We start from the raw sequence: 72,089 nt of genomic DNA, 5'->3' as shown, positions 1-72,089 counted from the left end.
GCCATTCTCTGCTTAGGGCTACATCAATAGGAAACAAACCATAGTGATAGAACTTGGAACTACTTGATTGTGTCAAGTTATAAAGAGCTAGCACAAACCGTGTTTGATTTAGAGTTCCAACTACATGTATCCATATAGGAGAAAACAGAGTGAAACTTAAAAATTAAAACTGTTACTGCCAACGAATGGTTTAACCTAGAAGAACGAAATTTGGTGAGACAAGTGGGATTGGGGTACTGATCATTACCTGAAAGTGTCATCAAGATTGGGTGAAAAAATATGTGCTGAGATTTCAGGAAACTCATAGTTTTTTGGAAGCTTGGCAAACCCTTTCCATGAAAGTGATTTGTGCCAGTCTCTGCTTAGGGTTACATCAATAGGAAACAAACCATAGAGATAGAACTTGGAACTACTTGATTGTGTCAAGTTTCAAAGAGGTAGCACAAACCGTGTTTGATTTAGAGTTCCAACTACATGTATCCATATAAGAAAACAGAGTGAAACCTAAAAATTTAAACTGTTACTGCCAACAAACGGTTTAACCTAGAAGAACGAAATTTGGTGAGCTAAGTAGGATTGGGGTACTGATCATTACTTGAAAGTGTCATCAAGATTGGGTGAAAAAATGTGTGCTGAGATATCAGGAAACTCGTAGTCTTTTGGAAGCTTGGCAACCCCTTTCCATGAAAGTTATTTGCGCCAGTCTCTGCTTAGGGCTACATCAATAGGAAACAAACCATAGAGATAGAACTTGGAACTACTTTATTGTGTCAAGTTTCAAAAAGCTAGCACAAACCGTGGTTGATTTAGAGTTCCAACTACATGTATCCATATAGGAGAAAACAGAGTGAAACCTAAAAATTAAAACTGTTACTGCCACCGAGCGGTTTAACCTAGAAGAACGAAATTTGGTGAGACAAGTGGGATTGGGGTACTGATCATTACCTGAAAGTGTCATCAAGATTGGGTGAAAAAATGGGTGCTGAGATTTCAGGAAACTCGTAGTTTTTTGGAAGCATTAAAACCCCTTTCCATGAAAGTGATTTGCGCCAGTCTCTGCTTAGGGCTACATCAATAGGAAACAACATATAGAGATAGAACTTGGAACTACTTTATTGTGTCAAGTTTCAAAAAGCTAGCACAAACCGTGGTTGATTTAGAGTTCCAACTACATGTATCCATATAGGAGAAAACAGAGTGAAACCTAAAAATTAAAACTGTTACTGCCAACGAACATTTTAACCTAGAAGAATGAACTTTGGTGAGCCAAGTGGGATTGGCATACTGATCATTACCTGAAAGTGTCATCAAGATTGGGTGAAAAAATATGCGCTGAGATTTCAGGAAACTCGTAGTTTTTTGGAAGCTTGGCAACCCCTTTCCATGAAAGTGATTTGCGCCATTCTCTGCTTAGGGCTACATCAATAGGAAACAAACCATAGAGATAGAACTTGGAACTACTTTATTGTGTCAAGTTTCAAAAAGCTAGCACAAACCGTGTTTGATTTAGAGTTCCAACTACATGTATCCATATAGGAAAAAACAGAGTGAAACCTAAAAATTAAAACTGTTACTGCCATCGAACGGTTTAACGTAGAAGAACGAAATTTTGTGAGCTAAGTGGGACTGGCGTACTGATCATTACTTGAAAGTGTCATCAAGATTGGGTGAAAAAATGTGTGCTGAGATTTCACGAAACTTGAAGTTTTTTGGAAGCTTGGCAACCTCTTTCCATGAAAGTGATTTGTGCCAGTCTATGCTTAGGGCTACATCAATAGGAAACAACATATAGAGATAGAACTTGGAACTACTTGATTGTGTCAAGTTTCAAAGAGCTAGCACAAACCGTGTTTGATTTAGAGTTCCAACTACGTGTATCCATATAGGAGAAAACAGAGTGAAACCTAAAAATTAAAACTGTTACTGCCAATGAACGGTTTAACCTAGAAGAACGAAATTTGGTTAGCCAAGTGGGATTGGAGTACTGATCATTACCTGACAGTTTCATCAAGATTGGGTGAAAAAATGTGTGCTGAGATTTCAGGAAACTCATAGTTTTTTGGAAGCTTGTCAACCCCTTTCTATTAAAGTGATTTGTGCCAGTCTCTGCTTAGGGCTACATCAATAGGAAACAAACTGTAGAGATAGAGCTTGGAACTACTTGACTATGTCAAGTTTCAAAGAGCTAGCACAAACCGTGTTTGATTTAGAGTTCCAACTATATGTATCCATATAGGAGAAAACAGAGTGAAACCTAAAAATAAAAACTGTTACTGCCAACGAACAGTTTAACCTAGAAGAACGAAATTTGGTGAGCCATGCAGGATTGGGGTACTGATCATTACCTGAAAGTGTCATCAAGATTGGGTGAAAAAATGTGTGCTGAGATTTCAGGAAACTCGTAGTTTTTTGGAAGCTTTTGAACCCCTTTCAATGAAAGTTATTTGTGCCAGTCTCTGCTTAGGGCTCTATCAATAGGAAACAAACCATAGAGATAGAACTTGGAACTACTTGATTGTGTCAAGTTTCAAGGAGCTAGCAGAAACCGTGTTTGATATAGAGTTCCAACTACATGTATCCATATAGGAGAAAACAGAGTGAAACCTAAAAATTAAAACTGTTACTGCCAACGAACGGTTTAACCTAGAAGAATGAACTTTGGTGAGCCAAGTGGGATTGGCATACTGATCATTACCTGAAAGTGTCATCAAGATTGGAAAAAAATATGTGCTGAGATTTCAGGAAACTCGTAGTTTTTTGGAAGCTTGGCAACCCCTTTCTATGAAAGTGATTTGCGCCATTCTCTGCTTAGGGCTACATCAATAGGAAACAAACCATAGAGATAGAACTTGGAACTACTTGATTGTGTCAAGTTATAAACAGCTACCACAAACCGTGTTTGATTTAGAGTTCCAACTACATGTATCCATATAGGAGAAAACAGAGTGAAACCTAAAAATTAAAACTGTTACTGCCACCGAACGGTTTAACCTAGAATAACGAAATTTGGTGAGACAAGTGGGATTGCGGTACTGATCATTACCTGAAAGTGTCATCAAGATTGGGTGAAAAAATGTGTGCTGAGATTTCAGGAAACTCGTAGTTTTTCGGAAGCCTGGCAACCCCTTTCCATGAAAGAGATTTGCGCCAGTCTCTGCTTAGGGCTACATCAATACGAAACAAACCATAGAGATAGAACTTGGAACGACTTCATTGTGTCAAGTTTCAAAGAGCTAGCACAAACCGTGTTTGATTTAGAGTTCCAACTACATGTATCCGTATAGGAGAAAACAGAGTGAAACCTAAAAATTAAAACTGTTACTGCCACCGAACGGTTTAACATAGAAGAACGAAATTTGGTGAGACAAGTGGGATTGGGGTACTGATCATTACCTGAAAGTGTCATCAATTTTGGGTGAAAAAATGTGTGCTGAGATTTCAGGAAACTCGTAGTTTTTTGGAAGCTTGGCAACGCCTTTCCATGAAAGTGATTTGCGCCAGTCTCTGCTTAGGGCTACATCAATAGGAAACAAACCATAGAGATAGAGCTTGGAACTACTTGACTGTGTCAAGTTTCAAAGAGCTAGCAGAAACCGTGTTTGATTTAGAGTTCCAGCTACATGTATTCATATAGGAGAAAACAGAGTGAAACCAAAAAATAAAAACTGTTACTGCCACCGAACGGTTTAACCTAGAAGAACGAAATTTGGTGAGACAAGTGGGATTGGGGTACTGATCATTTTCTGAAAGTGTCATCAAGATTGGGTGAAAAAATGTATGCTGAGATTTCAGGAAACTCGTAGTTTTTTGGAATCTTGGCAACACCTTTCCATGAAAGTGATTTGCGCCAGTCTCTGCTTAGGTCTACATCAATAGGAAACAAACCATAGAGACAGAGCTTGGAACTTCTTGACTGTGTCAAGTTTCAAAGAGCTAGCACAAACCGTGTTTGATTTAGAGTTCCAACTACATGTATCCATATAGTAGAAAACAGAGTGAAAACTAAAAATTAAAACTGTTACTGCCAACGAACATTTTAACCTAGAAGAACAAAATTTGGTGAGGCAAGTGGGATTGGGGTACTGATCATTACCTGAAAGTGTCATCAAGATTAGGTGAAAAAATGTGTGCTAAGATTTCAGGAAACTCGTATTTTTTTGGAAGCATTGCAACCCATTTCCATGAAAGTGATTTGCGCCAGTCTCTGCTTAGGGCTACATCAATAGGAAACAAACCATAGAGACAGAACTTGGAACTACTTGATTGTGTCAAGTTTCAAAGAGCTAGCACAAACCGTGTTTGATTTAGAGTTCCAACGACATGTATCCATATAGGAGAAAACAGAGTGAAACCTAAAAATTAAAACTGTTACTGCCAACGAACGGATTAACCTAGAAAAACGAAATTTGGTGAGCCAAGTGGGATTGGGGTACTGATCATTACCTGAAAGTGTCATGAAGTTTGGTTGAAAATATGTGTGCTGTGATTTCCGGAAACTCATAGTTTTTTGGAAGCTTGGCAACCCCTTTCCATGAAAGGGATTTGCGCCAGTCTCTGCTTAGGGCTACATCAATAGGAAACAAACCATAGAGATAGAACTTGGAACTTCTTGATTGTGTCAATTTTCAAAGAGCTAGCACAAACCGTGTTTGATTTAGTGTTCCAAATACATGTATCCATATAGGAGAAAACAGAGTGAGACCTAAAAATTAAAACTGTTACTGCCAACGAACGGTTTAAAATACAAGAACGAAATTTGGTGAGCTAAGTGGGATTGGGGTACTGATCATTACCTGAAAGTGTCATCAAGATTGGGTGAAAAAATGTGTGCTGAGATTTCAGGAAACTCGTAGTTTTTTGGAAGCTTGACAACCACTTTCCATGAAAATGATTTGCACCAGTCTCTACTTAGGGCTATATCAATAGGAAACAAACCGTAGTGGTAGAATATGGAACTACTTGATTGTGTCAAGTTTCAAAGAGCTAGCACAAACCGTGTTTGATTTAGAGTTCCAACTACATGTATCCATATAGGAGAAAACAGAGTGAAACCTAAAAATTAAAACTGTTACTGCCAACGAACGGTTTAATCTAGAACAAGGAAATTTGGTGAGCCAAGTGGGATTGGTGTACTGATCATTACCTGAAAGTGTCATGAAGATTGGGTGAAAAAATGTGTGCTGAGATTTTAGGAAACTCGTAGTTTTTTGGAAGCTTGGCAACGCCTTTCCATGAAAGTGATTTGCGCCAGTCTCTGCTTAGGGCTACATCAATAGGAAACAAACCGTAGTGATAGAATATGGAACTACTTGATTGTGTCAAGTTTCAAAGATCTAGCACAAACCGTGTTTAATTTAGAGTTCCAACTACATGTATCCATATAGGAGAAAACAGAGTGAAACCTAAAAATTAAAACTGTTACTGCCAACGAACGGTTTAATCTAGAACAAGGAAATTGGTGAGCCAAGTGGGATTGGGGTACTGATCATTACCTGAAAGTGTCATCAAGATTGGGTGAAAAAATCTGTGCTGAGATTTCAGGAAACTCATAGTTTTTTTGAAAGAATTGCAACCCCTTTCCATGAAAGTGATTTGCGCCAGTCTCTGCTTAGGGCTACATCAATAGGAAACAAACCATAGAGATAGAACTTGGAACTACTTGATTGTGTCAAGTTTCAAAGAGCTAGCACAAACCGTGTTTGATTTAGAGTTCCAACTACCTGTATCCATATAGGAGAAAACAGAGTGAAGCCTAAAAATTAAAACTGTTACTGCCAACGAACGGTTTAATCTAGAACAAGGAAATTTGGTGAGCCAAGTGGGATTGGGGTACTGATCATTACCTGAAAGTGTCAGCAAGATTGGGTGAAAAAATGTGTGCTGAGATTTCAGGAAACTCGTAGTTTTTTGGAAGCTTGGCAACCCCTTTTTATGAAAGTGATTTGCGCCAGTCTCTGCTTAGGGCTACATCAATAGGAAACAAACCATAGAGATAGAACTTGGAACTACTTGATTGTGTCAAGTTATAAAGAGCTAGCACAAACCATGGTTGATTTAGAGTTCCAACTACATGTATCCATATAGGAGAAAACAAAGTGAAACCTAAAAATTAAAACTGTTACTGCCACCGAATGGTTTAACCTAGAAGAACGAAATTTGGTGAGCCAAGTGGGATTGGGGTACTGATCATTACCTGAAAGTGTCATCAAGATTGGGTGAAATAATGTGTGCTCAGATTTCAGGAAAATCGTAGTTTTTTGGAAGCATTGAACCCCTTTCCATTAAAGTGATTTACGCCAGTCTCTGCTTAGGGCTACATAAATAGGAAACAAACCATAGAGATAGAACTTGGAACTAGTTGATTGTGTCAAGTTTCAAAGAGCTAGCACAAACCGTGTTTGATTTAGAGTTCCAACTACATGTATCCATATAGGAGAAAACAGAGTGAAACCTAAAAATTAAAACTGTTACTGCCAACGAACGGTTTAATCTAGAACAAGGAAATTTGGTGAGCCAAGTGGGATTGGGGTACTGATCATTACCTGAAAGTGTCAGCAAGTTTGGGTGAAAAAATGTGTGCTGAGATTTCAGGAAACTCGTAGTTTTTTGGAAGCTTGGCAACCCCTTTTTATGAAAGTGATTCGCGCCAGTCTCTGCTTAGGGCTACATCAATAGGAAACAAACCATAGAGATAGAACTTGGAACTACTTCATTGTGTCAAGTTATAAAGAGCTAGCACAAACCATGGTTGATTTAGAGTTCCAACTACATGTATCCATATAGGAGAAAAAAGAGTGAAACCTAAAAATTAAAACTGTTACTGCCACCGAACGGTTTAACCTAGATGAACGAAATTTGGTGAGCCAAGTGGGATTGGGGTACTGATCATTACCTGAAAGTGTCATCAATATTTGGTGAAAAAATGTGTGCTGAGATTTCAGGAAACTCGTAGTTTTTTGTAAGCTTGGCAACGCCTTTCCATGAAAGTGATTTGCGCCAGTCTCTGCTTAGGGCTACATCAATAGGAAACAAACCGTAGTGATAGAATATGGAACTACTTGATTGTGTCAAGTTTCAAAGATCTAGCACAAACCGTGTTTAATTTAGAGTTCCAACTACATGTATCCATATAGGAGAAAACAGAGTGAAAATTAAAAATTAAAACTGTTACTGCCAACGAACGGTTTAATATAGAACAATGAAATTTGGGGAGCCAAGTGGGATTGGGGTACTGATCATTACCTGAAAGTGTCATCAAGATTGGGTGAAAAAATCTGTGCTGAGATTTCAGGAAACTCATAGTTTTTTTGAAAGAATTGCAACCCCTTTCCATGAAAGTGATTTGCGCCAGTCTCTGCTTAGGGCTACATCAATAGGAAACAAACCATAGAGATAGAACTTGGAACTACTTGATTGTGTCAAGTTTCAAAGAGCTAGCACAAACCGTTTTTGATTTAGAGTTCCAACTACCTGTATCCATATAGGAGAAAACAGAGTGAAACCTAAAAATTAAAACTGTTACTGCCAACGAACGGTTTAATCTAGAACAAGGAAATTTGGTGAGCCAAGTGGGATTGGGGTACTGATCATTACCTGAAAGTGTCAGCAAGATTGGGTGAAAAAATGTGTGCTGAGATTTCAGGAAACTCGTAGTTTTTTGGAAGCTTGGCAACCCCTTTTTATGAAAGTGATTTGCGCCAGTCTCTGCTTAGGGCTACATCAATAGGAAACAAACCATAGAGATAGAACTTGGAACTACTTGATTGTGTCAAGTTATAAAGAGCTAGCACAAACCATGGTTGATTTAGAGTTCCAACTACATGTATCCATATAGGAGAAAACAGAGTGAAACCTAAAAATTAAAACTGTTACTGCCACCGAATGGTTTAACCTAGATGAACGAAATTTGGTGAGACAAGTGAGCTTGGGGTACTGATCATTACCTGAAATTGTCATCAATATTGGGTGAAAAAATGTGTGCTGAGATTTCAGGAAACTCGTAGTTTTTTGTAAGCTTAGCAACCCCTTTCAATGAAAATGATTTGCACCAGTCTCTGCTTAGGGCTATATCAATAGGAAACAAACCATAGTGGTAGAATATGGAACTACTTGATTGTGTCAAGTTTCAAAGAGCTAGCACAAACCGTGATTGATTTAGAGTTCCAACTACATGTATCCATATAGGAGAAAACAGAGTGAAACCTAAAAATTAAAACTGTTACTGCCAACGAACGGTTTAATCTAGAACAAGGAAATTGGTGAGCCAAGTGGGATTGGGGTACTGATCATTACCTGAAAGTGTCATCAAGATTGGGTGAAATAATGTGTGCTCAGATTTCAGGAAAATCGTAGTTTTTTGGAAGCATTGAACCCCTTTCCATTAAAGTGATTTGCGCCAGTCTCTGCTTAGGGCTACATAAATAGGAAACAAACCATAGAGATAGAACTTGGAACTAGTTGATTGTGTCAAGTTTCAAAGAGCTAGCACAAACCGTGTTTAATTTAGAGTTCCAACAACATGTATCCATATAGGAGAAAACAGAGTGAAAATTAAAAATTAAAACTGTTACTGCCAACGAACGGTTTAATATAGAACAATGAAATTTGGGGAGCCAAGTGGGACTGGGGTACTGATCATTACCTGAAAGTGTCATCAAGATTGGGTGAAAAAAATGTGTGCTGAGATTTCAGGAAACTCGTAGTTTTTTGGAAGCATTAAACCCCTTTCAATTAAAGTGATTTGCGCCAGTCTCTGCTTAGGGCTACATCAATAGGAAACAAACCAAAGAGATAGAACTTGGAACTAGTTGATTGTGTCAAGTTTCAAAGAGCTAGCACAAACCGTGTTTGATTTAGACTTCCAACTACATGTATCCATATAGGAGAAAACAGAGTGAAACCTAAAAATTAAAACTGTTACTGCCAACGAACGGTTTAATCTAGAACAAGGAAATTGGTGAGCCAAGTGGGATTGGAGTACTGATCATTACCTGAAAGTGTCATCAAGATTGGGTGAAAAAATGTGTGCTGAGATTTCAGGAAACTCGTAGTTTTTTGGAAGCTTGGCAACCCGTTTTTACAAAAGTGATTTGCGCCAGTCTCTGCTTAGGGCTACATCAATAGGAAACAAACCATAGAGATAGAACTTGGAACTACTTGATTGTGTCAAGTTATAAAGAGCTAGCACAAACCGTGTTTGATTTAGAGTTCCAACTACATGTATCCATATAGGAGAAAACAGAGTGAAACCTAAAAATTTAAACTGTTACTGACACCGAATGGTTTAACCTAGATGAACGAAATTTGGTGAGACAAGTGGGCTTGGGGTACTGATCATTACCAGTAAGTGTCATCAATATTGGGTGAAAAAATGTGTGCAGAGATTTCAGGAAACTCGTAGTTTTTGGAAGCTTGACAACCACTTTCCATGAAAATGATTTGCACCAGTCTCTACTTAGGGCTATATCAATAGGAAACAAACCGTAGTGGTAGAATATGGAACTACTTGATTGTGTCAAGTTTCAAAGAGCTAGCACAAACCGTGTTTGATTTAGAGTTCCAACTACATGTATCCATATAGGAGAAAACAGAGTGAAACCTAAAAATTAAAACTGTTACTGCCAACGAACGGTTTAATCTAGAACAAGGAAATTGGTGAGCCAAGTGGGATTGGGGTACTGATCATTACCTGAAAGTGTCATCAAGATTGGGTGAAAAAATCTGTGCTGAGATTTCAGGAAACTCATAGTTTTTTTGAAAGAATTGCAACCCCTTTCCATGAAAGTGATTTGCGCCAGTCTCTGCTTAGGGCTACATCAATAGGAAACAAACCATAGAGATAGAACTTGGAACTACTTGATTGTGTCAAGTTTCAAAGAGCTAGCACAAACCGTGTTTGATTTAGAGTTCCAACTACATGTATCCATATAGGAGAAAACAGAGTGAAACCTAAAAATTAAAACTGTTACTACCAACGAACGGTTTAATCTAGAACAAGGAATTTGGTGAGACAAGTGGGATTAGGGTACTGATCATTACCTGAAAGTGTCATCAAGATTGGGTGAAAAAATGTGTGCTGAGATTTCAGGAAACTCGTAGTTTTTTGTAAGCTTGGCAACCACTTTCCATGAAAATGATTTGCACCAGTCTCTGCTTAGGGCTATATCAATAGGAAACAAACCGTAGTGGTAGAATATGGAAAACTTGATTGTGTCAAGTTTCAAAGAGCTAGCACAAACCGTGTTTGATATAGAGTTCCAACTACATGTATCCATATAGGAGAAAAAAGAGTGAAACCTAATAATTAAAACTGTCACTGCCAACGATCGGTTTAATCTAGAAGAACGAAATTTGGTGAGCCAAGTGGGATTGGGGTACTGATCATTACCTGAATGTGTCATCAAGATTGGGTGAAAAAATGTGTGCTGAGATTTCAGGAAACTCGTAGTTTTTTGGAAGCATTAAACCCCTTTCAATTAAAGTGATTTGCGCCAGTCTCTGCTTAGGGCTAAATCAATAGGAAACAAACCATAGAGATAGAACTTGGAACTACTTGATTGTGTCAAGTTTCAAAGAGCTAGCACAAACCGTGTTTGATTTAGAGTTCCTACTACATGTATCCATATAGGAGAAAACAGAGTGAAACCTAAAAATTAAAACTGTTACTGCCAACGAACGGTTTAACCTAGAAGAACGAAATTTGGTGAGCCAAGTGAGATTGTGGTACTGATCATTACCTGAAAGTGTCATCAAGATTGGGTGAAAAAATGTGTGCTGAGATTTCAGGAAACTCGTAGTTTTTTGGAAGCTTGGCAACCCCTTTCCATGAAAGTGATTTGCGCCATTCTCTGCTTAGGGCTACATCAATAGGAAACAAACCATAGAGATAGAACTTGTAACTATTGATTGTGTCAAGTTATAAAGAGCTAGCACAAACCGTGTTTGATTTAGAATTCCAACTACATGTATCCATAAAGGAGAAAACAGAGTGAAACCTAAAAATTAAAACTGTTACTGCCACCGAACGGTTTAACCTAGAAGAATGAAATTTGGTGAGACAAGTGGGATTGGGGTACTGATCATTATCTGAAAGTGTCATCAAGATTGGGTGAAAAAATGTGTGCTAAGATTTCAGGAAACTCATAGTTTTTTGGAAGCATTGCAACCCATTTCCAGGAAAGTGATTTGCGCCAGTCTCTGCTTAGGGCTACATCAATAGGAAACAAACCATAGAGATAGAACTTGGAACTGCTTGATTGTGTCAAGTTTCAAAGAGCTAGCACAAACCGTGTTTGATTTAGAGTTCCAACTACATGTATCCATATAAGAAAACAGAGTGAAACCTAAAAATTAAAACTGTTACTGCCAACGAACGGTTTAACCTAGAAGAACGAAATTTGGTGAGCCAAGCGGGATTGGCGTACTGATCATTACCTGAAAGTGTCATCAAGATTGGGTGAAAAAATGTGTGCTGAGATTTCAGGAAACTCGTAGTTTTTTGGGAGCTTGGCAACCCATTTTTATTAAAGTGATTTGCGCCAGTCTCTGCTTAGGGCTACATAAATAGGAAACAAACCATAGAGATAGAACTTGGAACTACTTGATTGTGTCAAGTTTCAAAGAGCTAGCACAAACCGTGTTTGATTTAGAGTTCCAACTACATGTATCCATATAGGAGAAAACAGAGTGAAACCTAAAAATTAAAACTGTTACTGCCAACGAACAGTTTAACCTAGAAGAATGAACTTTGGTGAGCCAAGTGGCATTGGCATACTGATCATTACTTGAAAGTGTCATCAAGATTGGGTGATAAATATGTGCTGAGATTTCAGGAAACTCGTAGTTTTTTGGAAGCTTGGCAACCCCTTTCCATGAAAGTGATTTGCACCATTCTCTGCTTAGGGCTACATCAATAGGAAACAAACCATAGAGATAGAACTTGTAACTATTGATTGTGTCAAGTTATAAAGAGCTAGCACAAACCGTGTTTGATTTAGAGTTCCAACTACATGTATCCATATAGGAGAAAACAGAGTGAAACCTAAAAATTAAAACTGTTACTGCCACCGAACGGTTTAACCTAGAAGAACTAAATTTGGTGAGACAAGTGGGATTGGGGTACTGATCATTACCTGAAAGTGTCATCAAGATTGGGTGAAAAAATGTGTGCTGAGATTTCAGGAAACTCGTAGTTTTTTGGAAGCTTGGCAACCCCTTTCCATGAAAGTGATTTGCGCCAGTCTCTGCTTAGGGCTACATCAATAGGAAACAAAACATAGTGATAGAATATGGAACTACTTGATTGTGTCAAGTTTCAAAGAGCTAGCACAAACCGTGTTTGATTTAGAGTTCCAACTACATGTATCCATATAGGAGAAAACAGAGTGAAACCTAAAAATTTAAACTCTTACTGCCAACGAACATTTTAACCTAGAAGAACGAAATTTGGTGAGCTAATTGGGATTGGGGTACTGATCATTTCCTGAAAGTGTCATCAAGATTAGGTGAAAAAATGTGTGCTGAGATTTCAGGAAACTCGTAGTTTTTTGGAAGCATTTAACCCCTTTCAATTAAAGTGATTTGCGCCAGTCTCTGCTTAGGGCTACATCAATAGGAAACAAACCATAGAGATAGATCATGGAACTACTTGATTGTGTCAAGTTTCAAAGAGCTAGCACAAACCGTGTTTGGTTTAGAGTTCCAACTACATGTATCCATATAAGAAAACAGTGAAACCTAAAAATTAAAACTGTTACTTCCAACGAACGGTTTAACCTAGAAGAATGAAATTTGGTGAGCCAAGTCGGATTGGGGTATTGATCATTACCTGAAAGTATCATCAAGATTGGGTGAAGAAATATGTGCTGAGATTTCAGGAAACTGGTAGTTTTTTGGAAGCTTGTCAACCCCTTTCCATGAAAGTGATTTGCGCCAGTCTCTTCTTAGGGCTACATCAATAGGAAAAAAACCCTAGTGATAGAACTTGGAACTACTTGATTGTGTCAAGTTTCAAAGAGCTAGCACAAACCGTGTTTGATTTAGAGTTCCAACTACATGTATCCATATAGGAGAAAACAGAGTGAAACCTAAAAATTTAAACTCTTACTGCCAACGAACATTTTAACCTAGAAGAACGAAATTTGGTGAGCTAATTGGGATTGGGGTACTGATCATTTCCTGAAAGTGTCATCAAGATTACGTGAAAAAATGTGTGCTGAGATTTCAGGAAACTCGTAGTTTTTTGGAAGCATTTAACCCCTTTCAATTAAAGTGATTTGCGCCAGTCTCTGCTTAGGGCTACATCAATAGGAAACAAACCATAGAGATAGATCATGGAACTACTTGATTGTGTCAAGTTTCAAAGAGCTAGCACAAACCGTGTTTGGTTTAGAGTTCCAACTACATGTATCCATATAAGAAAACAGTGAAACCTAAAAATTAAAACTGTTACTTCCAACGAACGGTTTAACCTAGAAGAATGAAATTTGGTGAGCCAAGTCGGATTGGGGTATTGATCATTACCTGAAAGTATCATCAAGATTGGGTGAAGAAATATGTGCTGAGATTTCAGGAAACTGGTAGTTTTTTGGAAGCTTGTCAACCCCTTTCCATGAAGGTGATTTGCGCCAGTCTCTTCTTAGGGCTACATCAATAGGAAAAAAACCCTAGTGATAGAACTTGGAACTACTTGATTGTGTCAAGTTTCAAAGAGCTAGCACAAACCGTGTTTGATTTAGAGTTCCAACTACATGTATCCATATAGGAGAAAACAGAGTGAAACCTAAAAATTAAAACTGTTACTGCCAACGAACGGTTTAACCTAGAAGAATGAAATTTGGTGAGACAAGTGGGATTGGGGTACTGATCATTACCTGAAAGTGTCATCAAGATTGGGTGAAAAAATGTGTGCTGAGATTTCAGGAAACTCGTAGTTTTTTGGAAGCTTGGCAACCCCTTTTTATGAAAGTGATTTGCGCCAGTCTCTGCTTAGGGCTACATAAATAGGAAACAAACCATACAGATAGAACTTGGAACTACTTGATTGTGTCAAGTTTCAAAGAGCTAGTACAAACCGTGTTTGATTTAGAGTTCCAACTACATGTATCCATATAAGAGAAAACAGAGTGAAACCTAAAAATTTAAACTGTTACTGCCAACGAACGATTTAACCTAGAAGAATGAAATTTGGTGAGCCAAGTGTGATTGGGGTACTGATCATTACCTGAAAGTGTCATCAAGATTGGATGAAAAAATGTGTGCTGAGATTTCAGGAAACTCATAGATTTGGAAGCTTGGCAACCCCTTTCCATGAAAGTGATTTGCGCCAGTCTCTGCTTAGGGCTACATAAATAGGAAACAAACCATAGTGATAGATCTTGGAACTGCTTGATTGTGTCAAGTTTCAAAGAGCTTGCACAAACCGTGTTTGATTTAGAGATCCAACTACATGTATCCATATAGGAGAAAACAGAGTGAAACCTAAAAATTTAAACTGTTACTGCCAACGAATGGTTTAATCTAGAACAACGAAATTTGGTGAGCTAAGTCGGATTGGGTTACTGATCATTACCTGAAAGTGTCATCAAGATTGGGTGAAAAAATGTGTGCTGAGATTTCGGGAAACTCAGTTTTTTGGAAGCTTGGCAACCCCTTTCCATTAAAGTGATCTGTGCCAGTCTCTGCTTAGGGCTACATCAATAGGAAACAAACCATAGAGATAGAGCTTGGAAGTACTTGATTATGTCAAGTTATAAAGAGCTAGCACAAACCGTGTTTGATTTAGAGTTCCAACTACATGTATCCATATAGAGAAAACAGAATGAAACCTAAAAATTAAAACTGTTACTGCCAACGAACGGTTTAACCTAGAAGAACGAAATTTGGTGAGCCAAGTGAGATTGGGGTACTGATCATTACCTGAAAGTGTCATCAAGATTGGGTGAAAAAATTTATGCTGAGATTTCAGGAAACTCGTAGTTTTTTGGAAGCTTGGCAACCCCTTTCCATGAAAGTGATTTGTGCCAGTCTCTGCTTAGGGCTACATAAATAGGAAACAAACCATAGAGATAGATCTTTGAACTAGTTGATTGTGTCAAGTTTCAAAGAGCTTGCACAAACCGTGTTTGATTTAGAGATCCAACTACATGTATCCATATAGGAGAAAACAGAGTGAAACCTAAAAATTTAAACTGTTACTGCCAACGAACGGTTTAATCTAGAACAACGAAATTTGGTGAGCCAAGTCGGATTGGGTTACTGATCATTACCTGAAAGTGTCATCAAGATTGGGTGAAAAAATGTGTGCTGATATTTCAGGAAACTCAGTTTTTTGGAAGCTTGGCAAGCCCTTTCCATTAAAGTGATCTGTGCCAGTCTCTGCTTAGGGCTACATAAATAGGAAACAATCCATAGAGATAGAACTTGGAACTACTATTGTTTCAAGTAGCAAAGAGCTTGCACAAACCGTGTTTGATTTAGAGTTCTAACTACATGTATCCATATAGGAGAAAACAGAGTGAAACCTAAAAATAAAAACTGTTACTTCCAACGAACGGTTTAACCTAGAAGAACGAAATTTGGTGAGCCAAGCGGGATTGGTGTACTGATCATTACCTGACGGTGTCCTCAAGATTGGGTGAAAAAATATGTGCTGAGATTTCAGGAAACTCGTAGTTTTTTGGAAGCTTGGCAACCCCTTTTTATGAAAGTGACTTGCGCCAGTCTCTGCTTAGGGCTACATAAATAGGAAACAAACCGTAGAGATAGAACTTGGAACTACTTGATTGTGTCAAGTTTCAAAGAGCTAGCACAAACCGTGTTTGATTTAGAGTTCCAACTACATGTATCCATATAGGAGAAAACAGAGTGAAACCTAAAAATTAAAACTGTTACTGCCAACAAACGGTTTAAACTAGAAGAATGAAATTTGGTGAGCCAAGTTGGATTGGCATACTGATCTTTACCTGAAAGTGTCATCAAGATTGGGTGAAAAAATATGTGCTGAGATTTCAGGAAACTCGTAGTTTTTTGGAAGCTTGGCAACCTCTTTCCATTAAAGTGATTTGCGCCATTCTCTGCTTAGGGCTACATCAATAGGAAACAAACCATAGAGATAGAACTTGGAACTATGGATTGTGTCAAATTATAAAGAGGTAGCACAAACCGTGTTTGATTTAGAGTTCCAACTACATGTATCCATATAGGAGAAAACAGAGTGAAACCTAAAAATTAAAACTGTTACTGCCACCGCACGGTTTAACCTAGAAGAACGAAATTTGGTGAGACAAGTGGGATTGGGGTACTGATCATTACCTGAAAGTGTCATCAAGATTGGGTGAAAAAATGTGTGCTGAGATATGAGGAATCTCGTAGTATTTTGGAATATTGGCAACGCCTTTCCATGAAAGTGATTTGCGCCAGTCTCTGCTTAGGGCTACATCAATAGGAAACAAACCATAGAGATAGAGCTTGGAACTACTTGACTGTTTCATGTTTCAAAGAGCTAGCACAAACCGTGTTTGATTTAGAGTTCCAACTACATGTATCCATATAGGAGAAAACAGAGTGAAACCTAAAAATAAAAACTGTTACTGCCAAAGAACGGTTTAACCTAGAAGAACAAAATATGGTGAGGCAAATGGGATTGGGGTACTGATCATTACCTGGAAGTGTCATCAAGATTAGGTGAAAAAATGTGTGCTAAAATTTCAGGAAACTCGTAGTTTTTTGGAAGCATTGCATCCCCTTTCCATGAAAGTGATTTGCGCCAGTCTCTGCTTAGGACTACATCAATAGGAAACAAACCATAGAGATAGAACTTGGAACTTATTGATTGTGTCAAGTTTCAAAGAGCTAGCACAAACCGTGTTTGATTTAGAGTTCCAACTACATGTATCCATATAAGAAAACAGAGTGAAACCTAAAAATTAAAACTGTTACTGCGAACGATCGGTTTAACCTAGAAGAATGAAATTTGGTGAGCCAAGTCGGATTGGGGTATTGATCATTACCTGAAAGTGTCATCAAGATTGGGTGAAAAAATGTGTGATGAGATTTCAAGAAACTCGTAGTTTTTTGGGAGCTTGGCAACCCATTTCCATTAGGTGATTTGCGCCAGTCTCTGCTTAGGGCTACGTCAATAGGAAACAAACCGTAGTGATAGAACTTGGAACTACTTGATTGTGTCAAGTTTCAAAGAGCTAGCACAAACCGTGTTTGATTTAGAGTTCCAACTACATGTATCCATATAGGGGAAAACAGAGTGAAACCTAAAAATTAAAACTGTTACTACCAATGAACGGTTTAATCTAGAACAACGAAATTTGGAGAGCCAAGTCGGATTGGGGTACTGATCATTACCTGAAAGTGTCATCAAGATTGGGTGAAAAAATGTGTGCTGAGATTTCAGGAAACTCGTAGTTTTTTGGAAGCTGGCAACCCCTTTCCATGAAAGTGATTTGCGCCAGTCTCTGCTTAGGGCTACATTAATAGGAATCAAACCATAGAGATAGAACTTGGAACTACTTGATTGTGTCAAGTTTCAAAGAGCTAGCACAAACCGTGTTTGATTTAGTGTTCCTACTACATGTATCCATATAGGAGAAAACAGAGTGAAACCTAAAAATTAAAACTGTTACTGCCAACGAACTGTTTAACCTAGAAGAACGAAATTTGGTGAGCCAAGAGGGATTGGGGTACTGATCATTACCTGAAAGTGTCATCAAGATTGGGTGAAAAAATGTGTGCTGAAATTTCAGGAAACTCGTAGTTTTTTGGAAGCTTGGCAACCCCTTTTTCTGAAAGTGATTTGTGCCAGTCTCTGCTTAGGGCTACATAAATAGGAAACAAACCATAGAGATAGAACTTGGAACTAGTTGATTGTGTCAAGTTTCAAAGAGCTAGCACAAACCGTGTTTCATTTAGAGTTCCAATTCATTGTATTTAGAGATCCAATTACATGTATCCATATAGGAGAAAACAGAGTGAAACCTAAAAATTAAAACTGTTACTGCCAACGAACGGTTTAACCTAGAAGAACGAAATTTGGTGAGCCAAGTGGGATTGGGGTACTGATCATTACCTGAAAGTGTCATCAAGACTGGGTGAAAAAATGTGTGCTGAGATTTCAGGAAACTCGTACTTTTTTGGAAGCTTGGCAACCCCTTTTTATGAAAGTGATTTGCGCCAGTCTCTGCTTAGGGCTACATCAATAGGAAACAAACTATAGAGATAGAACTTGGACTACTTGATTGTGTCATGTTTCAAAGAGCTAGCACAAACCGTTTTTGATTTAGAGTTCCAACTACATGTATCCATATAGGAGAAAACAGAGTGAAACCTAAAAATTAAAACTGTTACTGCCAATGAACAGTTTAACCTAGAAGAATGAACTTTGGTGAGCCAAGTGGGATTGGTGTACTGATCATTTCCTGAAAGTGTCATCAAGATTGGGTGAAAAAATATGTGCTGAGATTTCAGAAAACTCGTAGTTTTTTGGAAGCTTGGCAACCCCTTTCCATGAAAGTGATTTGCGCCAGTCTCTGCTTAGGGCTACATCAATAGGAAACAAACCATAGAGATAGAGCATGGAACTTCTTGATTGTGTGAAGTTATAAAGAACTGGCACAAACCATGGTTAGTTTAGAGTTCCAACTACATGTATTCATATAGGAGAAAACAGAGTGAAACCTACAAATTAAAACTCTTACTGCCACCGAACGGTTTAACCTAGATGAACGAAATTTGGTGAGACAAGTGGGCTTGGGGTACTGATCATTACCTGAAAGTGTCATCAAGATTGGGTGTAAAAATGTGTGCTGAGATTTCAGGAAACTCGTAGTTTTTTGGAAGCTTGGCAACTCCTTTCCATGAAAGTGATTTGCGCCAGTCTCTGCTTAGGGCTACATCAATAGGAAACAAAGCATAGAGATAGAACTTGGAACTACTTGATTGTGTCTAGTTTCAAAGAGCTAGCACAAACCGTGTTTGATTTAGAGTTCCAACTACATGTATCCATATAGGAGAAAACAGAGTGAAACCAAAAATTAAAACTGTTACTGCCAACGAACGGTTTAACCTATAAGAATGAACTTTGGTGAGGCAAGTGGGATTGGGGTACTGATCATTACCTGAAAGTGTCATCAAGATTGGGTGAAAAAATGTGTGCTGAGATTTCAGGAAACTCGTAGATTTTGGAAGCTTGACAACCCCTTTCCATGAAAGTGATTTGCGCCAGTCTCTGCTTAGGGCCACATAAATAGGAAACAAACCATACAGATAGAACTTGTAACTAGTTGATTGTGTCAAGTTTCAAAGAGCTAGCACAAACCGTGCTTGATTTTGAGTTCCAACTACATGTATCCATATAGGAGAAAACAGAGTGAAACCTAAAAATTAAAACTGTTACTGCCAACGAACGGTTTAAACTAGAAGAACGAAATTTGGTGAGCCAAGTGGGATTGTGGTACTGATCATTACCTGAAAGTGTCATCACGTTTGAATGAAAAAATGTGTGCTGAGATTTCAGGAAACTCGTAGTTTTTTAGAAGCTTGGCAACCCCTTTTTATGAAAGTGATTTGCGCCAGTCTCTGCTTAGGGCTACATCAATAGGAAACAAACTATAGAGATAGAACTTGGACTACTTGATTGTGTCATGTTTCAAAGAGCTAGCACAAACCGTTTTTGATTTAGAGTTCCAACTACATGTATCCATATAGGAGAAAACAGAGTGAAACCTAAAAATTAAAACTGTTACTGCCAATGAACGGTTTAACCTAGAAGAATGAACTTTGGTGAGCCAAGTGGGATTGGTGTACTGATCATTTCCTGAAAGTGTCATCAAGATTGGGTGAAAAACTATGTGCTGAGATTTCAGGAAACTCGTAGTTTTTTGGAAGCTTGGCAACCCCTTTCCATGAAAGTGATTTGCGCCAGTCTCTGCTTAGGGCTACATCAATAGGAAACAAACCATAGAGATGAGCATGGAACTTCTTGATTGTGTGAAGTTATAAAGAGCTAGCACAATCCATGGTTGATTTAGAGTTCCAACTACATGTATCCATATAGGAGAAAACAGAGTGAAACCTACAAATTAAAACTCTTACTGCCACCGAACGGTTTAACCTAGATGAACGAAATTTGGTGAGACAAGTGGGCTTGGGGTACTGATTATTACCTGAAAGTGTCATCACGTTTGGGTGAAAAAATGTGTGTTGAGATTTCAGGAAACTCGTAGTTTTATGGAAGCTTGGCAACCCCTTTTTATGAAAGTGATTTGTGCCAGTCTCTGCTTAGGGCTACATCAATAGGAAACAAAGCATAGAGACAGAACTTGGAACTACTTGATTGTGTCTAGTTTCAAAGAGCTGGCACAAACCGTGTTTGATTTAGAGTTCCAACTACATGTATCCATATAGGAGAAAACAGAGTGAAACCTAAAAATTAAAACTGTTACTGCCAACGAATGGTTTAACCTATAAGAATGAACTTTGGTGTGCCAAGTGGGATTGGCGTGCTGATCATTACCTGAAAGTGTCATCAAGACTGGGTGAAAAAATGTGTGCTGAGATTTCAGGAAACTCGTACTTTTTTGGAAGCTTGGCAACCCCTTTCCATCATGAAAGTGATTTGCGCCAGTCTCTGCTTAGGGCTACATCAATAGGAAACAAACCATAGAGATAGAGCTTGGAACTACTTGATTATGTCAAGTTATAAAGAGCTAGCACATACCGTGGTTGATTTAGAGTTCCAACTACATGTATCCATATAGGAGAAAACAGAGTGAAACCTAAAAATTTAAACTGTTACTGCCAACGAACGGTTTAACCTAGAAGAACGAAATTTGGTGAGCCAAGTGGGATTGGGGTACTGATCATTACCTGAAAGTGTCATCAAGATTGGGTGAAATAATGTGTGCTGAGATTTCAGGAAACTCATAGATTTTGTAAGCTTGGCAACCCCTTTCCATGAAAGTGATTTGCGCCAGTCTCTGCTTAGGGCTACATAAATAGGAAACAAACCATAGTGATAGAACTTGGAACTGCTTGATTGTGTCAAGTTTCAAAGAGCTTGCACAAACCGTGTTAGATTTAGAGATCCAACTACATGTATCCATATAGGAGAAAACAGAGTGAAACCTAAAAATAAAAACTGTTACTTCCAACGAACGGTTTAACCTAGAAGAACGAAATTTGGTGAGCCAAGCGGGATTGGCGTACTGATCATTACCTGACGGTGTCATCAATATTGGGTGAAAAAATGTGTGCTGAGATTTCAGGAAACTCGTAGTTTTTTGGAAGCTTCTCAACGCCTTTCCATGAAAGTGATTTCCGCTAGTCTCTGCTTAGGGCTACATCAATAGGAAACAAACCGTAGTCATAGAATATGGAACTACTTGATTGTGTCAAGTTTCAAAGATCTAGCACAAACCGTGTTTAATTTAGAGTTCCAACTACATGTATCCATATAGGAGAAAACAGAGTGAAACCTAAAAATTAAAACTGTTACTGCCAACGAACGGTTTAACTTAGAAGAACGAAATTTGGTGAGCCAAGTGGGATTGGGGTACTGATCATTACCTGAAAGTGTCATCAAGACTGGGTGAAAAAATGTGTGCTGAGATTTCAGGAAACTCATAGTTTTTTGGAAGCTTGGCAAACCCTTTTTATGAAAGTGATTTGCGCCAGTCTCTGCTTAGGGCTACATCAATAGGAAACAAACCATACAGATAGAACTTGGAACTACTTGATTGTGTCATGTTTCAAAGAGCTGGCACTAACCGTGTTTGATTTAGAGTTCCAACTACATGTATCCATATAGGAGAAAACAGAGTGAAACCTAAAAATTAAAACTGTTACTGCCAACGAACGGTTTAAACTAGAAGAACGAAATTTGGTGAGCCAAGTGGGATTGGGGTACTGATCATTACCTGAAAGTGTCATCACGTTTGGGTGAAAAAATGTGTGCTGAGATTTCAGGAAACTCGTAGTTTTTTGGAAGCTTGGCAACCCCTTTTTATGAAAGTGATTTGCGCCAGTCTCTGCTTAGGGCTACATCAATAGGAAACAAAGCATAGAGATAGAACTTGGAACTACTTGATTGTGTCTAGTTTCAAAGAGCTAGCACAAACCGTGTTTGATTTAGAGTTCCAACTACATGTATCCATATAGGAGAAAACAGAGTGAAACCAAAAATTAAAACTGTTACTGCCAACGAACGGTTTAACCTATAAGAATGAACTTTGGTGAGGCAAGTGGGATTGGGGTACTGATCATTACCTGAAAGTGTCATCAAGATTGGGTGAAAAAATGTGTGCTGAGATTTCAGGAAACTCGTAGATTTTGGAAGCTTGACAACCCCTTTACATGAAAGTGATTTGCGCCAGTCTCTGCTTAGGGCCACATAAATAGGAAACAAACCATACAGATAGAACTTGGAACTAGTTGATTGTGTCAAGTTTCAAAGAGCTAGCACAAACCGTGATTGATTTTGAGTTCCAACTACATGTATCCATATAGGAGAAAACAGAGTGAAACCTAAAAATTAAAACTGTTACTGCCAACGAACGGTTTAAACTAGAAGAACGAAATTTGGTGAGCCAAGTGGGATTGTGGTACTGATCATTACCTGAAAATGTCATCACGTTTGGGTGAAAAAATGTGTGCTGAGATTTCAGGAAACTCGTAGTTTTTTAGAAGCTTGGCAACCCCTTTTTATGAAAGTGATTTGCGCCAGTCTCTGCTTAGGGCTACATCAATAGGAAACAAACTATAGAGATAGAACTTGGACTACTTGATTGTGTCATGTTTCAAAGAGCTAGCACAAACCGTTTTTGATTTAGAGTTCCAACTACATGTATCCATATAGGAGAAAACAGAGTGAAACCTAAAAATTAAAACTGTTACTGCCAATGAACGGTTTAACCTAGAAGAATGAACTTTGGTGAGCCAAGTGGGATTGGTGTACTGATCATTTCCTGAAAGTGTCATCAAGATTGGGTGAAAAACTATGTGCTGAGATTTCAGGAAACTCGTAGTTTTTTGGAAGCTTGGCAACCCCTTTCCATGAAAGTGATTTGCGCCAGTCTCTGCTTAGGGCTACATCAATAGGAAACAAACCATAGAGATAGAAATTGGAACTAGCTGATTGTGTCAAGTTTCAAAGAGCTAGCACAAACCGTGTTTGATTTAGAGTTCCAACTACATGTATCCATATAGGAGAAAACAGAGTGAAACCTAAAAATAAAAACTGTTACTGCCAACGAACTGTTTAACCTAGAAGATCGAAATTTGGTGAGCCAAGTGGGATTGGGGTAGTGATCATTACCTGAAAGTGTCATCAAAATTGCGTGAAAAAATGTGTGCTGAGATTTCAGGAAACTCGTAGTTTTTTGGAAGCTTGGCAACCCCTTTCCATGAAAGTGATTTGCGCCAGTCTCTGCTTAGGGCTACATCAATAAGAAACAAACCATAGAGATAGAATTTGGAACTACTTGGTTGTGTCAAGTTTCAAAGAGCTAGCACAAACCGTGTTTGATTTAGAGTTCCAACTACATGTATCCATATAGGAGAAAAGAGAGTGTAACCTAATATTAAAACTGTTACAGCCAGCGAACGGTTTAATCTAGAACAACGAAATTTGGTGAGCCAAGTGAGATTGGGGTACTGATCATTACCTGAAAGTGTCATGAAGATTGGCTGAAAAAATGTGTGCTGAGATTTCAGGAAACTCGTATTTTTTTTGAAGCTTGGCAACCCCTTTTTATGAAAGTGATTTGCGCCAGTCTCTGCTTAGGGCTACATCAATAGGAAACAAACCATAGAGATAGAACTTCGAACTACTTGATTATGTCAAGTTTCAAAGAGCTAGCACAAACCGTGTTTGATTTAGAGTTCCAACTACATGTATCCATATAGGAGAAAACAGAGTGAAACCTAAGAATTAAAACTGTTACTGCCAACGAACGGTTTTAACTAGAAGAACGAAATTTGGTGAGCCAAGTGGGATTGGGGTACTGATCATTACCTGAAAGTGTCATCAAGATTGGGTGAAAAAAATGTGTGCTGAGATTTCAGGAAACTCGTAGTTTTTTGGAAGCTTGGCAACCCCTTTCCATGAAAGTGATTTGCGCCAGTCTCTGCTTACGGCAACATCAATAGGAAACAAGCCATAGAAATAGAACATGGAACTACTTGATTGTGTCAAGTTTCAAAGAGCTTTCACAAACCGTGTTTGATTTAGAGTTCCAACTACATGTATCCATACAGGAGAAAACAGAGTGAAACCTAAAAATTAAAACTGTTACTGCCAACGAACGGTTTAAACTAGAAGATCGAAATTTGGTGAGCCAAGTGGGATTGGGGTAGTGATCATTACCTGAAAGTGTCATCAATATTGGGTGAAAAAATGTGTGCTGAGATTTCAGGAAACTCGTAGTTTTTTGGAGGCATGGCCACCCCTTTCCATTAAAGTGATTTGTGCTTGTCTCTGCTTAGGGTTACAAAAATAGGAAACAAACCATAGAGATAGAACTTGGAACTACTTTATTTTGTCAAGTTGCAAAGAGCTAGCACAAACCGTGTTTGATTTAGAGTTCCAACTACATGTATCCATATAAGAAAACAGAGTGAAACCTAAAAATTAAAACTGTTACTGCCAACGAACGGTTTAACCTAGAAGAATGAAATTTGGTGAACCAAGTGGGATTGGGGTACTGATCATCACCTGAAAGTGTCATCAAGATTGGGTGAAAAAATGTGTGCTGAGATTTCAGGAAACTCGTAGTTTTTTGGAAGCTTGGCAACCCCTTTCCATGAAAGTGATTTGCGCCAGTCTCTGCTTAGGGCTACATCAATAGGAAACAAACCATAGAGATAAAACTTGGAAGTAATTGATTGTGTCAAGTTTCAAAGAACTAGCACAAACTGTGTTTGATTTAGAGTTCCAACTACATGTATCCATATAGGAGAAAACAGAGTGAAACCTAAAAATTAAAACTGTTACTGCCAACGAACTGCTTAACCTAGAAGAACGAAATTCGGTGAGCCAAGTGGGATTGGAGTAGTGATCATTACCTGAAAGTGTCATGAAGATTGGGTGAAAAAATGTGTGCAGAGATTTCAGGAAACTCGTAGTTTTTTGGAAGCAGGGCCACCCCTTTCCATTAAAGTGATTTGCGCCAGTCTCTGCTTAGGGCTACATAAATAGGAAACAAAGCATAGATATAGAACTTGGAACTACTTTATTGTGTCAAGTTGCAAAGAGCTAGCACAAACCGATTTTGATTTAGAGTTCCAACTACATGTATCCATATAGGAGAAAACAGAGTGAAACCTAAAAATTAAAACTGTTACTGCCAACGAACGGTTTAAACTAGAAGAACAATTTGGTGAGCCAAGTGGGATTGGGGTACTGATCATTACCTGAAAGTGTCTTCAAGATTGGGTGAAAAAAATGTGTGCTGAGATTTCAGGAAACTCGTAGTTTTTTGGAAGCTTGGCAACCCCTTTCCATGAAAGTGATTTGCGCCAGTCTCTGCTTACGGCAACATAAATAGGAAACAAGCCATAGAAATAGAACTTGGAACTACTTGATTGTGTCAAGTTTCAAAGAGCTTTCACAAACCGTGTTTGATTTAGAGTTCCAACTACATGTATCCATATAGGAGAAAACAGAGTGAAACCTAAAAATTAAAACTGTTACTGCCAACGAACGGTTTAACCTAGAAGATCGAAATTTGGTGAGCCAAGTGGGATTGGGGTAGTGATCATTACCTGAAAGTGTCATCAAAATTGCGTGAAAAAATGTGTGTTGAAATTTCAGAAAACTCGTAGTTTTTTGGAAGCTTGGCAACCCCTTTCCATGAAAGTGATTTGCGCCAGTCTCTGCTTAGGGCTACATCAATAGGAAACAAACCATAGAGATAGAACTTGGAACTAGTTGATTGTGTCAAGTTTCAAAGAGCTAGCACAAACCTTGTTTGATTTAGAGTTCCAACTACATGTATCCTTATAGGAGAAAACAGAGTGAAACCTAATTTTAAAACTGTTACTGCCAACGAATGGTTTAATCTAGAACAACGAAATTTGTTGAGCCAAGTGGGATTGGGTACTGATCATTACCTGAAAGTGTCATCAAGATTGGGTGAAAAAATGTGTGCTGAGATTTCAGAAAACTCGTAGTTTTTTGGAAGCTTGGCAACCCCTTTCCATGAAAGTGATTTGCACCAGTCTCTGCTTAGGGCTACACCACTAGGAAACAACCATAGAGATAGAACTTGGAACTACTTGATTGTGTCAAGTTTCAAAGAGCTAGCACAAACCGTGTTTGATTTAGAGTTCCAACTACATGTATCCATATAGGAGAAAACAAAGAGAAACCTAAAAATTAAAACTGTTACTGCCAAAGAACGGTTTAACCTAGAAGAATGAAATTTGGTGAACCAAGTGGGATTGGGGTACTGATCATCACCTGAAAGTGTCATCAAGATTGGGTGAATAAATGTGTGCTGAGATTTCAGGAAACTCGTAGTTTTTTGGAAGCTTGGCAATCCCTTTCCATGAAAGTGATTTGCGCCAGTCTCTGCTTAGGGCTACATCAATAGGAAACAAACCATAGAGATAGAACTTGGAACTACTTGATTGTCAAGTTTCAAAGAGCTAGCATAAACCGTGTTTGATTTAGAGTTCCAACTACATGTATCCATATAAGAAAACAGAGTGAAACCTAAAAATTAAAACTGTTACTGCCAACGAACGGTTTAACCTAGAAGAATGAAATTTGGTGAGCCAAGTGGGATTGGGGTACTGATCATTACCTGAAAGTGTCATCAAGATTGGGTGAAAAAATGTGTGCTGAGATTTCAGGAAACTCGTAGTTTTTTGGAAGCATGGCAACCCCTGTCCGTTAAAGTGATTTGCGCCAGTCTCTGCTTAGGGCTACATGTATAGGAAACAAACCATAGAGATAGAACTTGGAACTACTTGATTGTGTCAAGTTACAAAGAGCTAGCACAAACCGTGTTTGATTTAGAGTTCCAAATACATGTATCCCTATAGGAGTAAACAGAGTGAAACCTAAAAATTAAAACTGTTACTGCCAACGAACGGCTTAACCTAGAAGAACGAAATTTGGTGAGCCAAGTGTGATTGTGGTACTGATCATTACCTGAAAGTGTCATCAAGATTGGGTGAAAAAATGTGTGCTGAGATTTCAGGAAACTCGTAGTTTTTTGGAAGCTTGGCAACCCCTTTCCATGAAAGTGATTTGCGCCAGTCTCTGCTTAGGGCTGCATCAATAGGAAACAAACCATAGACATAGAACTTGGAAGTAATTGATTGTGTCAAGTTTCAAAGAGCTAGCACAAACCGTCTTTGATTTAGAGTTCCAACTACATGTATCCATATAGGAGAAAAGAGAGTGTATCCTAATATTAAAACTGTTACTGCCAACGAACGGTTTAATCTGGAACAATGAAATTTGGTGAGCCAAGTGGGATTGGGGTACTGATCATTACCTGAAAGTGTCATCAATATTGGGTGAAAAAATGTGTGCTGAGATTTGAGGAAACTCGTAGTTTTTTGGAAGCTTGACAACCCCTTTCCATGAAAGTGATTTGCGCCAGTCTCTGCTTAGGGCTAAATCAATAGTAAACAAACCATAGAGATAGAACTAGGAACTACTTGATTGTGTCAAGTTTAAAAGAGCTAGCACAAACCGTGTTTGATTTAGAGTTCCAACTACATGTATCCTTATAGGAGAAAACAGAGTGAAATCTAAAAATTAAAACTGTTACTGCCAACGAACGGTTTAACCCAGAAGAATGAAATTTGGTGAGCCAAGTGGGATTGGGGTACTGATCATTACCTGAAAGTGTCATCAATATTGGTTGAAAAAATGTGTGCAAAGATTTCAGGAAACTCGTAGTTTTTTGGAAGCTTGGCAACCCCTTTCCATGAAAGTGATTTTTGCCTGTCTCTGCTAAGGTCTACATGAATAGGAAACAAACCATAGAGATAGAACTTGGAACTACTTTATTGTGTCAAGTTTCAAAGAGCTAGCACAAACCGTGTTTGATTTAGAGTTCCAAATATATGTATCCATATAGGAGAAAACAGAGAGAAACCTAAAAATTAAAACTGTTACTGCCAACTAACGGTTTAACCTAGAAGAACAAAATTTGGTGAGCCAAGTGGGATTGGGGTACTGATCATTATCTGAAAGTGTCGTCAAGATTGGGTGAAAAAAAGTGTGCTGAGATTTCAGGAAACTCGTAGTTTTTTGGAAGCATGGCAACCCCTTTCCATGAAAGTGATTTGTGCCAGTCTCTGCTTATGGCTACATAAATAGGAAACAAACCATAGAGATAGAACTTGGAACTACTTGGTTGTGTCAAGTTTCAAAAGGAGCACAAACCGTCATTGATTTAGAGTTCCAACTACATGTATCCATATAAGAAAACAGAGTGAAACCTAAAAATTAAAACTGTTACTGCCAACGAATGGTTTAACCTAGAAGAACGAAATTTGGTGAGCCAAGTGGGACTGTGGTACTGATCATCACCTGAAAGTGTCATCAAGATTGGGTGAAAAAATGTGTGCTGAGATTTCAGGAAACTCGTAGTTTTTAGGAAGCTTGGCAACCCCTTTCCATGAAAGTGATTTGCGCCAGTCTCTGCTTAGGGCTACCTCAATAGGAAACAAACCATAGAAATAGAACTTGGAACTACTTGGTTGTGTCAAGTTTCAAAGAGCTAGCACAAACCGTCTTTGATTTAGGGTTCCAACTACATGTATCCATATAGGAGAAAAGAGAGTGTAAGCTAATATTAAAAGTGTTACTGCCAACGAACGGTTTAATCTAGAACAACGAAATTTGGTTAGCCAAGTGGGATTGGGGTACTGATCATCACCTGAAAGTGTCATCAAGATTGGGTGAAAAAATGTGTGCTGAGATTTCAGGAAACTCGTAGTTTTTAGGAAGCTTGGAAACCCCTTTCCATGAAAGTGATTTGTGCCAGTCTCTGCTTAGGGCTACATCAATAGGAAACAAACCATATAGATAGAACTAGGAACTACTTGATTGTGTCAAGTTTCAAAGAGCTAGCACAAACCGTGTTTGATTTAGAGTTCCAACTACATGTATCCATGTAGGAGAAAAGAGATTGAAACCTAAAACTTAAAACAGTTACTGCCAACGATCAGTTTAACCTAGAAGAACAAAATTTGGTTAGCCAAGTGGGATTGGGGTACTGATCATTACCTGAAAGTGTCATCAAGATTGGGTGAAAAAATGTGTGCTGAGATTTCAGGAAACCTGTAGTTTTTTGGAAGCTTCGCAACCCCTTTCCATGAAAGTGATTTGCACCAGTCCCTGCAAAGGGCTAAATCAATAGGACACAAACCATAGAGATACAACTCGGAACTACTTGATTGTGTCAAGTTTCAAAGAGCTAGCACAAACCTTGTTTGATTTAGAGTTCCAACTACATGTATCCTTATAGGAGAAAACAGAGTGAAACCTAATTTTAAAACTGTTACTGCCAACGAATGGTTTAATCTAGAACAACGAAATTTGTTGAGCCAAGTGGGATTGGGTACTGATCATTACCTGAAAGTGTCATCAAGATTGGGTGAAAAAATGTCTGCTGAGATTTCAGAAAAATCGTAGTTTTTTGGAAGCTTGGCAACCCCTTTCCATGAAAGTGATTTGCACCAGTCTCTGCTTAGGGCTACACCACTAGGAAACAACCATAGAGATAGAACTTGGAACTACTTGATTGTGTCAAGTTTCAAAGAGCTAGCACAAACCGTGTTTGATTTAGAGTTCCAACTACATGTATCCTTATAGGAGAAAACAAAGAGAAACCTAAAAATTAAAACTGTTACTGCCAACGAACGGTTTAACCTAGAAGAATGAAATTTGGTGAACCAATTGGGATTGGGGTACTGATCATCACCTGAAAGTATCATCAAGATTGGGTGAATAAATGTGTGCTGAGATTTCAGGAAACTCGTAGTTTTTTGGAAGCTTGGCAATCCCTTTCCATGAAAGTGATTTGCGCAAGTCTCTGCTTAGGGCTACATCAATAGGAAACAAACCATAGAGATAGAACTTGGAACTACTTGATTGTGTCAAGTTTCAAAGAGCTAGCATAAACCGTGTTTGATTTAGAGTTCCAACTACATGTATCCATATAAGAAAACAGAGTGAAACCTAAAAATTAAAACTGTTACTGCCAACGAACGGTTTAACCTAGAAGAACGAAATTTGGTGAGCCAAGTGGGATTGGGGTACTGATCATCACCTGAAAGTGTCATCAAGATTGGGTGAATAAATGTGTGCTGAGATTTCAGGAAACTCGTAGTTTTTTGGAAGCTTGGCAACCCCTTTCCATGAAAGTGATTTGCGCCAGTCTCTGCTTAGGGCTACATCAATAGGAAACAAACCATAGAGATAGAACTTGGAACTACTTGATTGTGTCAAGTTTCAAAGAGCTAGCATAAACCGTGTTTTATTTAGTGTTCCAACTACATGTATCCATATAAGAAAACAGAGTGAAACCTAAAAATTAAAACTGTTACTGCCAACGAACGGTTTAACCTAGAAGAACGAAATTTGGTGAGCCAAGTGGGATTGGGGTACTGATCATCACCTGAAAGTGTCATCAAGATTGGGTGAATAAATGTGTGCTGAGATTTCAGGAAACTCGTAGTTTTTTGGAAGCTTGGCAACCCCTTTCCATGAAAGTGATTTGCGCCAGTCTCTGCTTAGGGCTACATCAATAGGAAACAAACCATAGAGATAGAACTTGGAACTACTTGATTGTGTCAAGTTTCAAAGAGCTAGCATAAACCGTGTTTGATTTAGAGTTCCAACTACATGTATCCATATAAGAAAACAGAGCGAAACCTAAAAATTAAAACTGTTACTGCCAACGAACGGTTTAACCTAGAAGAACGAAATTTGGTGAGCCAAGTGGGATTGGGGTACTGATCATTACCTGAAAGTGTCATCAAGATTGGATGAAAAAATGTGTGCTGAGATTTCAGGAAACTCGTAGTTTTTTGGAAGCATGGCAACCCCTGTCCGTTAAAGTGATTTGCGCAAGTCTCTGCTTAGGGCTACATCAATAGGAAACAAACCATAGAGATAGAACTTGGAACTACTTGATTGTGTCAAGTTACAAAGAGCTAGCACAAACCGTGTTTGATTTAGAGTTCCAAATACATGTATCCCTATAGGAGTAAACAGAGTGAAACCTAAAAATTAAAACTGTTACTGCCAACGAACGGTTTAACCTAGAAGAACGAAATTTGGTGAGCCAAGTGTGATTGGGGTACTGATCATTACCTGAAAGTGTCATCAAGATTGGGTGAAAAAATGTGTGCTGAGATTTCAGGAAACTCGTAGTTTTTTGGAAGCTTGGCAACCCCTTTCCATGAAACTGATTTGCGCCAGTCTCTGCTTAGGGCTACATCAATAGGAAACAAACCATAGACATAGAACTTGGAAGTAATTGATTGTGTCAAGTTTCAAAGAGCTAGCACAAACCGTCTTTGATTTAGAGTTCCAACTACATGTATCCATATAGGAGAAAACAGAGTGGAACCTAAAAATTAAAACTGTTACTGCCAACGAACGGTTTAACCTAGAAGAACGAAATTTGGTGAGCCAAGTGGGATTGGGGTACTGATCATTACCTGAAAGTGTCGTCAAGATTGGGTGAAAAAATGTGTGCTGAGATTTCAGGAAACTCGTAATTTTTTGGAAGCTTGGCAATTCCTTTCCATGAAAGTGATTTGCCCCAGTCTCTGCTTAGGGCTACATCAATAGGAAGCAAACCATAGAGATACAACTTGGAACTACTTGGTTGTGTCAAGTTTCAAAGAGCTAGCACAAACCGTCTTTGATTTAGAGTTCCAAATACATGTATCCATATAGGAGAAAACAGAGTGAAACCTAAAAATTAAAACTGTTACTGCCAACGAACGGTTTAACCTAGAGGAACGAAATTTGGTGAGCCAAGTGGGATTGGGGTACTGATCATTACCTGAAAGTGTCATCCAGATTGGGTGAAAAAATGTGTGCTGAGATTTCAGGAAACTCCTAGTTTTTGGAAGCTTGGCAACCCCTTTCCATGAAAGTGATTTGCGCCAGTCTCTGCTTAGGGCTACATCTATAGTTAACAAACAATAGATATAGAACTTGGAACTACTTGATTGTGTCAAGTTTCAAAGAGCTATCACAAACCGTGTTTGATTTAGATTTCCAACTACATGTATCCATATAGGAGAAAACAGAGTGAAACCTAAAAATTAAAACTGTTACTGCCAACGAACGGTTTAACCTAGAAGAACGAAATTTGGTGAGCCAAGTGGGATTGGGGTACTGATCATTACCTGAAAGTGTCATCAATATTGGTTGAAAAAATGTGTGCAAAGTTTTCAGGAAACTCGTAGTTTTTTGGAAGCTTGGCAACCCCTTTCCATGAAAGTGATTTGCGCCAGTCTCTGCTTAGGGCTACATCAATAGGAAACAAACCATAGAGATAGAACTTGGAACTAGTTGGTTGTGTCATGTTTCAAAGAGCTAGCACAAACCGTGTTTGATTTAGAGTTCCAACTACATGTATCCATATAGGAGAAAACAGAGTGAAACCTAAAAATTAAAACTGTTACTGCCAACGAACAGTTTAACCTAGAAGAACAAAATTTGGTGAGCCAAGTGGGATTGGGGTACTGATCATGACCTGAAAGTGTCATCAAGATTGGGTGAAAAAATGTGTGCTGAGATTTCAGGAAACTCGTAGTTTTTTGGAAGTTTGCAACCCCTTTCAATGAAAGTGATTTGCGCCAGTCTCTGCTTAGGGCTACACCAATATGAAACACACCATAGAGATAGAACTTGGAACTATTTTATTGTGTCAAGTTACAAAAAGCTAGCAGAAACCGTGTTTGATTTAGAGTTCCAACTACATGTATCCATATAGGAGAAAACAGAGTGAAACCCAAAAATTTAAACTGTTACTGCCAACGAACGGTTTAACCTAGAAGAACGAAATTTAGTGAGCCAAGTGGGATTGTGGTACTGATCATTACCTGAAAGTGTCATCAAGAATGGGTGAAAAAAATGTGTGCTGAGACTTCACGAAACTCGTAGTTTTTTGGAAGCTTGGCAACCCCTTTCCATGTAAGTGATTTGCGCCAGTCTCTGCTTAGGGCTACATCAAAAGGAAACAAACCATAGAGATAGAACTTGGAACTACTTTATTGTGTCAAGTTACAAAGAGGTAGCACAAACCGTGTTTGATTTAGAGTTCCAACTACTTGTATCCATATAGGAGAAAACAGAGTGAAACCTAAAAATTAAAACTGTTACTGCCAACGAACGGTTTAACCTAGAAGAACGAAATTTGGTGAGCCAAGTGGGATTGGGGTACTGATCATGACCTGAAAGTGTCATCAAGATTGGGTGAAAAAATGTGTGCTGAGATTTCAGGAAACTCGTAGTTTTTTGGAAGCTTGGCAACCCCTTTCCATGAAAGTGATTTGCGCCAGTCTCTGCTTAGGGCTACATCAATAGGAAACAAACCATAGAGATAGAACTTGGAACTATTTTATTGTGTCAAGTTACAAAGAGCTAGCACAAACCGTGTTTGATTTAGAGTTCCAACTACATGTATCCATATAGGAGAAAACAGAGTGAAATCTAAAAATTAAAACTGTTACTGCCAATGAACGGTTTAACCTAGAAGAACGAAATTTGGTGAGCCATGTGGGATTGGGGTACTGATCATTTCCTGAAAGTGTCATCAAGATTGGGTGAAAAAATGTGTGCTGAGATTTCAGGAAACTCGTAGTTTTTTGGAAGCTTGGCAACCCCTTTCCATGAAAGTGATTTGCGCCAGTCTCTGCTTAGGGCTACATCAATAGGAAAAAAAAACATAGAGATAGAACTTGGAATTACTTGGTTGTGTCAAGTTTCAAAGAGGTAGCACAAACCGTGGTTGATTTAGAGTTCCAACTACATGTATCCATATAGGAGAAAACAGAGTGAAATCTAAAAATTAAAACTGTTACTGCCAATGAACGGTTTAACCTAGAAGAACGAAATGTGGTGAGCCAAGTGGGATTGGGGTACTGATCAGACCTGAAAGTGTCATCAAGATTGGGTGAAAAAATGTGTGCTGAGATTTCAGGAAACTCGTAGTTTTTTGGAAGCTTGGCAACCCCTTTCCATGAAAGTGATTTGCGCCAGTCTCTGCTTAGGGCTACATCAATAGGAAACAAACCATAGAGATAGAACTTGGAACTATTTTATTGTATCAATTTACAAAGAGCTAGCACAAACCGTGTTTGATTTAGAGTTCCAACTACATGTATCCATAAAGGAGAAAACAGAGTGAAACCTAAAATTTAAAACTGTTACTGCCAACGAACGGTTTAACCTAGAAGAACGAAATTTGCTGAGCCATGTGGGATTGGGGTACTGATCATTTCCTGAAAGTGTCATCAAGATTGGGTGAAAAAATGTGTGCTGAGATTTCAGGAAACTCGTAGTTTTTTGGAAGCTTGGCAACCCCTTTCCATGAAAGTGATTTGCGCCAGTCTCTGCTTAGGGCTACATCAATAGGAAAAAAACCATAGAGATAGAACTTGGAATTACTTGGTTGTGTCAAGTTTCAAAGAGGTAGCACAAACCGTGGTTGATTTAGAGTTCCAACTACATGTATCCATATAGGAGAAAAAAGAGTGAAACCTAAAAATTAAAACTGTTACTGCCAACGAACGGTTTAACCTAGAAAAACGAAATTTGGTGAGCCAAGTGGGATTGGGGTACTGATCATGACCTGAAAGTGTCATCAAGATTGGGTGAAAAAATGTGTGCTGAGATTTCAGGAAACTCGTAGTTTTTTGGAAGCTTGGCAACCCCTTTCCATGAAAGTGATTTGCTCCAGTCTCTGCTTAAAGCTACATCAATAGGAAACAAACCATAGAGATAGAACTAGGAACTAGTTGGTTGTGTCATGTTTCAAAGAGCTAGCACAAACCGTGTTTGATTTAGAGTTCCAACTACATGTATCCATATAGGAGAAAACAGAGTGAAACCTAAAAAATAAAACTGTTACTGCCAACGAACGGTTTAACCTAGAAGAACAAAATTTGGTGAGCCAAGTGGGATTGGGGTACTGATCATGACCTGAAAGTGTCATCAAGATTGGGTGAAAAAATGTGTGCTGAGATTTCAGGAAACTCGTAGTTTTTTGGAAGCTTGGCAACCCCTTTCAATGAAAGTGATTTGCGCCAGTCTCTGCTTAGGGCTACATCAATATGAAACAAACCATAGAGATAGAACTTGGAACTATCTTATTGTGTCAAGTTACAAAAAGCTAGCACAAACCGTGTTTGATTTAGAGTTCCAACTACATGTATCCATATAGGAGAAAACAGAGTGAAACCTAAAAATTAAAACTGTTACTGACAACGAACGGTTTAACCTAGAAGAACGAAATTTGGTGAGCCAAGTGGGATTGGGGTACTGATCATTACCTGAAAGTGTCATCAAGATTGGGTGAAAAAATGTGTGCTGGGATTTGAAGAAACTGGTAGTTTTTTGGAGGCATGGCAACCCCTTTTCCATGAAAGTGATTAGCGCCAGTCTCTGCTTAGGGCTACATCAATAGGAAAAAAACCATAGAGATAAAACTTGGAAATACTTTATTGTGTCAAGTTTCAAAGAGCTAGCACAAACGGTGTTTGATTTAGAGTTCCAACTACATGTATCCATATAGGAGAAAACAGAGTGAAACCTAAATATTAAAACTGTTACTGCCAATGAACGGTTTAACCAAGAAGAACGAAATTTGGTGAGCCAAGTGGGATTGGGGTACTGATCATTTCCTGAAAGTGTCATCAAGATTGGGTGAAAAAATGTGTGCTGAGATTTCAGGAAACTCGTAGTTTTTTGGAAGCTTGGCAACCCCTTTCCATGAAAGTGATTTGCGCCAGTCTCTGCTTAGGGCTACATCAATAGGAAACAAACCATAGAGATAGAACTTGGAATTACTTGGTTGTGTCAAGTTTCAAAGAGGTAGCACAAACCGTGGTTGTTTTAGAGTTCCAACTACTTGTATCCATATAGGAGAAAACAGAGTGAAACCTAAAAATTCAAACTGTTACTGCCAATGAATGGTTTAACCTAGAAGAATGAAATTTGGTGAGAAAAGTGGGATTGGCGTACTGATCATTACGTGAAAGTGTCATCAAGATTGGGTGAAAAAATGTGTGCTGAGATTTCAGGAAACTTGTAGTTTTTTGAAAGCTTGGCAACCCCTTTCCATGAAAGTGATTTGCTCCAGTCTCTGCTTAGGGCTACATCAATAGGAAACAAACCATAGAGATAGAACTTGGAACTACTTGATTGTGTCAAGATTCAAAGAGCTAGCACAAACCGTGTTTGATTTAGAGTTCCAACTACATGTATCCATATAAGAAAACAGAGTGAAACCTAAAAATTAAAACTGTTACTGCCAACGAACGGTTTAACCTAGAAGACCAAAATTTGGTGAGCTAGTGTGATTGGGGTACTGATCATTTCCTGAAAGTGTCATCAAGATTGGCTGAAAAAATCGGTGCTGAGATTTCAGGAAACTCGTAGTTTTTTGGAAGATTGGCAACCCCTTTCCATGAAAGTGATTTGAGCCAGTCTCTGCTTAGGGTACATCAATAGGAAACAAACCATAGAGATAGAACTTGGAACTACTTTATTGTGTCAAGTTTCAAAGAGCTAGCAGAAACCGTGTTTGATTTAGAGTTCCAACTGCATGTATCCATATAGGAGAAAACAGAGTGAAACCTAAATATTAAAACTGTTACTGCCAACGAACGGTTTAACCTAGAAGAACGAAATTTGGTGAGCCAAGTGGGATTGGAGTACTGGTCATTACCTGAAAGTGTCATCAAGATTGGGTGAAAAAATGTGTGCTGAGATTTCAGGAAACTCGTAGTTTTGTGGAAGCTTGGCAACCCCTTTCCATGAAAGTGATTTGCGCCAGTCTCTGCTTAGGGCTACATCAATAGGAAAAAAACCATAGAGATAGAACTTGGAACTACTTTGTTGTGTCAAGTTTCAAAGAGCTAGCACAAACCGTGTTTGATTTAGAGTTCCAACACATATATCCATATCGAAGAAAACAGAGTGAAACCTAAAAATTAAAACTGTTAATTACAACGAACGGTTCAATCTAGAAGAACGAAATTTGGTGAGCCAAGTGGCATTGGGGTACTGACCATTACCTGAAAGTTCATCAAGATTGGGTGAAAAAATGTGTGCAGAGATTTCAGGAAACATGTATTTTTTTGAAGCCCGGCAACCCCTTTCCATGAAAGTGATTGCGCCAGACTTTGCTTAGGGCTACATCAATAGGAAACAAACCATAGAGATAGAACTTGGAACTACTAGATTTTGTCAAGTTTCAAAGAGCTAGCGCAAACCGTGTTTGATTTAGAGTTCCAACTACATGTATCCATATAGGAGAAAACAGAGTGAAACCTAAAAATTAAAACTGTTACTGCCAACAAACAGTTTAACCTACAAGAACAAAATTTGGTGAGCCAAGTGGGATTGGGGTACTGATCATTACCTGAAAGTTTCAACAAGATTGGGTGAAAAAATGTGTGCTGAGATCAGGAAACTCGTAGTTTTTTGGAAGCTTGTCAACCCCTTTCCTTGAAAATGATTTGCGCCAGTCTCTGCTTAGTGCTACATCAATAGGAAAAAAACAATAGAGATAGAACTTGGAACTACTTGATTGTGTCAAGTTACAAAGAGCTAGCACAAACCTTGTTTGATTTAGAGTTCCAAATACATGTATCCATATAGGAGAAAACAAAGTGAAACCTAAAAATTAAAACTGTTACTGCCAACGAACGGTTTAACATAGAAGAACGAAATTTGGTGAGCCAAGTGGGATTGGGGTACTGATCATTACCTGAAAGTGTCATCAAGATTGGGTGAAAAAATGTGTGCTGAGATTTCAGGAAACTCGTAGTTTTTTGGAAGCATGGCAACCCCTTTCCATGAAAGGGATTGCGCCAGACTCTGCTTAGGGCTACATCAATAGGAAACAAACCATAGAGATAGAACTTGGAACTACTTGATTGTGTCAAGTTTCAAAGAGCTAGCGCAAACCGTGTTTGATTTAGAGTTCCAACTACATGTATCCATATAGGAGAAAACAGAGTGAAACCTAAAAATCAAAACTGTTACTGCCAACAAACGGTTTAACCTCCAAGAACGAAATTTGGTGAGCCAAGTGGGATTGGGGTACTGATCATTACCTGAAAGTGTCATCAAGATTGGGTGAAAAAATGTGTGCTGAGATTTCAGGAAACTCATAGTTTTTTGGAAGCTTGGCAACCCCTTTCCATGAAAGTGATTTGCGCCAGTCTCTGCTTAGGGCTACATCAATAGGAAACAAACCATAGAGATAGAACTTGGAACTATTTTATTGTGTCAAGTTACAAAGAGCTAGCACAAACCGTGTTTGATTTAGAGTTCCAACTACATGTATCCATATAGGAGAAAACAGAGTGAAATCTAAAAATTCAAACTGTTACTGCCACCGAACGGTTTAACCTAGAACAACGAAATTTGGTGAGCCAAGTGGGATTGTGGTACTGATCATTACCTGAAAGTGTCATCAAGATTGGGTGAAAAAATGTGTGCTGAGATTTCAGGAAACTCGTAGTTTTTTGGAAGCTTGGCAACCCCTTTCCATGAAATTGATTTGCGCAAGTCTATGCTTGGGGCTACATCAATAGGTAACAAACCATACAGATAGAACTTGGAACTACTTGATTGCGTCAAGTTTCAAAGAGCTAGCACAAACCGTGTTTGATTTAGAGTTCCAACGACATGTATCCATATAGGAGAAAACAGAGTGAAACCTAAAATTTAAAACTGTTACTGCCAACGAACGGTTTAACCTAGAAGTACAAAATTTGGTGAGCCAAGTGGGATTGGGGTACTGATCATTACCTGAAAGTGTCATCAAGATTGGGTAAAAAAATGTGTGCTGAGATTTCATGAAACTCATAGTTTTTTGGAAGCTTGGCAAACCCTTTCCATGAAAGTGATTTGCACCAGTCTCTGCTTAGGGCTACATCAATAGGAAACAAACCATAGAGACAGAACTTGGAACTACTTGATTGTGTCAAGTTTCAAAGAGCTAGCGCAAACCGTGTTTGATTTAGAGTCCAATCTACATGTATCCATATAGGAGAAAACAGAGTGAAACCTAAAAATTAAAACTGTTACTGCCAACGAACGGTTTAACCTAGAAGAACGAAATTTGTTGAGCCAAGGGGGATTGGGTTACTGATCATTACCTGAAAGTGTCACCAAGATTGGGTGAAAAAATGTGTGCTGAGATTTCAGGAAACTCGTAGTTTTTTGGATGCTAGGCAACACCTTTCCATGAAAGAGATTTGCGCCAGTCTCTGCTTAATGCTACATCAATAGGAAACAAACCATAGAGATAGAACTTGGAACTACTTGATTGTGTCGAGTTTCAAAAAGCTAGCACAAACCGTGTTTGATTTAGAGTTCCAACGACATGTATCCATATAGGAGAAAACAGAGTGAAACCTAAAAATTAAAACTGTTACTGCCAACAAACGGTTTAACCTACAAGAACGAAATTTGGTGAGCCAAGTGGGATTGGGGTACTGATCATTACCTGAAAGTGTCATCAAGATTGGGTGAAAAAATGTGTGCTGAGATTTCAGGAAACTCATAGTTTTTTGGAAGCTTACAACCCCTTTCCAAGAAAGTGATTTGCGCCACTCTCTGCTTAGGGCTACATCAATAGGAAACAAACCATAGAGATACAACTTGGAACAACTTTATGTGTCAAGGTACAAAGAGGTAGCACAAACCGTGTTTGATTTAGAGTTCCAACTACATGAATCCATATAAGAGAAAACAGAGTGAAACCTAAAATTTAAAACTGTTACTGCCAACGAACGGTTTAACCTAGAAGAACGAAATTTGGTGAGCCAAGTGGGATTGGGGTACTGATCATTACCTGAAAGTGTCATCAAGATTGGGTGAAAAAATGTGTGCTGAGATTTCAGGAAACTCGTAGTTTTTTGGAAGCATGGCAACCCCTTTCCATGAAAGTGATTTGAGCCAGTCTCTGCTTAGGGCTACATCAATAGGAAACAAACCATAGAGACAGAACTTGGAGCTACTTTATTGTTTCAAGTTTCAAAGAGCTAGCACAAACCGTGTTTGATTTAGAGTTCCAACGACATGTATCCATATAGGAGAAAACAGAGTGAAACCTAAAAATTAAAACTGTTACTTCCAACGAACGTTTTAACCTAGAAGAACGAAATTTGGTGAACCAAGTGGGATTGGGTTACTGATCATTACCTGAAAGTTTCATAAAGATTGGGTGAAATAATGTGTGCTGAGATTTCAGGAAACTCGTAGTTTTTTGGAAGTTTGGCAACCCATTTCCATGAAAGTGATTTGCGCCAGTCTCTGCTTAGGGCTACATTAATAGGAAACAAACCATAGAGATAGAACTGGAACTACTTGATTGTGTCAAGTTTCAAAGAGCTAGCACAAACCGTGTTTGATTTAGAGTTCCAACTACATGTATCCATATAGGAGAAAGCAGAGTGAAACCTAAAAATTCAAACTGTTACTGCCACCGAACGGTTTAACCTAGAACAACGAAATTTGGTGAGCCAAGTGGGATTGTGGTACTGATCATTACCTGAAAGTGTCATCAAGATTGGGTGAAAAAATGTGTGCTGAGATTTCAGGAAACTCGTAGTTTTTTGGAAGCTTGGCAACCCCTTTCCATGAAATTGATTTGCGCAAGTCTATGCTTGGGACTACATCAATAGGTAACAAACCATACAGATAGAACTTGGAACTACTTGATTGCGTCAAGGTTCAAAGAGCTTGCACAAACCGTCTTTGATTTAGAGTTCCAACTACATGTATCCATATAGGAGAAAACAGAGTGAAACCTAAAAATTAAAACTGTTACTGCCAACAAACGGTTTAACCTACAAGAACGAAATTTGGTGAGCCAAGTGGGATTGGGGTACTGATCATTACCTGAAAGTGTCATCAAGATTGGGTGAAAAAATGTGTGCTGAGATTTCAGGAAACTCATAGTTTTTTGGAAGCTTACAACCCCTTTCCATGAAAGTGATTTGCGCCAGTCTCTGCTTAGGGCTACATCAATAGGAAACAAACCATAGAGATACAACTTGGAACAACTTTATGTGTCAAGGTACAAAGAGCTAGCACAAACCGTGTTTGATTTAGAGTTCCAACTACATGAATCCATATAAGAGAAAACAGAGTGAAACCTAAAATTTAAAACTGTTATTGCCAACGAACGGTTTAACCTAGAAGAACGAAATTTGGTGAGCCAAGAGGGATTGGGGTACTGATCATTACCTGAAAGTGTCATCATGATTGGGTGAAAAAATGGGTGCTGAGATCAGGAAAATCGTAGTATTTTGGAAGCTTGGCAACCCCTTTCCCTGAAAATGATTTGCGCCAGTCTCTGCTTAGTGCTACATCAATAGGAAAAAAAACATAGATATAGATCTTGGAACTACTTGATTGTGTCAAGTTACAAAGAGCTAGCACAAACCTTGTTTGATTTAGAGTTCCAAATACATGTATCCATATAGGAGAAAACAAAATGAAACCTAAAAATTAAAACTGTTACTGCCAATGAACGGTTTAACCTAGAAGAACGAAATTTGGTGAGCCAAGTGGGATTGGGGTACTGATCATGACCTGAAAGTGTCATCAAGATTGGGTGAAAAAATGTGTTCTGAGATTTGAGGAAACTCGTAGTTTTTTGGAAGCATGGCAAACCCTTTCAATGAAAGTGATTGCGCCAGACTCTGCTTAGGGCTACATCAATAGGAAACAAACCATAGAGATAGAACTTGGAACTACTTGATTGTGTCAAGTTTCAAAGAGCTAGCACAAACCATGTTTGATTTAGAGTTCCAACTACATGTATCCATATATGAGAAAACAGAGTGAAACCTAAAATTTAAAACTGTTACTGCCAACGATCGGTTTAACCTAGAAGAACGAAATTTGGTGAGCCAAGTGGGATTGGGGTACTGATCATTACCTGAAAGTGTCATCAAGATTGGGTGAAAAAATGTGTGCTGAGATTTCAGGAAACTCGTAGTTTTTTGGAAGCTTGGCAACCCCTTTCCATGAAAGTGATTTGAGCCAGTCTCTTCTTAGGGCTACATCAATAGGAAACAAACCATAGAGACAGAACTTGGAGCTACTTTATTGTGTCAAGTTTCAAAGAGCTAGCACAAACCGTGTTTGATTTAGAGTTCCAACGACATGTATCCATATAGGAGAAAACAGAGTGAAACCTAAAAATTAAAACTGTTACTGCCAACGATCGATTTAACCTAGAAGAACGAAATTTGGTGAGCGATGTGGGATTGGGGTACCGATGATTACCTGAAAGTGTCATCATGATTGGTTGAAAAAATGTGAGCTGAGATTCCAGGAAACTCGTAGTTTTTGGAAGCTTGCCAACCCCTTTCCATGAAAGTGATTTGTGCCAGTCTCTGCTCAGGTCTACATCAATAGGAAACAAACCATAGAGATAGAACTTGGAACTACTTGATTGTGTGAAGATTCATAGAGCTAGCACAAACCGTGTTTGATTTAGAGTTCCAAATACATGTATCCATATAGGAGAAAACAGAGTGAAACCTAAAAATAAAAACTGTTACTGCCAACGAACGGTTTAACATAGAAGAACAAAATTTGGTGAGCCAAGTGGGATTGGGGTACTGATCATTACCTGAAAGTGTCATCAAAGTGGGTGAAAAAATGTGTACTGAGATTTCATGAAATTCGTAGTTTTTTGGAGCTTGGCAACCCCTTTCCATGAACGTGACTTGTGCCAGTCTCTGCTTAGGGCTACATCAATAGGAAACAAACCATAGTGATAGAACTTGAAACTACTTTATTGTGTCAAGTTTCAAAGAGCTAGCACAAACCGTTATTGATTTAGAGTCCCAACTAATGTATCCATATAGGAGAAAACAGAGTGAAACCTAAAAATTTAAACTGTTACTGCCAACGAACGGTTTAACATAGAAGAACGATATTTGGTGAGCCAAGTGGGACTGGCGTACTGATCATTACCTGAAAGTTTCTTCAAGACTGGGTGAAAAAATGTGTGCTGAGATATCAGGAAACTCGTAGTTTTTTGGAATCTTGGCAACCACTTTCCATGAAAGTGATTTGCGCCAGTCTCTGCTTAGGGCTACATCAATAGGAAACAAACCATAGAGATAGAACTTGGAACTACTTGATTGTGTCAAGTTTCAAAGAGCTAGCAAAAACCATGTTTGATTTAGAGTTCCAACTACATGTATCCATATAGGAGAAAACCGAGTGAAACCTAAAAATTAAAACTGTTACTGCCAACGAACGGTTTAACCTAGAAGAACGAAATTTGGTGAGCCAAGTGGGATTGGCATACTGATTATTACCTGAAAGTGTCATCAAGTTTGGGTGAAAAAATATGTGCTGAGATATCAGGAAACTCATAGTTTTTTGGAAGCTTGGCAACCCCTTTCCATGTACGTGATTTGCGCCAGTCTCTGCTTAGGGCTACATCAATAGGAAACAAACCATAGAGAGACAACTTGGAACTACTTTATTGTTTCAAGTTTCAAAGAGCTAGCACAAACCGTGTTTGATTTAGAGTTCCAACTGCATGTATCCATATAGGAGAAAACAGAGTGAAACCTAAAAATTAAAACTGTTCCTGCCAACGATCGGTTTAACCTAGAAGAACGAAATTTGGTGAGCCATGTGGGATTGGGGTACTGATGATTACCTGAAAGTGTCATCATGATTGGTTGAAAAAATGTGAGCTGAGATTCCAGGAAACTCGTAGTTTTTTGGAAGCTTGCCAAACCCTTTCCATGAAAGTGATTTGTGCCAGTCTCTGCTTAGGGCTACATCAATAGGAAACAAACCATAGAGATAGAACTTGGAACTACTTGATTGTGTGAAGATTCATAGAGCTAGCACAAACCGTGTTTGATTTAGAGTTCCAAATACATGTATCCATATAGGAGAAAACAGAGTGAAACCTAAAAATAAAAACTGTTACTGCCAACGAACGGTTTAACATAGAAGAACGAAATTTGGTGAGCCAAGTGGGATTGGGGTACTGATCATTACCTGAAAGTGTCATCATGTTTGGGTGAAAAAATGTGTGCTGAGATTTCAGGAAACTCGTAGTTTTTTGGAATCTTGGCAACCACTTTCCATGAAAGTGATTTGCGCCAGTCTCTGCTTAGGGCTACATCAATAGGAAACAAACCATAGAGATAGAACTTGGAACTACTTTATTGTGTCAAGTTTCAAAGAGCTAGCAAAAACCATGTTTGATTTAGAGTTCCAACTACATGTATCCATATAGGAGAAAACAGAGTGAAACCTAAAAATTAAAACTGTTACTGCCAACGAACGGTTTAACCTAGAAGAACGAAATTTGGTGAGCCAAGTGGGATTGGCATACTGATCATTACCTGAAAGTGTCATCAAGTTTGGGTGAAAAAATGTGTGCTGAGATATCAGGAAACTCATAGTTTTTTGGAAGCTTGGCAACCCCTTTCCATGTACGTGATTTGCGCCAGTCTCTGCTTAGGGCTACATCAATAGGAAACAAACCATAGAGAGACAACTTGGAACTACTTTATTGTTTCAAGTTTCAAAGAGCTAGCACAAACCGTGTTTGATTTAGAGTTCCAACTGCATGTATCCATATAGGAGAAAACAGAGTGAAACCTAAAAATTTAAACTGTTACTGCCAACGATCGGTTTAACCTAGAAGAACGAAATTTGGTGAGCCATGTGGGATTGGCATACTGATCATTACCTGAAAGTGTCATCAAGATTGGGTGAAAAAATGTGTGCTGAGATATCAGGAAACTCATAGTTTTTTGGAAGCTTGGCAACCCCTTTCCATGTACGTGATTTGCGCCAGTCTCTGCTTAGGGCTACATCAATAGGAAACAAACCATAGAGAGACAACTTGGAACTACTTGATTGCGTCAAGGTTCAAAGAGCTTGCACAAACCGTCTTTGATTTAGAGTTCCAACTACATGTATCCATATAGGAGAAAACAGAGTGAAACCTAAAAATTAAAACTGTTACTGCCAACAAACGGTTTAACCTACAAGAACGAAATTTGGTGAGCCAAGTGGGATTGGGGTACTGATCATTACCTGAAAGTGTCATCAAGATTGGGTGAAAAAATGTGTGCTGGGATTTGAGGAAACTGGTAGTTTTTTGGAGCTAGGCAACCCCTTTCCATGAACGTGACTTGTGCCAGTCTCTGCTTAGGGCTACATCAATAGGAAACAAACCATAGTGATAGAACTTGAAACTACTTTATTGTGTCAAGTTTCAAAGAGCTAGCACAAACCGTGATTGATTTAGAGTCCCAACTACATGTATCCATATAGGAGAAAACAGAGTGAAACCTAAAAATTTAAACTGTTACTGCCAACGAACGGTTTAACATAGAAGAACGAAATTTGGTGAGCCAAGTGGGACTGGCGTACTGATCATTACCTGAAAGTGTCTTCAAGACTGGGTGAAAAAATGTGTGCTGAGATTTCAGGAAACTCGTATTTTTTTGGAATTTTGGCAACCACTTTCCATGAAAGTGATTTGCGCCAGTCTCTGCTTAGGGCTACATCAATAGGAAACAAACCATAGAGATAGAACTTGGAACTACTTTATTGTGTCAAGTTTCAAAGAGCTAGCAAAAACCATGTTTGATTTAGAGTTCCAACTACATGTATCCATATAGGAGAAAACAGAGTGAAACCTAAAAATTAAAACTGTTACTACCAACGAACGGTTTAACCTAGAAGAACGAAATTTGGTGAGCCAAGTGGGATTGGCATACTGATCATTACCTGAAAGTGTCATCAAGATTGGGTGAAAAAATGTGTGCTGAGATATCAGGAAACTCATAGTTTTTTGGAAGCTTGGCAACCCCTTTCCATGAAAGTGATTTGCGCCAGTCTCTGCTTAGGGCTACATCAATAGGAAACAAACCATAGAGAGACAACTTGGAACTACTTTATTGTTTCAAGTTTCAAAGAGCTAGCACAAACCGTGTTTGATTTAGAGTTCCAACTGCATGTATCCATATAGGAGAAAACAGAGTGAAACCTAAAAATTAAAACTGTCTCTGCCAACGATCGGTTTAACCTAGAAGAACGAAATTTGGTTAGCCATGTGGGATTGGGGTACCGATGATTACCTGAAAGTGTCATCATGATTGGTTGAAAAAATGTGAGCTGAGATTCCAGGAAACTCGTAGTTTTTTGGAAGCTTGCCAACCCCTTTCCATGAAAGTGATTTGTGCCAGTCTCTGCTTAGGGCTACATCAATAGGAAACAAACCATAGAGATAGAAATTGGAACTACTTGAGTGTGTGAAGATTCATAGAGCTAGCACAAACCGTGTTTGATTTAGAGTTCCAAATACATGTATCCATATAGGAGAAAACAGAGTGAAACCTAAAAATAAAAACTGTTACTGCCAACGAACGGTTTAACATAGAAGAACGAAATTTGGTGAGCCAAGTGGGATTGGGGTACTGATCATTACCTGAAAGTGTCATCAAAGTGGGTGAAAAAATGTGTACTGAGATTTCATGAAACTCGTAGTTTTTTGGAGCTTGGCAACCCCTTTCCATGAACGTGACTTGTGCCAGTCTCTGCTTAGGGCTACATCAATAGGAAACAAACCATAGTGGTAGAACTTGAAACTACTTTATTGTGTCAAGTTTCAAAGAGCTAGCACAAACCGTGATTGATTTAGAGTCCCAACTACATGTATCCATATAGGAGAAAACAGAGTGAAACCTAAAAATTTAAACTGTTACTGCCAACAAACGCTTTAACCTAGAAGAACGAAGTTTGGTGTGCCAAGTGGGATTGGGGTACTGATCATTACCTGAAAGTGTCATCATGTTTGGGTGAAAAAATGTGTGCTGAGATTTCAGGAAACTCGTAGTTTTTTGGAATCTTGGCAACCCCTTTCCATGAAAGTGATTTGCACCAGTCTCTGCTTAGGGCTACATCAATAGGAAACAAACCATAGAAATAGAACTTGGAACTACTTTATTGTGTCAAGTTTCAAAGAGCTAGCAAAAACCATGTTTGATTTAGAGTTCCAACTACATGTATCCATATAGGAGAAAACAGAGTGAAACCTAAAAATTAAAACTCTTACTGCCAACGAACGGTTTAACCTAGAAGAACGAAATTTGGTGAGCCAAGTGGGATTGGCATACTGATCATTACCTGAAAGTGTCATCAAGTTTGGGTGAAAAAATGTGTGCTGAGATATCAGGAAACTCATAGTTTTTTGGAAGCTTGGCAACCCCTTTCCATGTACGTGATTTGCGCCAGTCTCTGCTTAGGGCTACATCAATAGGAAACAAACCATAGAGAGACAACTTGGAACTACTTTATTGTTTCAAGTTTCAAAGAGCTAGCACAAACCGTGTTTGATTTAGAGTTCCAACTGCATGTATCCATATAGGAGAAAACAGAGTGAAACCTAAAAATTAAAACTGTTACTGCCAACGATCGATTTAACCTAGAAGAACGAAATTTGGTGAGCCATGTGGGATTGGGGTACCGATGATTACCTGAAAGTGTCATCATGATTGGTTGAAAAAATGTGAGCTGAGATTCCAGGAAACTCGTAGTTTTTTGGAAGCTTGCCAACCCCTTTCCATGAAAGTGATTTGTGCCAGTCTCTGCTTAGGTCTACATCAATAGGAAACAAACCATAGAGATAGAACTTGGCACTACTTGATTGTGTGAAGATTCATAGAGCTAGCACAAACCGTGTTTGATTTAGAGTTCCAAATACATGTATCCATATAGGAGAAAACAGAGTGAAACCTAAAAATAAAAACTGTTACTGCCAACGAACGGTTTAACATAGAAGAACGAAATTTGGTGAGCCAAGTGGGATTGGGGTACTGATCATTACCTGAAAGTGTCATCAAAGTGGGTGAAAAAATGTGTACTGAGATTTCATGAAACTCGTAGTTTTTTGGAGCTTGGCAACCCCTTTCCATGAACGTGACTTGTGCCAGTCTCTGCTTAGGGCTACATCAATAGTAAACAAACCATAGTGATAGAACTTGAAACTACTTTATTGTGTCAAGTTTCAAAGAGCTAGCACAAACCGTGATTGATTTAGAGTCCCAACTACATGTATCCATATAGGAGAAAACAGAGTGAAACCTAAAAATTTAAACTGTTACTGCCAACAAACGCTTTAACCTAGAAGAACGAAGTTTGGTGTGCCAAGTGGGATTGGGGTACTGATCATTACCTGAAAGTGTCATCATGTTTGGGTGAAAAAATGTGTGCTGAGATTTCAGGAAACTCGTAGTTTTTTGGAATCTTGGCAACCACTTTCCATGAAAGTGATTTGCGCCAGTCTCTGCTTAGGGCTACATCAATAGGAAACAAACCATAGAAATAGAACTTGGAACTACTTTATTGTGTCAAGTTTCAAAGAGCTAGCAAAAACCATGTTTGATTTAGAGTTCCAACTACATGTATCCATATAGGAGAAAACAGAGTGAAACCTAAAAATTAAAACTGTTACTGCCAACGAACGGTTTAACCTAGAAGAACGAAATTTGGTGAGCCAAGTGGGATTGGCATACTGATCATTACCTGAAAGTGTCATCAAGTTTGGGTGAAAAAATGTGTGCTGAGATTTCAGGAAACCCGTAGTTTTTTGGAAGCTTGTCAACCCCTTTCCTTGAAAGTGATTTGCACCAGTCTCTGCTTAGGGATACATCAATAGGAAACAAACCATAGAGATAGAAGTTGGAACTACTTTATTGTGTCAAGTTTCAAAGAGTTAGCACAAACTGTGTTTGATTTAGAGTTCCAACTACATGTATCCGTATAGGAGAAAACAGAGTGAAACCTAAAAATTTAAACTGTTACTGCCAACAAACGCTTTAACCTAGAAGAACGAAGTTTGGTGTGCCAAGTGGGATTGGGGTACTGATCATTACCTGAAAGTGTCATCAAGATTGGCTGAAAAAATGTGTGCAGAAATTTCAGGAAACTCGTAGTTTTTTGGAGCTTGACAACCCCTTTCCATGAACGTGATTTGCGCCAGTCTCTGCTTAGGGCTACATCAATAGGAAACAAACCATAGTGATAGAACTCGGAACTACTTTATTGTGTCAAGTTTCAAAGAGCTAGCACAAACCTTGATTGATTTAGAGTCCCAACTACATGTATCCATATAGGAGAAAACAGAGTGAAACCTAAAAATTAAAACTGTTACTGCCAACGAATAGTTTAACCTAGAAGAACAAAATTTGGTGAGCCAAGTGGGATTGGCGTACTGATCATTACCTGAAAGTGTCATCAAGATTGGGTGAAAAAATGTGTGCTGAGATTTCAGGAAACTCGTAGTTTTTTGGAAGCTTGGCAACCCCTTTCCATGAAAGTGATTTGCGCCAGTCTCTGCTTAGGGCTACATCAATAGGAAACAAACCATAGAGATAGAACTTGGAACTACTTTATTGTGTCAAGTTTCAAACAGCTAGCACAAACCTGTTTGATTTAGAGTTCCAACAACATGTATTCATATAGGAGAAAACAGAGTGAAACCTAAAAATTGAAACTGTTACTGCAATGAATGTTTTAACGTAGAAGAACAAAATCTGGTTAGCCAAGTGGGATTGGGGTACTGATCATTACCTAAAAGTGTCATCAAGATTGGGTGAAAAAATGTGTGCTGAGATTCCAGGAAACTCGTAGTTTTTTGGAAGCTTGGCAACCCCTTTTTATGAAAGTGATTTGCACCAGTCTCTGCTTAGGGACACATCAATAGGAAACAAACCATAGAGATAGAACTTGGAACTATTTTATTGTGTCAAGTTTCAAAGAGCTAGCACAAACCGTGTTTGATTTAGAGTTCCAAATACATGTATCCATATAGGAGAAAACAGAGTGAAACCTTAAAATTTAAACTGTTAGTGCCAACGAAAGCTTTAACGTAGAAGAATGAAATTTGGTTAGCCAAGTGGGATTGGGGTACTGATCATTACCTGAAAGTGTCATCAAGATTGGGTGATTAAATGTGTACTGAGATTTCAGGAAATTCGTAGTTTTTTGGAGCTTGGAAACCCCTTTCCATGAAAGTGATTTGTGCCAGTCTCTGCTTAGGGCTACATCAATAGGAAACAAACCATAGAGATAGAACTTGGAACTACTTTATTTTGTCAAGTTTCAAAAGCTAGCACAAACCGGGTTTGATTAGAGTTCCAACTACATGTATCCATATAGGAAACAAGAGAGTGAAACCTGAAATTTAAAACTGTTACTTCCAACGAACAGTTTATCCTAGAAGAACGAAACTTGGTGAGCCAAGTGGGATTGGGTACTGATCATTACCTGAAAGTGTCATCAAGATTGGGTGAAAAAATGTGTGCTGAGATTTCAGAAAACTCGTAGTTTTTTGGAAGCTTGGCAACCCCTTTTTATGAAAGTGATTTGCGCCAGTCTCTGCTTATGGCTACATCAATAGGAAACAAACCATAGTGATAGAACTTGAAACTACTTTATTGTGTCAAGTTTCAAAGAGCTAGCACAAACCGTGATTGATTTAGAGTCCCAACTACATGTATCCATATAGGAGAAAACAGAGTGAAACCTAAAAATTTAAACTGTTACTGCCAACAAACGCTTTAACCTAGAAGAACGAAGTTTGGTGTGCCAAGTGGGATTGGGGTACTGATCATTACCTGAAAGTGTCATCATGTTTGGGTGAAAAAATGTGTGCTGAGATTTCAGGAAACTCGTAGTTTTTTGGAATCTTGGCAACCACTTTCCATGAAAGTGATTTGCGCCAGTCTCTGCTTAGGGCTACATCAATAGGAAACAAACCATAGAGATAGAACTTGGAACTACTTTATTGTGTCAAGTTTCAAAGAGCTAGCAAAAACCATGTTTGATTTAGAGTTCCAACTACATGTATCCATATAGGAGAAAACAGAGTGAAACCTAAAAATTAAAACTGTTACTGCCAACGAACGGTTTAACCTAGAAGAACGAAATTTGGTGAGCCAAGTGGGATTGGCATACTGATCATTACCTGAAAGTGTCATCAAGTTTGGGTGAAAAAATGTGTGCTGAGATATCAGGAAACTCATAGTTTTTTGGAAGCTTGGCAACCCCTTTCCATGTACGTGATTTGCGCCAGTCTCTGCTTAGGGCTACATCAATAGGAAACAAACCATAGAGAGACAACTTGGAACTACTTTATTGTTTCAAGTTTCAAACAGCTAGCACAAACCGTGTTTGATTTAGAGTTCCAACTGCATGTATCCATATAGGAGAAAACAGAGTGAAACCTAAAAATTAAAACTGTTACTGCCAACGATCGGTTTAAACTATAAGAACGAAATTTGGTGAGCCATGTGGGATTGGCATACTGATCATTACCTGAAAGTGTCATCAAAATTGGGTGAAAAAATGTGTGCTGAGATATCAGGAAACTCATAGTTTTTTGGAAGCTTGGCAACCCCTTTCCATGTACGTGATTTGCGCCAGTCTCTGCTTAGGGCTACATCAATAGGAAACAAACCATAGAGAGACAACTTGGAACTACTTTATTGTTTCAAGTTTCAAAGAGCTAGCACAAACCGTGTTTGATTTAGAGTTCCAACTGCATGTATCCATATAGGAGAAAACAGAGTGAAACCTAAAAATTAAAACTGTTACTCTCAACGATCGATTTAACCTAGAAGAACGAAATTTGGTGAGCCATTTGGGATTGGGGTACCGATGATTACCTGAAAGTGTCATCATGATTGGTTGAAAAAATGTGAGCTGAGATTCCAGGAAACTCGTAGTTTTTTGGAAGCTTGCCAACCCCTTTCCATGAAAGTGATTTGTGCCAGTCTCTGCTTAGGTCTACATCAATAGGAAACAAACCATAGAGATAGAACTTGGAACTACTTGATTGTGTGAAGATTCATAGAGCTAGCACAAACCGTGTTTGATTTAGAGTTCCAAATACATGTATCCATATAGGAGAAAACAGAGTGAAACCTAAAAATAAAAACTGTTACTGCCAACGAACGGTTTAACATAGAAGAATGAAATTTGGTGAGCCAAGTGGGATTGGGGTACTGATCATTACCTGAAAGTGTCATCAAAGTGGGTGAAAAAATGTGTACTGAGATTTCATGAAATTCGTAGTTTTTTGGAGCTTGGCAACCCCTTTCCATGAACGTGACTTGTGCCAGTCTCTGCTTAGGGCTACATCAATAGGAAACAAACCATAGTGATAGAACTTGGAACTACTTTATTGTGTCAAGTTTCAAAGAGCTAGCACAAACCGTTATTGATTTAGAGTCCCAACTAATGTATCCATATAGGAGAAAACAGAGTGAAACCTAAAAATTTAAACTGTTACTGCCAACGAACGGTTTAACATAGAAGAACGAAATTTGGTGAGCCAAGTGGGACTGGCGTACTGATCATTACCTGAAAGTTTCTTCAAGACTGGGTGAAAAAATGTGTGCTGAGATTTCAGGAAACTCGTAGTTTTTTGGAATCTTGGCAACCACTTTCCATGAAAGTGATTTGCGCCAGTCTCTGCTTAGGGCTACATCAATAGGAAACAAACCATAGAGATAGAACTTGGAACTACTTTATTGTGTCAAGTTTCAAAGAGCTAGCAAAAACCATGTTTGATTTAGAGTTCCAACTACATGTATCCATGTAGGAGAAAACAGAGTGAAACCTAAAAATTAAAACTGTTACTGCCAACAAACGGTTTAACCTAGAAGAACGAAATTTGGTAAGCCAAGTGGGATTGGCATACTGATCATTACCTGAAAGTGTCATCAAGATTGGGTGAAAAAATGTGTGCTGAGATATCAGGAAACTCATAGTTTCTTGGAAGCTTGGAAACCCCTTTCCATGTACGTGATTTGCGCCAGTCTCTGCTTAGGGCTACATCAATAGGAAACAAACCGTAGAGAGACAACTTGGAACTACTTTATTGTTTCAAGTTTCAAAGAGCTAGCACAAACCGTGTTTGATTTATTGTTCCAACTTCATGTATCCATATAGGAGAAAACAGAGTGAAACCTAAAAATTAAAACTGTTACTGCCAACGATCGGTTTAACCTAGAAGAACGAAATTTGGTGAACCATGTGGGATTGGGGTACCAATGATTACCTGAAAGTGTCATCAAGATTGGTTGAAAAAATGTGTGCTGAGATTCCAGGAAACTCGTAGTTTTTTGGAAGCTTGGCAACCCCTTTCCATGAAAGTGATTTGCGCCAGTCTCTGCTTAGGGCTACATCAATAGGAAACAAACCATAGAGATAGAACTTGGAACTATTTTATTGTGTCAAGTTTCAAAGAGCTAGCACAAACCGTGTTTGATTTAGAGTTCCAAATACATGTATCCATATAGGAGAAAACAGAGTGAAACCTTAAAATTTAAACTGTTAGTGCCAAAGAAAGCTTTAACGTAGAAGAATGAAATTTGGTTAGCCAAGTGGGATTGGGGTACTGATCATTACCTGAAAGTGTCATCAAGATTGGGTGAAAAAATATGTACTGAGATTTCAGGAAATTCGTAGTTTTTTGGAGCTTGGCAACCCCTTTCCATGAAAGTGATTTGTGCCAGTCTCTGCTTAGGGCTACATCAATAGGAAACAAACCAGAGAGATAGAACTTGGAACTACTTTATTTTGTCAAGTTTCAAAAGCTAGCACAAACCGTGTTTGATTTAGAGTTCCAACTACATGTATCCATATAGGAGACAACAGAGTGAAACCTGAAATTTAAAACTGTTACTTCCAACGAACAGTTTATCCTAGAAGAACGAAACTTGGTGAGCCAAGTGGGATTGGGTACTGATCATTACCTGAAAGTGTCATCAAGATTGGGTGAAAAAATGTGTGCTGAGGTTTCAGAAAACTCGTAGTTTTTTGGAAGCTTGGCAACCCCTTTTTATGAAAGTGATTTGCGCCAGTCTCTGCTTATGGCTACATCAATAGGAAACAAACCATAGAGATAGAACTTGGAACTACTTTATTGTGTCAAGTTTCAAAGAGCTAGCACAAACCGTGTTTGATTTAGAGTCCCAACTACATGTATCCATATAGGAGAAAACAGAGTGAAACCTAAAAATTAAAACTGTTACTCCCAACGAATGGATTAACCTAGAAGAACGAAATTTGGTGAGCCAAGTGGGATTGGGGTACTGATCATTACCTGAAAGTGTCATCAAAATTGGGTGAAAAAATGAGTGCTGAGATTTCAGGAAACCCATAGTTTTTTGGAAGATTGTCAACCCCTTTCCATGAAAGTGATTTGCACCAGTCTCTGCTTAGGGATACATCAATAGGAATCAAACCATAGAGATAGAAGTTGGAACTACTTTATTGTGTCAAGTTTCAAAGAGCTAGCACAAACTCTGTTTGAATTAGAGTTCGAACTACATGTATCCATATAGGAGAAAACAGAGTGAAACCTAAAAATAAAACTGTTACTGCCAACAAACGCTTTAACCTAGAAGAACGAAGTTTGGAGTGCCAAGTGGGATAGGGGTACTGATCATTACCTGAAAGTGTCATCAAGTTTGGGTGAAAAAATGTGTGCTGAGATTTCAGGAAACTCGTAGTTTTTTGGAATCTTGGCAACCCCTTTCCATGAAAGTGATTTGTGCCGGTCTGTGCTTAGGGCTACATCAAAAGGAAACAAACCATAGAGATAGAACTTGGAACTCCTTTATTCTGTCGAGTTTCAAAGAGCTAGCACAAACCGTGTTTGATTTAGAGTTCCAAATACATGTATCCCTATAGGAGAAAACAGAGTGAAAACTAAAATTAAAACTGTTACTGCCAACGAACGGTTTAACGTAGAAGAACGAAATTTGGTGAGCCACGTGGGATTGGGGTACTGATCATTACCTAAAAGTGTCATCAAGATTGGGTGAAAAAATGTGTGCTGACATTTCAGGAAACTCGTGGTTTTTGGAGCTTGGCAACCCCTTTCCATGAAAGTGATTTGCGCCAGTCTCTGCTTAGGGCTACATCAATAGGAAACAAACCATAGTGACAGAACTCGGAAATACTTTATTGTGTCAAGTTTCAAAGAGCTAGAACAAACCCCGATTGATTTAGAGTCCCAACTACATGTACCCATATAGGAGAAAACAGAGTGAAACCTAAAAATTAAAATGTTACTGCCAACGAACGGTTTAACGTAGAAGAACGAAATTTGGTGAGCCAAGTGGGATTGGGGTACTGATCAGTACCTGAAAGTGCCATCAAGATTGGGTGAAAAAATGTGTGCTGACATTTCAGGAAACTCGTAGTTTTTTGGAAGCACGGCAACCCTTTTCCAAAAAACTGATTTGCGCTAGTCTCGGCTAAGGACTACATCAATAGGAAACAAACCATAGGGATAGAACTTGGAACTACTTTATTGTTTCAAGTTTCAAAGAGCTAGCTCAAACCGTGTTTGATTTGGAGTTCCAACTACATGTATCCATATAGGAGAAAACTGAGTGAAATCTAAATATTAAAACTGTTACTGCCAACGAACGGTTTAACATAGAAGAACGAAATTTGGTGAGCCAAGTGGGACTGGCGTACTGATCGTTACCTGAAAGTGTCTTCAAGACTGGGTGAAAAAATGTGTGCTGAGATTTCAGGAAACCCGTAGTTTTTTGGAAGCTTGTCAACCCATTTCCATGAAAGTGATTTGCACCAGTCTCTGCTTAGGGATACATCAATAGGAAACAAAGCATAGAGATCGATGTTGGAACTACTTTATTGTGTCAAGTTTCAAAGAGTTAGCAAAAACTGTGTTTGATTTAGAGTTCCAAATACATGTATCCATATAGGAGAAAACAGAGTGAAACCTAAAAATTAAAACTGTTACTGCCAACAAACGCTTTAACCTAGAAGAACGAAGTTTGGTGTCCCAAGTGGGATTGGGGTACTGATCATTACCTGAAAGTGTCATCAAGTTTGGGTGAAAAAATGTGTGCTGAGATTTCAGGAAACTCGTAGTTTTTTGGAATCTTGGCAACCCCTTTCCATGAAAGTGATTTGCGCCAGTCTCTGCTTAGGGCTACATCAATAGGCAACAAACCATAGAGATAGAACTTGGAACTACTTTATTGTGTCAAGTTTCAAAGAGCTAGCACAAACCATGTTTGATTTAGAGTTCCAACTACATGTATCCATGTAGGAGAAAACAGAGTGAAACCTAAAAATTAAAACTGTTACTGCCAACGATCGGTTTAACGTAGAAGAACGAAATTTGGTGAGCCAAGTGGGATTGGGGTACTGATGATTACCTGAAAGTGTCATCAAGATTGGTTGAAAAAATGTGTGCTGAGATTCCAGAAAACTCGTAGTTTTTTGGAAGCTTGGCAACCCCTTTCCATGAAAGTGATTTGCGCCAGTCTCTGCTTATGGCTACATCAATAGGAAACAAAATAGAGATAGAACTTGGAACTACTTTATTGTGTCAAGTTTCAAAGAGCTAGCACAAACCGTGTTTGATTTAGAGTCCCAACTACATGTATCCATATAGGAGAAAACAGAGTGAAACCTAAAAATTAAAACTGTTACTGCCCTCGAATGCATTTACCTAGAAGAACGAAATTTGGTGAGCCAAGTGGGATTGGGGTACTGATCATTACCTGAAAATGTCATCAAGATTGGGTGAAAAAATGTGTGCTGAGATTTCAGGAAACTCGTAGTTTTTTGGAATCTTGGCAACCCCTTTCCATGTAAGTGATTTGCGCCAGTCTCTGCTTAGGGCTACATCAATAGGAAACAAACCATAGAGATAGAACTTGGAACTCCTTTATTCTGTCAAGTTTCAAAGAGCTAGCAAAAAACCGTGTTTGATTTGGAGTTCCAAATACATGTATCCATATAGGAGAAAACAGAGTGAAACCTAAAAATTAAAACTGTTACTGCCAACGAACTGTTTAACGTAGAAGAACGAAATTTGGTGAGCCAAGTGGGACTGGCGTACTGATCATTACCTGAAAGTGTCATCAAGATTGGGTGAAAAAATGTGTGCTGAGATTTCAGGAAACTCGTAGTTTTTTGGAGCTTGGCAACCCCTTTCCATGAAAGTGATTTGCAGCAGTCTCTGCTTAGGGCTACATCAATAGGAAACAAACCATAGAGATAGAACTTGGAACTACTTGATTGTGTGAAGATTCATAGCGCTAGCACAAACCGTGTTTGATTTAGAGTTCCAAATACATGTATCCATATAGGAGAAAACAGAGTGAAACCTAAAATTAAAAACTGTTACTGCCAACGAACGGTTTAACCTAGAAGAACGAAATTTGGTGAGCCAAGTTTGATTGGGGTACTGATCATTACCTGAAAGTGTCATCAAGATTGGGTGAAAAAATGTGTACTGAGATTTCAGGAAACTCGTAGTTTTTTGGAGCTTGGCAACCCCTTTCCATGAACGTGATTTGCGCCAGTCTCTGCTTAGAGCTAAATCAATAGGAAACAAACCATAGAGAGAGAACTTGAAACTACTTTATTGTGTCAAGTTTCAAAGAGCTAGCACAAACCGTGTTTGATTTAGAGTTCCAACTGCATGTATCCATATAGGAGAAAACAGAGTGAAACCTAAAAATAAAAACTGTTACTGCCAACGAATGGTTTAACCTAGAAGAACGAAATTTGGTGAGCCAAGTGGGATTGGGGTACTGATCATTACCTGAAAGTGTCATCAAGATTGGGTGAAAAAATGTGTGCTGAGATTTCAGGAAATTCGTAGTTTTTTGGAAGCTTGGCAACCCCTTTCCATGAAAGTGATTTGCAGCAGTCTCTGCTTAGGGCTACATCAATAGGAAACAAACCATAGAGATAGAACTAGGAACTACTTTATTGTGTCAAGTTTCAAAGAGCTAGCACAAACCGTGTTTGATTTAGAGTTCCAACTACATGTATCCATATAGGAGAAAACAGAGTGAAACCTAAAAATTAAAACTGTTACTGCCATCAAACGGTTTAACCTAGAAGAACGAAATTTGGTGAGCCAAGTGTGATTGGCATACTGATCATTACCTGAAAGTGTCATCAAGATTGGGTGAAAAAATGTGTGCTGAGATATCAGGAAACTCATAGTTTTTTGGAAGCTTGGAAAACCCTTTCCATGTACGTGATTTGCGCCAGTCTCTGCTTAGGGCTACATCAATGGGAAACAAACCTTAGAGAGACAACTTGGAACTACTTTATTGTTTCAACTTTCAAAGAGCTAGCACAAACCGTGTTTGATTTAGAGTTCCAACTTCATGTATCCATATAGGAGAAAACAGAGTGAAACCTAAAAATTAAAACTGTTACTGCCAACGATCAGTTTAACCTAGAAGAACGAAATTTGGTGAACCATGTGGGATTGGGTTACCAATGATTACCTGAAAGTGTCATAAAGATTGGTTGAAAAAATTTGTGCTGAGATTCCAGGAAACTCGTAGTTTTTTGGAAGCTTGCCAACCCCTTTCCATGAAAGTGATTTGTGCCAGTCTCTGCTTAGGGCTACATCAATAGGAAACAAACCATAGAGATAGAACTTGGAACTACTTGATTGTGTGAAGATTCATAGAGCTAGCACAAACCGTGTTTGATTTAGAGTTCCAAATACATGTATCCATATAGGAGAAAACAGAGTGAAACCTAAAAATAAAAACTGTTACTGCCAACGAACGGTTTAACGTAGAAGAACGAAATTTGGTGAGCCAACTGGGATTGGGGTACTGATGATTACCTGAAAGTGTCATCAAGATTGGTTGAAAAAATGTGTGCTGAGATTCCAGAAACCTCGTAGTTTTTTGGAAGATTGGCAACCCCTTTCCATGAAAGTGATTTGCGCCAGTATCTGCTTATGGCTACATCAATAGGAAACAAACCATAGAGATAGAACTTGGAACTACTTTATTGTGTCAAGTTTCAAAGAGCTAGCACAAACCGTGTTTGATTTAGAGTCCCAACTACATGTATCCATATAGGAGAAAACAGAGAGAAACCTAAAAATTAAAACTGTTACTGCCCTCGAATGCATTTACCTAGAAGAATGAAATTTGGTGAGCCAAGTGGGATTGGGGTACTGATCATTACCTGAAAATGTCATCAAGATTGGGTGAAAAAATGTGTGCTGAGATTTCAGGAAACTCGTAGTTTTTTGGAATCTTGGCAACCCCTTTCCATGTAAGTGATTTGCGCCAGTCTCTGCTTAGGGCTACATCAATAGGAAACAAACCATAGAGATAGAACTTGGAACTCCTTTATTCTGTCAAGTTTCAAAGAGCTAGCACAAACCGTGTTTGATTTGGAGTTCCAACTACATGTATCCATATAGGAGAAAACAGAGTGAAACCTAAAAATTAAAACTGTTACTGCCAACGAACTGTTTAACGTAGAAGAACGAAATTTGGTGAGCCAAGTGGGACTGGCGTACTGATCATTACCTGAAAGTGTCATCAAGACTGGGTGAAAAAATGTGTGCTGAGATTTCAGGAAACTCGTAGTTTTTTGGAGCTTGGCAACCCCTTTCCATGAAAGTGATTTGCACCAGTCTCTGCTTAGGGCTACATCAATAGGAAACAAACCATAGAGATAGAACTTGGAACTATTTTATTGTGTCAAGTTTCAAAGAGCTAGCACAAACCGTGTTTGATTTAGAGTTCCAAATACATGTATCCATATAGGAGAAAACAGAGTGAAACCTAAAAATTAAAACTGTTACTGCCAACGATCGGTTTAACCTAGAAGAACGAAACTTGGTGAGCCAAGTGGGATTGGGTACTGATCATTACCTGAAAGTGTCAACAAGATTGGGTGAAAAAATGTGTGCTGAGATTTCAGAAAACTCGTAGTTTTTTGGAAGCTTGGCAACCCCTTTTTATGAAAGTGATTTGCGCCAGTCTCTGCTTATGGCTACATCAATAGGAAACAAACCATAGAGATAGAACTTGGAACTACTTTATTGTGTCAAGTTTCAAAGAGCTAGCACAAACCGTGTTTGATTTAGAGTCCCAACTACATGTATCCATATAGGAGAAAACAGAGTGAAACCTAAAAATTAAAACTGTTACTCCCAACGAATGGATTAACCTAGAAGAACGAAATTTGGTGAGCCAAGTGGGATTGGGGTACTGATCATTACCTGAAAGTGTCATCAAGATTGGGTGAAAAAATGAGTGCTGAGATTTCAGGAAACCCATAGTTTTTTGGAAGATTGTCAACCCCTTTCCATGAAAGTGATTTGCACCAGTCTCTGCTTAGGGATACATCAATAGGAATCAAACCATAGAGATAGAAGTTGGAACTACTTTATTGTGTCAAGTTTCAAAGAGCTAGCACAAACTCTGTTTGAATTAGAGTTCGAACTACATGTATCCATATAGGAGAAAACAGAGTGAAACCTAAAAATAAAACTGTTACTGCCAACAAACGCTTTAACCTAGAAGAACGAAGTTTGGAGTGCCAAGTGGGATAGGGGTACTGATCATTACCTGAAACTGTCATCAAGTTTGGGTGAAAAAATGTGTGCTGAGATTTCAGGAAACTCGTAGTTTTTTGGAATCTTGGCAACCCCTTTCCATGAAAGTGATTTGTGCCGGTCTGTGCTTAGGGCTACATCAAAAGGAAACAAACCATAGAGATAGAACTTGGAACTCCTTTATTCTGTCAAGTTTCAAAGAGCTAGCACAAACCGTGTTTGATTTAGAGTTCCAAATACATGTATCCCTATAGGAGAAAACAGAGTGAAAACTAAAATTAAAACTGTTACTGCCAACGAACGGTTTAACGTAGAAGAACGAAATTTGGTGAGCCACGTGGGATTGGGGTACTGATCATTACCTAAAAGTGTCATCAAGATTGGGTGAAAAAATGTGTGCTGACATTTCAGGAAACTCGTGGTTTTTGGAGCTTGGCAACCCCTTTCCATGAAAGTGATTTGCGCCAGTCTCTGCTTAGGGCTACATCAATAGGAAACAAACCATAGTGATAGAACTCGGAAATACTTTATTGTGTCAAGTTTCAAAGAGCTAGAACAAACCCCGATTGATTTAGAGTCCCAACTACATGTACCCATATAGGAGAAAACAGAGTGAAACCTAAAAATTAAAATGTTACTGCCAACGAACGGTTTAACGTAGAAGAACGAAATTTGGTGAGCCAAGTGGGATTGGGGTACTGATCAGTACCTGAAAGTGCCATCAAGATTGGGTGAAAAAATGTGTGCTGACATTTCAGGAAACTCGTAGTTTTTTGGAAGCACGGCAACCCTTTTCCAAGAAACTGATTTGCGCCAGTCTCGGCTAAGGGCTACATCAATAGGAAACAAACCATAGGGATAGAACTTGGAACTACTTTATTGTTTCAAGTTTCAAAGAGCTAGCTCAAACCGTGTTTGATTTGGAGTTCCAACTACATGTATCCATATAGGAGAAAACTGAGTGAAATCTAAATATTAAAACTGTTACTGCCAACGAACAGTTTAACATAGAAGAACGAAATTTGGTGAGCCAAGTGGGACTGGCGTACTGATCGTTACCTGAAAGTGTCTTCAAGACTGGGTGAAAAAATGTGTGCTGAGATTTCAGGAAACCCGTAGTTTTTTGGAAGCTTGTCAACCCATTTCCATGAAAGTGATTTGCACCAGTCTCTGCTTAGGGATACATCAATAGGAAACAAAGCATAGAGATCGATGTTGGAACTACTTTATTGTGTCAAGTTTCAAAGAGTTAGCACAAACTGTGTTTGATTTAGAGTTCCAAATACATGTATCCATATAGGAGAAAACAGAGTGAAACCTAAAAATTAAAACTGTTACTGCCAACAAACGCTTTAACCTAGAAGAACGAAGTTTGGTGTCCCAAGTGGGATTGGGGTACTGATCATTACCTGAAAGTGTCATCAAGTTTGGGTGAAAAAATGTGTGCTGAGATTTCAGGAAACTCGTAGTTTTTTGGAATCTTGGCAACCCCTTTCCATGAAAGTGATTTGCGCCAGTCTCTGCTTAGGGCTACATCAATAGGCAACAAACCATAGAGATAGAACTTGGAACTACTTTATTGTGTCAAGTTTCAAAGAGCTAGCACAAACCATGTTTGATTTAGAGTTCCAACTACATGTATCCATGTAGGAGAAAACAGAGTGAAACCTAAAAATTAAAACTGTTACTGCCAACGATCGGTTTAACGTAGAAGAACGAAATTTGGTGAGCCAAGTGGGATTGGGGTACTGATGATTACCTGAAAGTGTCATCAAGATTGGTTGAAAAAATGTGTGCTGAGATTCCAGAAAACTCGTAGTTTTTTGGAAGCTTGGCAACCCCTTTCCATGAAAGTGATTTGCGCCAGTCTCTGCTTATGGCTACATCAATAGGAAACAAAATAGAGATAGAACTTGGAACTACTTTATTGTGTCAAGTTTCAAAGAGCTAGCACAAACCGTGTTTGATTTAGAGTCCCAACTACATGTATCCATATAGGAGAAAACAGAGTGAAACCTAAAAATTAAAACTGTTACTGCCCTCGAATGCATTTACCTAGAAGAACGAAATTTGGTGAGCCAAGTGGGATTGGGGTACTGATCATTACCTGAAAATGTCATCAAGATTGGGTGAAAAAATGTGTGCTGAGATTTCAGGAAACTCGTAGTTTTTTGGAATCTTGGCAACCCCTTTCCATGTAAGTGATTTGCGCCAATCTCTGCTTAGGGCTACATCAATAGGAAACAAACCATAGAGATAGAACTTGGAACTCCTTTATTCTGTCAAGTTTCAAAGAGCTAGCACAAACCATGTTTGATTTGGAGTTCCAAATACATGTATCCATATAGGAGAAAACAGAGTGAAACCTAAAAATTAAAACTGTTACTGCCAACGAACTGTTTAACGTAGAAGAACGAAATTTGGTGAGCCAAGTGGGACTGGCGTACTGATCATTACCTGAAAGTGTCATCAAGATTGGGTGAAAAAATGTGTGCTGAGATTTCAGGAAACTCGTAGTTTTTTGGAGCTTGGCAACCCCTTTCCATGAAAGTGATTTGCAGCAGTCTCTGCTTAGGGCTACATCAATAGGAAACAAACCATAGAGATAGAACTTGGAACTACTTTATTGTGTCAAGTTTCAAAGAGCTAGCACAAACCGTGTTTGATTTAGAGTTCCAACTACATGTATCCATATAGGAGAAAACAGAGTGAAACCTAAAAATTAAAACTGTTACTGCCAACAAACGGTTTAACCTAGAAGAACGAAATTTGGTGAGCCAAGTGGGATTGGCATACTGATCATTACCTGAAAGTGTCATCAAGATTGGGTGAAAAAATGTGTGCTGAGATATCAGGAAACTCATAGTTTTTTGGAAGCTTGGAAACCCCTTTCCATGTACGTGATTTGCGCCAGTCTCTGCTTAGGGCTACATCAATGGGAAACAAACCGTAGAGAGACAACTTGGAACTACTTTATTGTTTCAAGTTTCAAAGAGCTAGCACAAACCGCGTTTGATTTAGAGTTCCAACTTCATGTATCCATATAGGAGAAAACAGAGTGAAACCTAAAAATTAAAACTGTTACTGCCAACGATCAGTTTAACCTAGAAGAACGAAATTTGGTGAACCATGTGGGATTGGGTTACCAATGATTACCTGAAAGTGTCATCAAGATTGGTTGAAAAAAATGTGTGCTGAGATTCCAGGAAACTCGTAGTTTTTTGGAAGCTTGCCAACCCCTTTCCATGAAAGTGATTTGTGCCAGTCTCTGCTTAGGGCTACATCAATAGGAAACAAACCATAGAGATAGAACTTGGAACTACTTGATTGTGTGAAGATTCATAGCGCTAGCACAAACCGTGTTTGATTTAGAGTTCCAAATACATGTATCCATATAGGAGAAAACAGAGTGAAACCTAAAAATAAAAACTGTTACTGCCAACGAACGGTTTAACCTAGAAGAACGAAATTTGGTGAGCCAAGTTTGATTGGGGTACTGATCATTACCTGAAAGTGTCATCAAGATTGGGTGAAAAAATGTGTACTGAGATTTCAGGAAACTCGTAGTTTTTTGGAGCTTGGCAACCCCTTTCCATGAACGTGATTTGTGCCAGTCTCTGCTTAGAGCTAAATCAATAGGAAACAAACCATAGAGAGAGAACTTGAAACTACTTTATTGTGTCAAGTTTCAAAGAGCTAGCACAAACCGTGTTTGATTTAGAGTTCCAACTGCATGTATCCATATAGGAGAAAACAGAGTGAAACCTAAAAATAAAAACTGTTACTGCCAACGAACGGTTTAACCTAGAAGAACGAAATTTGGTGAGCCAAGTGGGATTGGGGTACTGATCATTACCTGAAAGTGTCATCAAGATTGGGTGAAAAAATGTGTGCTGAGATTTCAGGAAATTCGTAGTTTTTTGGAAGCTTGGCAACCCCTTTCCATGAAAGTGATTTGCAGCAGTCTCTGCTTAGGGCTACATCAATAGGAAACAAACCATAGAGATAGAACTAGGAACTACTTTATTGTGTCAAGTTTCAAAGAGCTAGCACAAACCGTGTTTGATTTAGAGTTCCAACTACATGTATCCATATAGGAGAAAACAGAGTGAAACCTAAAAATTAAAACTGTTACTGCCATCAAACGGTTTAACCTAGAAGAACGAAATTTGGTGAGCCAAGTGTGATTGGCATACTGATCATTACCTGAAAGTGTCATCAAGATTGCGTGAAAAAATGTGTGCTGAGATATCAGGAAACTCATAGTTTTTTGGAAGCTTGGAAAACCCTTTCCATGTACGTGATTTGCGCCAGTCTCTGCTTAGGGCTACATCAATGGGAAACAAACCGTAGAGAGACAACTTGGAACTACTTTATTGTTTCAACTTTCAAAGAGCTAGCACAAACCGTGTTTGATTTAGAGTTCCAACTTCATGTATCCATATAGGAGAAAACAGAGTGAAACCTAAAAATTAAAACTGTTACTGCCAACGATCAGTTTAACCTAGAAGAACGAAATTTGGTGAACCATGTGGGATTGGGTTACCAATGATTACCTGAAAGTGTCATAAAGATTGGTTGAAAAAATGTGTGCTGAGATTCCAGGAAACTCGTAGTTTTTTGGAAGCTTGCCAACCCCTTTCCATGAAAGTGATTTGTGCCAGTCTCTGCTTAGGGCTACATCAATAGGAAACAAACCATAGAGATAGAACTTGGAACTACTTTATTGTTTCAAGTTTCAAAGAGCTAGCACAAACCGTGTTTGATTTAGAGTTCCAACTGCATGTATCCATATAGGAGAAAACAGAGTGAAACCTAAAAATAAAAACTGTTACTGCCAACGAACGGTTTAACGAAGAAGAACGAAATTTGGTGAGCCAACTGGGATTGGGGTACTGATGATTACCTGAAAGTGTCATCAAGATTGGTTGAAAAAATGTGTGCTGAGATTCCAGAAACCTCGTAGTTTTTTGGAAGCTTGGCAACCCCTTTCCATGAAAGTGATTTGCGCCAGTATCTGCTTATGGCTACATCAATAGGAAACAAACCATAGAGATAGAACTTGGAACTACTTTTTTGTGTCAAGTTTCAAAGAGCTAGCACAAACCGTGTTTGATTTAGAGTCCCAACTACATGTATCCATATAGGAGAAAACAGAGAGAAACCTAAAAATTAAAACTGTTACTGCCCTCGAATGCATTTACCTAGAAGAATGAAATTTGGTGAGCCAAGTGGGATTGGGGTACTGATCATTACCTGAAAATGTCATCAAGATTGGGTGAAAAAATGTGTGCTGAGATTTCAGGAAACTCGTAGTTTTTTGGAATCTTGGCAACCCCTTTCCATGTAAGTGATTTGCGCCAGTCTCTGCTTAGGGCTACATCAATAGGAAACAAACCATAGAGATAGAACTTGGAACTCCTTTATTCTGTCAAGTTTCAAAGAGCTAGCACAAACCGTGTTTGATTTGGAGTTCCAACTACATGTATCCATATAGGAGAAAACAGAGTGAAACCTAAAAATTAAAACTGTTACTGCCAACGAACTGTTTAACGTAGAAGAACGAAATTTGGTGAGCCAAGTGGGACTGGCGTACTGATCATTACCTGAAAGTGTCATCAAGACTGGGTGAAAAAATGTGTGCTGAGATTTCAGGAAACTCGTAGTTTTTTGGAGCTTGGCAACCCCTTTCCATGAAAGTGATTTGCACCAGTCTCTGCTTAGGGCTACATCAATAGGAAACAAACCATAGAGATAGAACTTGGAACTATTTTATTGTGTCAAGTTTCAAAGAGCTAGCACAAACCGTGTTTGATTTAGAGTTCCAAATACATGTATCCATATAGGAGAAAACAGAGTGAAACCTAAAAATTAAAACTGTTACTGCCAACGATCGGTTTAACCTAGAAGAACGAAACTTGGTGAGCCAAGTGGGATTGGGTACTGATCATTACCTGAAAGTGTCAACAAGATTGGGTGAAAAAATGTGTGCTGAGATTTCAGAAAACTCGTAGTTTTTTGGAAGCTTGGCAACCCCTTTTTATGAAAGTGATTTGCGCCAGTCTCTGCTTATGGCTACATCAATAGGAAACAAACCATTGAGATAGAACTTGGAACTACTTTATTGTGTCAAGTTTCAAAGAGCTAGCACAAACCGTGTTTGATTTAGAGTCCCAAATACATGTATCCATATAGGAGAAAACAGAGTGAAACCTAAAAATTAAAACTGTTACTCCCAACGAATGGATTAACCTAGAAGAACGAAATTTGGTGAGCCAAGTGGGATTGGGGTACTGATCATTACCTGAAAGTGTCATCAAGATTGGGTGAAAAAATGAGTGCTGAGATTTCAGGAAACCCATAGTTTTTTGGAAGATTGTCAACCCCTTTCCATGAAAGTGATTTGCACCAGTCTCTGCTTAGGGATACATCAATAGGAATCAAACTATAGAGATAGAAGTTGGAACTACTTTATTGTGTCAAGTTTCAAAGAGCTAGCACAAACTCTGTTTGAATTAGAGTTCCAACTACATGTATCCATATAGGAGAAAACAGAGTGAAACCTAAAAATAAAACTGTTACTGCCAACAAACGCTTTAACCTAGAAGAACGAAGTTTGGAGTGCCAAGTGGGATAGGGGTACTGATCATTACCTGAAACTGTCATCAAGTTTGGGTGAAAAAATGTGTGCTGAGATTTCAGGAAACTCGTAGTTTTTTGGAATCTTGGCAACCCCTTTCCATGAAAGTGATTTGTGCCGGTCGGTGCTTAGGGCTACATCAATAGGAAACAAACCATAGAGATAGAACTTGGAACTCCTTTATTCTGTCAAGTTTCAAAGAGCTAGCACAAACCGTGTTTGATTTAGAGTTCCAAATACATGTATCCCTATAGGAGAAAACAGAGTGAAAACTAAAATTAAAACTGTTACTGCCAACGAACGGTTTAACGTAGAAGAACGAAATTTGGTGAGCCACGTGGGATTGGGGTACTGATCATTACCTGAAAGTGTCATCAAGATTGGGTGAAAAAAAGTGTGCTGACATTTCAGGAAACTCGTGGTTTTTGGAGCTTGGCAACCCCTTTCCATGAAAGTGATTTGCGCCAGTCTCTGCTTAGGGCTACATCAATAGGAAACAAACCATAGTGATAGAACTCGGAACTACTTTATTGTGTCAAGTTTCAAAGAGCTAGAACAAACCCCGATTGATTTAGAGTCCCAACTACATGTACCCATATAGGAGAAAACAGAGTGAAACCTAAAAATTAAAATGTTACTGCCAACGAACGGTTTAACGTAGAAGAACGAAATTTGGTGAGCCAAGTGGGATTGGGGTACTTATCAGTACCTGAAAGTGCCATCAAGATTGGGTGAAAAAATGTGTGCTGACATTTCAGGAAACTCGTAGTTTTTTGGAAGCACGGCAACCCTTTTCCAAGAAACTGATTTGCGCCAGTCTCGGCTAAGGGCTACATCAATAGGAAACAAACCATAGGGATAGAACTTGGAACTACTTTATTGTTTCAGGTTTCAAAGAGCTAGCTCAAACCGTGTTTGATTTGGAGTACCAACTACATGTATCCATATAGGAGAAAACTGAGTGAAACCTAAAAATTAAAACTGTTACTGCCAACGAACGGTTTAACATAGAAGAACGAAATTTGGTGAGCCAAGTGGGACTGGCGTACTGATCATTACCTGAAAGTGTCTTCAAGACTGGGTGAAAAAATGTGTGCTGAGATTTCAGGAAACCCGTAGTTTTTTGGAAGCTTGTCAACCCATTTCCATGAAAGTGATTTGCACCAGTCTCTGCTTAGGGATACATCAATAGGAAACAAACCATAGAGATAAAACTTGGAACTACTTTATTGTGTCAAGTTTCAAAGAGCTAGCACAAACCATGTTTGATTTAGAGTTCCAACTACATGTATCCATGTAGGAGAAAACAGAGTGAAACCTAAAAATTAAAACTGTTACTGCCAACGATCGGTTTAACGTAGAAGAACGAAATTTGGTGAGCCAAGTGGGACTGGGGTACTGATGATTACCTGAAAGTGTCATCAAGTTTGGTTGAAGAAATGTGTGCTGAGATTCCATAAAACTCGTAGTTTTTTGGAAGCTTGGCAACCCCTTTCCATTAAAGTGATTTGCGCCAGTCTCTGATTATGGCTACATCAATAGGAAACAAACCATAGAGATAGTACTTGGAACTACTTTATTGTGTCAAGTTTCAAAGAGCTAGCACAAACCGTGTTTGATTTAGAGTCCCAACTACATGTATCCATATAGGAGAAAACAGAGTGAAACCTGAAAATTAAAACTGTTACTGCCCTCGAATGCATTTACCTAGAAGAATGAAATTTGGTGAGCCAAGTGGGATTGGGGTACTGATCATTACCTGAAAATGTCATCAAGATTGGGTGAAAAAATGTGTGCTGAGATTTCAGGAAACTCGTAGTTTTTTGGAATCTTGGCAACCCCTTTCCATGTAAGTGATTTGCGCCAGTCTCTGCTTAGGGCTACATCAATAGGAAACAAACCATAGAGATAGAACTTGGAACTCCTTTATTCTGTCAAGTTTCAAAGAGCTAGCACAAACCGTGTTTGATTTGGAGTTCCAAATACATGTATCCATATAGGAGAAAACAGAGTGAAACCTAAAAATTAAAACTGTTACTGCCAACGAACTGTTTAACGTAGAAGAACGAAATTTGGTGAGCCAAGTGGGACTGGCGTACTGATCATTACCTGAAAGTGTCATCAAGATTGGGTGAAAAAATGTGTGCTGAGATTTCAGGAAACTCGTAGTTTTTTGGAGCTTGGCAACCCCTTTCCATGAAAGTGATTTGCACCAGTCTCTGCTTAGGGCTACATCAATAGGAAACAAACCATAGAGATAGAACTTGGAACTACTTTATTGTGTCAAGTTTCAAAGAGCTAGCACAAACCGTGTTTGATTTAGAGTTCCAACTACATGTATCCATATAGGAGAAAACAGAGTGAAACCAAAAATTAAAACTGTTACTGCCAAAAAACGGTTTAACCTAGAAGAACGAAATTTGGTGAGCCAAGTGGGATTGGCATACTGATCATTACCTGAAAGTGTCATCAAGATTGGGTGAAAAAATGTGTGCTGAGATATCAGGAAACTCATAGTTTTTTGGAAGCTCGGAAACCCCTTTCTATGTACATGATTTGCGCCAGTCTCTGCTTAGGGCTACATCAATAGGAAACAAACCATAGAGATAGAACTTGGAACTATTTTATTGTGTCAAGTTTCAAAGAGCTAGCACAAACCGTGTTTGATTTAGAGTTCCAAATACATGTATCCATATAGGAGAAAACAGAGTGAAACCTAAAAATTAAAACTGTTACTGCCAACAATCGGTTTAACCTAGAAGAACGAAGTTTGGTGTGCCAAGTGGGATTGGGGTACTGATCATTACCGGAAAGTGTCATCAAGATTGGGTGAAAAAATGTGTGCTGAGATTTCAGGAAACTCGTAGTTTTTTGGAAGCTTGGCAACCCCTTTCCATGAAAGTGAACTGCGCCAGTCTCTGCTTAGGGCTACATCAATAGGAAACAAACCATAGAGATAGAACTTGGAACTACTTTATTGTGTCAAGTTTCAAAGAGCTAGCACAAACCGTGTTTGATTTAGAGTTCCAAATACATGTATCCATATAGGAGAAAACAGAGTGAAACCTTAAAATTTAAACTGTTAGTGCCAACGAAAGCTTTAACGTAGAAGAATGAAATTTGGTTAGCCAAGTGGGATTGGGTTACTGATCATTACCTGAAAGTGTCATCAAGATTGGGTGAAAAAATGTGTGCTGAAATTTCAGGAAACTCGTAGTTTTTTGGAAGCTTGTCAACCCCTTTCCATGAAAGTGATTTGCGCCAGTCTCTGCTTAGGGCTACATCAATAGGAAACAAACCATGGAGAAACAACTTGGAACTACTTTATTGTGTCAAGTTTCAAAGAGCTAGCACAACCCGTGTTTGATTTAGAGTTCCAAGTACATGCATCCATATAGGAGAAAACAGAGTGAAACCTAAAAATTAAAACTGTTACTGCCAACGAACGGTTTAACCTAGAAGATCAATATTTGGTTAGCCAAGTGGGATGGGGTACTGATCATTACCTGAAAGTGTCTTCAAGATTGGGTGAAAAAATGTGTGCTCAGATTTCAGGAAACTCGTAGTTTTTTGGAAGCTTGTCAACCCCTTTCCATGAAAGTGATTTGCACCAGTCTCTGCTTAGGGATACATCAATAGGAAACAAAATGGAGATAGAACTTGGAACTACTTTATTGTGTCAAGTTTCAAAGAGCTAGCACAAACCGTGTTTGATATAGAGTTCCAACTACATGTATCCATATAGGAGAAAACAGAGTGAAACCTAAAAATTAAAACTGTTACTGCCAACAAACGCTTTAACCTAGAAGAACGAAATTTGGTTAGCCAAGTGGGATTGGGGTACTGATAATTACCTGAAAGTGTCATCCAGGTTTGGTGAAAAAATGTGTGCTGAGATTCCATGAAACTCATAGTTTTTTGGAAGCTTGGCAACCCCTTTCCATGAAAGTGATTTGTGCCTGTCTCTGCTTAGGGATACATCAATAGGAAAAAAACCATAGAGATAGAACTTGGAACTACTTTATTGTGTCAAGTTTCAAAGAGCTAGCACAAACCGTGTTTAATTTAGAGTTCCAACTACATGTATCCATATAGGAGAAAACAGAGTGAAACCTAAAAATTAAAACTGTTACTGCCAACAAACGCTTTAACCTAGAAGAACGAAATTTGGTTAGCCAAGTGGGATTGGGGTACGGATCATTACCTGAAAGTGTCATCAAGGTTTGGTGAAAAAATGTGTGCTGAGATTCCATGAAACTCGTAGTTTTTTGGAAGCTTGGCAACCCCTTTCCATGAAAGTGATTTTCTCCAGTCTATTCTTAGGGCTACATCAATAGGAAACAAACCATAGAGATAGAACTTGGAACTCCTTTATTCTGTCAAGTTTCAAAGAGCTAGCACAAACCGTGTTTGATTTGGAGTTCCAACTACATGTATCCATATAGGAGAAAACAGAGTGAAACCTAAAAATTAAACCTGTTACTGCCAACGAACGGTTTAACGTAGAAGAACGAAATTTGGTGAGCCAAGTGGGACTGGCGTACTGATCATTACCTGAAAGTGTCATCAAGATTGGTTGAAAAAATGTGTGCTGAGATTTCAGGAAACTCGTAGTTTTTTGGAGCTTGGCAACCCCTTTCCATGAAAGTGATTTGCACCAGTCTCTGCTTAGGGCTACATCAATAGGAAACAAACTATAGAGATAGAACTTGGAACTACTTTATTGTGTCAAGTTTCAAAGAGCTAGCACAAACCGTGTTTGATTT

This window comes from Spermophilus citellus (assembly GCF_964194105.1).
Source record: "Spermophilus citellus genome assembly, chromosome: 15".
Taxonomy (NCBI): Eukaryota; Metazoa; Chordata; class Mammalia; order Rodentia; family Sciuridae; genus Spermophilus; species Spermophilus citellus.
Note: the sequence above shows the minus strand (reverse complement) of the source record.